The following is a 60,948-nucleotide window of genomic DNA, read 5'->3' as shown; positions in this document are numbered from 1 at the left end:
GAAACAGCAAAAAATACTCTAAAAGAGACTGAGCAAAGTGTATAAGCACCCAGAGACTTTCCCTGGGGGTGTCCTTGAAGGCTTCCGAGAGGAAGTAGCACTTGAGCTGAGTTTTGAAAGATGAGTAGGAGTTTCCCAGATGGAGAATGAAAAGAAGGTCATTTCATGCAGTCCAGCTGATTGGTGGTAAAGTGCAAACTGACACTCCCATATCCTCACTCAGTCCAGCCCTCATCCTTCCATACCACCAGGGAAAGAAATCCCCAGTCTTGGGAAGCATTCTTGACAGGAATGTTCTAGAGATCACGGGAGAATACAAGCCAGGAAAATACACAAAATCAGTGGTAACTGTGAAAATTTTAAATCATTTCTTCTCTCCTAATCCAAGGGTTTCACATCTCTTACTACTGACTTCATTATACCTTGCAGCTATATGTAAATTACATGTAGAGGATATTTTAATGTATCTGCTTTCTCCCTGTTTCAAAAAGGCAGAGATAATTTACTATACAACTTTCTCAAATTACTCTTAGGATTTTTTGCTTAAAGAATTCATGAGGAAAATTGTTTTATTACTACTGCTATGCTTCATATATGGTGGTGAGAGTAACCATTAGTTTTCAATTCCAATCTCTGTTTGGCAAACCATTTACTAACACTTCCGTCTAAGAATGATCATATATCTTGTTTTCTGCTTAGGATCCTAATTCTCTTACAAGAGTAAGACTGGCCCTGGCTTTCAGGATTCAGTCTTCCTGATCTCAAATAGTTGCAAAAATTTATGTAAAATCCATAGACTTTATTATTTTTTAATTAAATGACATTTTTCTTCCAAGTTTTTTTTTCCTTCAAATTAAAATAGTAACTACATTGGTTAACTGTGCTCAGATTATACATGTTAAGGTTAGGTGCTGAACGAGGGCTCCTGGAAAGAGCGGGAATTGGGAGTAAAGTCCAGGTTGAGCCCTGTCAGGCTCAAGAAATGAAGACTTTTCTTGACTAGCACATAAGTGCCTATTAGGCTAGCAGACTTTTTGCTTATTCAAACATAGATTTGGTCTTCTGTGAGAAATTAGGAGGACCTAGAATCCCCAGTTCAACTTTGCCCTTTTAGAAAGATTATCACTCATGGTTGAGTTCTAATTACACCATTAGATTAGCTTTGACCACATGATAGACCAGGACTTGAATTCAGTCTGACTCTAGAACCCTTGCTTATGTCCATCAAGATGTGTTGATGCCACTGTGCAACTCTGCCTCTAATAAAAGTAGTGTCAAGTCACATCATAGCATCGGTGCCTGAAGTTCCTGTGCCTGCAGGCTGTCAACCCCCAATACCCTCTCACCCCAAGGCCCCACCAAGTAAAGAACCTTCCTTTCCTTGGCTATTTTGGGCAATTTGCTAAGGTAGGGGAAGAGGCATGGAAGTGCTCACACACTTGTTGATTGGCAGCATCCAGCCTTTTCCTTCTCTTCTGTTCCTGTTCCCTTCATCAACGCTTACTGTCTGGGAAGGTGCTTGAAGGGGCCTCATTATTGCCACAGGCAATGGTGTCCTTCCAAAGAGGGTTATAATAAGCAGCAAATACTTATATAGCACTCACCATGTTCCAGGTACTGTTCTAAGGGCGTGACACATAAAACTCCTTTGATCCTTTAAACAGCCCTTTGAGGCAGATACTATATTATCCCTCCATTTTATAGATGAGAAAACTAAGACACAGAAAGATTAAGTAACTTGCCCAATAAGGTAATAATGAAGCTAGTCTGACGGCAGTGCCCATCGTCTTAAGCCCACTGCTTGTACTAATGCCTCAAGACACACTCCTGATGCTTCTAACAGTTGAGGTAAAAGAAAGGCTCTGGGTTCCTTTCAGGAGTGATAAGAAGGGCCTGCTCCCAACTGGGGCTACACTCAGTCCTCTCAACTCTAGGGTATCATATGTGCTCAGATTCTCTCAAGCCCTTTAATGCGAACAGCCCCTTGGTTTTCTCGAGTAAATGCTTCCTAAAGAATATTCATGTTTTCATAAGCACAGGCAATGGTTTACCTGCACTTAAGGGTCAGTTTCCTACAGAGAAAACTTTTTTTTTTAATTGTATAGTTGTTTTACAATGTTGAGTTAGTTTCTACTGTACAGTGAAGTGAATCAGCCATATGTATACACATATCCCCTCTTTTTTGGATTTCCTTCCCATTTAGGTCACCACAGAGCACTAAGCTATACAGCAGGTTCTCATTAGTTATCTATTTTATACATATTAGTGTATATATGTCAATCCCCATCTCCCAATTCATCCCACTCCCCCTTTCCCCCCTTGGTGTCCATACGTTTGTTCTCTATGTCTGTGCCTCTAGTCCTACCTTGCAAACAGGTTCATCTGTACCATTTTTCTAGATTCCACACATATGCGCTAATATACTACATTTGTTTTTCTCTTTCTGACTTACTTCACTTTGTATGACTGTCTCTAGGTCCATCCACATCTCTATAAATGACCCAATTTTGTTCCTTTTTGTGGCTGAGTAATATTCCTTTGTATATGTACCACATCTTCTTTATCCATTCGTCTGCCAATGGACACGTAGGTTGCTTCCATGCATGACCTGGCTATTGTAAATAGTGCTGCAATGGATGTTGGGTGCATGTGTCCTTTTGAATTATGGTTTTCTCTGGGTATATGCCCAGTAGTGGGATTGCTGGGTCATATGGTAGCTTTATTTTTAGTTTTTTAAGGAACCTCCATAGTGGCTGTATCAATTTACACCCCCACCAACAGTGCAAGAGGGTTCCCTTTTCTCCACACCCTCTCCGGCATTTATTTTTTGTAGATTTCTTAGTGACGGCCATTCTGACCAGTGTGAGGCGATCCCTCATTGGAGTTTTGATTTGCATTTCTCTAATAATTGGTGATGTTGGGCATCTTTTCATGCGTCTCTTGGTCACTACAGAGAAAACTTGGAAGCAGACACAAGTCTGTAACGACACAGCTTCCTACTGCACACGTTATTTTATGCTTGTTTATTCATTTTTTTCCCCCAGCAAATATTTAGTGAGCAGCTGCTCTGTATTCACTGATATGGTGATAAGTCAAACAGTCCAGATTCTTGTCTTTACGAAAGTCATGTTTTTTAAACAGCAGTTCTGCTCCTTGGAGTCATGTTTCAACCATTTCCATGTGAGAAGCGGTTCCACACTCCACATTTGAGTAATTAAATGGCCCCATGGCCAGTTTCATGTGGCTGCACCCTGTGCAATCCCACAGGGGCCCATGCTTAGAAGGGGTGTTTGTTTTAGTGCTCTGCTGTCACCATTTGGGAATTTTTACAAATTTATGAACAAGGGTCTTGTATTTTCACCTTGCACTGGGCCCTACACATTATATAGCTGGTCCTGACTGGCCCTTATAGATGTCCTTGCTCATAAGACTGAAAACTGCTTGCAGTCTTGAAATGGCTATTTTTCCATTCACATTTCAGAAATCTCTGGGTCAAGTTTTGTATCAAAAATCAGACTCAATGTCCCAAGATGATGGCCATTGGGTTCCTTCCCCATCTCACTCCAAGAATCATTGTGCCTTTGTTGTACATCACTTGGCTCCTGTAACTCTGAAAACAAAGATCGGTTGAAGACTTGAACTTGCAATGGGGTACTGACTAACAAGAAAATAAGGTTAAACTTAAGGAATCGCACCTCACCCCCAACCATTGACTTGATCTCTTTTTGGCTCCCCACTTGCAATCCATTTACTTTTTCTTCCCCCCATGTCTTAAATAGTGATGAGAGGAGTGAGCTGTTTGCCTTTGGATACCACATGGGGCCAAGGGGATGTGGCAGAACTGGAAATAGGAATCCCTATTGACCCTGCTTTTGGCTAGACTGTGATGTAGGCACTTGGACTCTAGAGTCTTCCATGACCTTTATTCCCCCTCAGTGTCCATGACCCATTTGCTCTTTTCCCTTTTCTTAAAACCTGCCCTGTGGGAAAGTGGAAAAGAGATACTATCAACTACTTTTTATCAAAATGCAAATGACTGATAAGACTTAATGTGTATCTCTTCTCATGATATTTCAAGTTTAACTTAGTGCAAAACCCATTTGATTACACTCAAGGCTGAAGAGCTGATAGGAGAATTCGAGTTCAGTCAGGAGGGCCCTGGGGCTCTGTGGGGAAGAATGCAGAGGAGATGAGAGAGGAAGAGAGGAGAAATCTTTCCCCTGCTCCTGACTCTCATTCAGGAGTAGTCCTGAAAGATCATTCCTGCCTCAAATAAAATGGAATTGCCCTGTGCTTTCGAATATGGAAGCTGTAGGCCAAGTAGAAAAGGTAAACTGAAAACCAGGTCATAGACCTCAAAGCCCAAAGAAATAAGTAAAAGTTTCCAATGGTAACTGGGGCATAAACACCTTTGTGAATTAGAATGGAAGGAGATTCGTCCTGCTGGTGCCCCAGTTAACACGCTTGTAATTGTCTGTTCCGACTCAGACTGTTCTCAAAGTGGAAGCAAGTCTATCCACAGACCTTTCTTTTTCCTGATTGTCTGTCTTCCTTACCTATGAGCCTCCTTTGTGCTGGCAGATGAATTATGTCTCAATGTTGCTGTTGATCTTTTGACAGCTATGCCTGCAATTTAAATAAAAAACTAGCACAAAGGAGTTGACTATGATGGACCAATAGTCTAAGAATATACATTAGAGAGACAGGGCTCTTCAGTTAATTCAACAGAGTCAGCTTGCTGGAGAAAGTTCCTGGGAGCAAATGAATTGGATTATCGTGACATTTTTTGCCACGATTTTGTTGTGTAAGTTTAGGCAAAGTGCAACTGTAATGAGAGACTCTGAAAAAGAGGGGGCAAATGTCATGGGGCTGAATTTATTCACTGAGCTTGGAGAGCTCCTCTGGGGGAAGAGAGGAAGCAGCTGGAGGGAGAGAAGGAAGCAGTAGGCAGTGGAGTATTAGAGTTGATTTGAGGGCCAAACTTCCTCCTTCAAGAGGAGTAAAGCAGGGTGCACAGGACCAAATAGCACGGCTGTGAGAAGAAGCCTCACCCCAGTTCAGGCCGAGTGGTAAGGGGCAGCCTGGACCTCTCATGAAGAATGGTGTGGCTTCCTAAGGGACAGGTGTTGGGGATGGGTGTCAGGGATGAGTGGCACAGAGATAGGATTGCCTCATCTATTGGACACATTGTTTAGTAATCAAACGAGGCCAAAGGTTAGATGTTTTACCTTTTATAAAAGGGAGGCAAATGTGAAAATATGGATAGCATCAAAAGACAGACTCAAAACGACCCTATCGAACCCTCACATATTCTTTGGGGGCATCTGAGGTTCTAGTTCCTGAATGGAACTACAGGCATGTTCCTTCTCCCTGGGGCAGAAGGCAGGGGTTTGATGGCAACAGGGACACCTAGAAGGTGTTCCGGGAATGCAGCTTCGCTGGGGTTGGCATGTTCACTAGGCAGGGTCATTGGGGGTGGGCATGAATTGTAGGGGGGATACTGGTTCCCTAGACACTTAGGAGTAAAACAGACCCCATCTGTAAGACCTTGACGTCTGGAGCCCCACTTTGAAGCAGGGGGTCCATTTGGGTCAGGCAGAAGTTTACAAAGTTGGAAAATCCATGCCATGAATATTTTGTGGGAAACTGTATCATCCCCAATCCATTGATCTGAAAACCACCTATTATATAATCTTTTACTCTATCTTTTTACTCCCAATCAGAATAATAAATTCAAATCTTCCTCCTAAGATAATGTATAAAAAATGCTTAGCAGGTATTTGTTACTTAGAAAAATTTTTTCAGAAATTCAAAAGCCAGTATGTAATTAAACCACAAATCAAAACTTGCACTCCCCCCTCTTGTCAATAAGGAAAGCCCACTGGGGAGGAGAGAGAGATGCAGAACTCTGACCATAGTTCTTCAGTAATTGTGGCACATGGGCTCAGTTGCTCCGCAGCATGTGACATCTTCCCTGACCAGGGCTCGAACCTGTGTCCCCTGCCTTGGCAGACAGATTCTTAACCACTGCACCACCAGGGAAGTCCCCAAAACACCCTCTTATACAGTCCCTATTTCATGCTCCCAAGGAGCCTCTGAAAGCAGGTACCAGCATTTCTGTCTTACAGATAAGGACGCTAAACCTCCAAAAACTTGTGGCTTGCCCAGGATATCACAGCTGATTTGTGGCAGCCCTGGGACTCAAATCCTGTCTCCTTGTCCCTGTATTCTAAGACATCACTTTAATTCACAGATAACAAGCAGTATTTTAAACAACAAACTAGGATTCTGAACCTCAGGGTTCCTGATTTTGGCCAAAGTTGAATGGGATATGTGGTTACTTATTGGGCATAAATATTCCATGTTTGTTTCGGTGACTAGGATGGGGGAGGGAGGAGGATGGGTCAAAAGTCAGCTGGAGTGGCGTGGCTCAGAAATGTGAGACAAAGGGCATTTACTTTCTCTTACTGTGAAGTGTAGCTAGAATAGCTGCTGTTGGCAGCATCAGCCTCTTAGTAGGTTAACTAGAATTTATTGAGTATCAGTAGTATGCCAGAGTCCAGAGTGCTACAAAGATCCAGCAAGCCCCCATCTAGCAACAGGACGGAGAGTGAGACAGATTTATCCTATAAATATACACGTGCGCTAGTTAGTTGCAAAACTGCTTAGAAGAAATGTCACTTAAAGGTTGTTTTCGCAATGTTTGGCACATAGTTTTTGTTCTAAATGAGTGGATGTTGGTTGAACAAAATTATCAAATGAATGAATGAGAAAGATAATGAAAAATTCCTGGGGCTTCCCTGGCGGCGCAGTGGTTGAGAGTCCGCCTGAAGATGCAGGGGACACGGGTTCGTGCCCCGGTCCAGGAGGATCCCACATGCCGCGGAGCGGCTGGGCCCGTGAGCCGTGGCCACTGAGCCTGCGCGTCCGGAGCCTGTGCTCCGCAACGGGAGAGGCCACAACAGTGAGAGGCCCGCGTATCGAAAAAAAAAAAATCCTGGAATTAAGTGAGTTCAGTGGTGAGTTGAAGAAGAAAAAGCATAGAAGGTGTATGTATGTATGTGTTGCAGGTGGTGATAGGGAGGTTGGGTTTAGTAGAAAGAGGACGATTTCTCCAGGGATCTGGGCAGCTTGCACAAAGACTCAGCGGTGGCGGAGTATAGAACAGATGTCGGAAGGCATCAGAAAGGCATCTTGGAGATGAAGCCTGGGATTTTGGATAAGAGAGACATGGAAGAAAGCAATGGAAAAAGCTCAATCAGTAAGTAGCTAGTTGCCACATTTTCTTCTTTTCCACATCCCTGAGAGAAGCTCACAGGCATACTGCTCACGTTTGTAATGGGAATTCTAATACAGGCACACATCCAAGCCAACTAGCCTGCTCCTCTGATGCAGTTTTTACTCCATCCCCCTGTCCTAGTATCCTGTGAAACCTTGGCACAGGGTGAGAGTGATAATATGCCTTTGTATGCAGGAAGCTTTTAGGGTAAACAGCACCATCAGTTTCTGAGAAGACTATACTTTGTGCAGCCTGTAAGGCACAAAACATTAGGTTTGTGAATGTTAGTTAGTCAAGCAGGACACTTGAGCTTAATTTTAAAACAAAAGATCAAAGAAATGTCACCTTTATTATAAAGCATGAACTGTTACTACCTTATCCTTTTGTGTTCTGTTTAACAGATGTATGCCTTTTATTTTGTGAAGACAAAAAACAAATTCTATTGAAATCTTCCCTCATTTCTCATATAGACTTCAATTTTCCCCACCAAAATAACTTAACAGAAATCGAAACAAAGGAAAAAGGTATTTTTTTTACGTGACATAGAAATTCTAATGGCAGTTATACATCAAAGTGGTTATTGAAGATATTTATATTTTATCTTGACGTCAAACCACTTTGTTTAGACTACTAAAGAAAATGTTTATGGGATGTGTAATATATGGTCTTCTCTAATTGCATCATTTTTCTTCTTGATAAAAATTTAAATGGGCATACAGCAGAATAACAAACGTCTATTGGACTTGGGAGGAAGGGGTTTTTGTCTATGATGACTTGTTCTACTTTATAACCTTTCATATTTTATCAAACAAGGTTTGACTGTAGGCTGATTCCTCTTGATTATATTATTTAGTTCTGCCAAAATATACAGCTATTTAGAGCGCAATAATAAGTTCCTCTTATACCATAGTTCTTTGCTAGAATATCTAGTAGTATTTGAATCGGGTTCCAAATAATTGTGTTCTAGTAAGGGACTCCACGCATTCAAGAAAGCAGTATGGCACAGTATAGTGCTTAAGAGCATAAGCAGTGAATTGGTTAAGAAATAGGACTCTGAATTTAGATGGCCTGAGTTCGGATCCCAATTCTGCCATTTACTATTGTGTGATCTTAGGCAAGCCACAGTTTCTTTATGTGTGGAGTGCTTATCTTATAGGGTTATTGTAAGGATTAGATGAGTATTTCTAAGAGAATACTTAGAAAAATTCTGGTCCTTAATAAGTACTCAGTACATATAAACTGTTATTGAAAAGCCTAGTTTTACTTAAACGTGGAAGATCTACCACTTATGAGTCTCTGAACTTTTTTTTAGTAACATCTTTATTGAGATATAATTCAATACCAAAACTCATGTACCATAAAGTTCACCCTTTTTCTTATTTGGTGATGTATCTGCAGTAAACTCTATTCATCATTGTCTTTACATATTTGGGCAGCTTTAAGCATAACTTTGTCTTCAGGGAAGGAGGGAGTAATCTCAGTGGTATTATGAAGAAGCTTCCCTGTTGGCTAAGAAAAGGATAATGCTTTGCTGATTTTAAAATGCTTTATAAGAATTTTTCCCCTCTGGTTTTATGTTATGGGTATTTTACATTTCAAAATTTAATATGTGGGTACTATGGAATGCTATGGTTATATTGTATATGATTAGTACTGCTGCTGGGAGGATATAATTGAAATTAAGCAATGGGGAATTTTTCCTGAATTATTCAAAAATAAATAGCCAGTTTGTAAAAATAACCTGATTTTTTTCCAATAAATTTCTTGCCTCTAAATTAGGGGTTAGCCTACAGAGAGACTTACCTTTCCATGTCCATGTAAACTGTCTCCTGAGCATTTCAAACATTTAAACTTTAGAATTTATACATTTGGAGTATTTCAAATGTCAATCATCTTTTTGATGGTTCAGGAGAAAATGCTGATGCTGTCTTTTTTTTTTTTTCTTTTGGTGAGACAACCAAAACTTATTCTCCAACAGACAGACAGCATCAGCAGGTAAAAACTACAGGGGTTTCTCTGTAGATCATACATTCACAAGGCATTATTAGCTTAACAAGTGAGAAAGCCTCTGGTGTATTGTCTGTAACAATATCCACTTCGCAGTGTAAACAGGTCCTAATACTGTGTTCACTTACAATTCCAGAAGGAAAGGGACAACCTGGCAAAACAAAAAAAAATTTTTTTGGATCCTAAAATCAGGTGCAATCACCGAGAGACAGACTTGAGAACAGTCACAATTCACTTTTCCACATTGACGGGCAAAGACTTCACCCAGAAATGTGGGTCTTTCTTTCTCCTTCCTTGTTAAATCCTCAAGAGTAAAGCTTCATTGTCTGCTTAATATCACATATACAAAAGGGGGATTAAGAAAAAAAGAACCACAACAACATCTTGAACTTCCAGCTGCTCCACGAATACATCAACTCTTAGGTTTACGACAGGGCCTAGGAACACTTCAGCGGTCATCAAATAAGAAAATAGAGACTATAGCTACAAAAATAACATATGAATGACGTAGATAGATTAAAGCTTTCACACCCAAGGCTTGCCTGTTCCAACTTGACGCCTTCATGCAATACTCAGAAAAAAAAATAAAAATCTTCATAATTACTTGGCATAAGTCACAATCAAGGAACTTCTGGTACAAATTAGTATAAGAAGTTATTAGTATATAATAAGAAAACATGCCCTTCTGGTGAGCTTGTTTCTTCAAGAACGGATACCCAGCTCTTCAGAGTAGGCACTGGTGAACGAAATTAAGTCACCTGAGATTCCCTGCTCAGGTGCTCACCTCTCCTGGTTTTAGGAAGAAGGGCACCTGGAAAGCATAGGGAGGACCTTGGCACTCTTGGGGCTCCAACTGAACTGCATTTAAATAAGCAGCAACACACATGTTGACTCTCTAAGGACTAAAATCCGTCCACTTTAGGGCATTCTACTTAAGGTTCCAAGGTTGAAAAAAAATTTGGAATTCTACAACCTTGGTTTAAAAAAAAAAAAAAAGTACATTCAAAAAAGAAGAGAAAAATGGGTGTAGGGTTGGGAGAATACAAAACAGGTCCCTAAACAGACGTCCATTTACCAGCATACAGTCACCCCAGAAGTAAGTACACAGTACCCACCTACCCACTCCCAACCCCCAAACAGGCAAAACAGTTGTCTTCTCCATGGTAGTTCAACACCTTCCAACTTGAAATAGGCTACAGTCTTTGGAAACAGTTACTCTAGGTTGTACAAAGGTTTTATGTATATAGTTTGTTGCAAGTAACAAAAGTACTCTGCAAGACTCGCTTCTTTCCAAAATTAAAAAAAATTACTAGTCTGTATTTGTTTTAGTATGATTTTTTTTCTTTTTGTTTGTTTGTTTTTGCAAAGCAGCATAGCAACATTGTGACTGTAGGATGTGCCTGAGGTTGCGGTCACAACTCAAAACATTATTTGCACATCAGGAAGAAAACTGGAGGAGATGGGGATCTTTAAGGAAAACAAACAAAAAAGGTACAGTTCTAGAGAGGTCACTGCACTGCTCCTTCGACGTGCGCTCTCCTGGAGCTTAGCTGGTGGCCATCTTGTTTTCCTCCAGGAAGTGAGGGAACTGGTGTTTGGGGATGCTGTCGGCAGCTCCCGGCTTCTCCATCTCGGCAGTCATGGCCAACTGGGAGCGGTCCATCTTGGAGGTAGCAGTGTTATTCACCACAGACCTGGCCCCCAGCGACACCGGGAGGGTGGGAATGCCACCACGCTGGATCACGGAGATTTCGTTGGTCTTCATGGCCAGGTCACCGTTGAGCATGGCGGTGTACTGGTTCCACACAACAGGGTCCACAGTCGCTGAAGGGGCGAGGATTTCCTTGGGAAATATCTCGGGGACCCTCTTTCCGTCCGTTCCTAATAGAGCCATGGTGGTCTCCATGGCCAGCTTCCTGCCACGGCGTGCCGAGCTATTGTTGGCCCCATGCATCATATAATGGACTTTCAAGTTGCCTTTGGTGGTAGAAGCTCGCCCACAAACATTACACACGAAAGGCTTCTCCCCAGTGTGTGTCTGCTCGTGAACCTGAAGCGCGCTTGCAGGTGAGAAGTTCTTTCTGCACCTTGTGCAGCTGTGCTGCTTGGCCTGTCTTCGGGGCTGGACCGCTAACAAGGGTGTCATACCTGGGGACATGGTCGCAGGACCAACAAATGCACCAGGAACTTCAACTTTGACATAGGTTGGCTGGGCTCAGGTAAATATCGGTGGGCCACTGCTCCGACCTTCCATCTCAGTGCGGCTGTTCTCGGAGCTGTCCACTTTGCCACCAGCATCAGGAGACTTGGACTTGACACTCTCCACTTGGCTATTGGCTGGGGAGACTGCCTAGAAGGACGTGGTCTCCAGGACATCTTGACTTCGGCTCGGATACTCCTGGTCCCCAATCACTGAGGAGGAAGAGTCGTTGGTCAAGCCATCACTCTCCGCTGAACCATTTTCTCGGCTGCTCTGTCGCTGCAGGACAAGACCAGCGAGACCCGTCTTCCCCGGGGCGTCTAGGGAAGCCACCGAGGCCAGCCCTAGAGTAGGTGATGGCGAGTGGATGCTGGGAAGGGGCATGGGGACCTTCGAGGAGCTGCCAGGGGCCTCCTGGGAGCAGACTTCATCTACATCGATGCTCTCGACATCATCATGACAGACAATGCTTGTACTGACATTTTCATCGACCGTCATTGGCTCGGGACCCGTAAAGTCACAGGGATTCTCCGGCAGAGGCGTGTAGGGAATCTGGCCGCCCATGTGCATCCGGATGTGCTGCTGCAGCATGACCACGTTGGTAAACTTCTTCTGGCGGATGGGGCACGAATGCTGCATCTTTATGGACGTGTTGGTCCGGTGCACCCCAAAGTGCGTCTTCAGGTTGCCTTTGGTGGAGAAGGCTCAACCACAGATCTTACACTGGAACGGCCTCTCCCCGTGCGTACAGTAATGCATTATGAGGGAACTTTGGCAGCTTAAGACACGGTGGCATATGAGACATTCGTTGGGATCGGTGGTGGTCTTGTCGATGTTTTCCACCAGCTGCTGCAATTTCAGGGTCTCTGACCCCGGCTCAGGTGTCCCACTCCCTTGGAAGCCACCAACCCTCAGGGAATTATGGTTTAACCTCACCCCGGGTAGGATGGATCCATCCTCACTTTCCGGAGAAGGCCTGGGCTGCAGGTTGTTGGGCAACGGGCCACCATGAGGTCCTTGGGGTTAGTCCCCAAAGAGATTCTGAGGTAGCCCTACATTGGGGGTCCCCATCGCAAAGATGGGCTCTCCTTAGAGAGGTTCATCTATGGAGACAGGGCCAGAGAGCACGTAGGGAAGGCCACTGCCTGCCGTCATCTTGTCGTGGAACTCGGCAAACAGCTGGGGGTTTGCCTTCACCTGGGGATACTGGTGAAAGTGCAACTTGAGGCTGCCCTCGGTGGTGAACCAGTGGCCGCAGGCAGAGCACACGAAGGGTACCTCTCCAGTATGGGAGCAGAGGTGGATCTGCAAGGAGCTACCAGTCCCCAAAACCTTGCTACACTACTTACACTTGTGCTTGTAGAGGACTTTGTCCTTGGGTTTGACATGTACCGGGGAGACACTCGGTGGCTTCCTTTCCCTTTCTTGGACAGGTCTAATGCCATGGCGGAGAAGGGGCTCTGGAAGAGCACAGAGCCTGGGGCCTGAGGTAGCAACACCCGCGAGGGGCGCGAGCGGACACTGGGGAGCACCTGGGTCCCATCTGGCTTCAGGGTGAAGGGCGTCAGCACCGGGGACGCGGAGCTGGCAACGGAAGGGATGCTGGTGTGAGGTAGCTTGGCTGGTTTCAAGGTGTCCAGGGGGCAAAGCTGGGCTCCCCGCTTTCCAGATGAGTAGAGCCACAGCTGCCGAAGCCTGCTGGGACACGTGGCCGCCCAGCATCTTCAGGGAGTCGGCTCCGGCCACGCCGCTGGAGTGCAGGGCGTGGGAGGCCCACAGGTTCACCTGCATGCAGATCTGCTCCGCGAGCTGGATCTGCTGCTGCTGCAGACACAGGATCTGCTCGAGGACCCAGGGGATGCTGCTGGCGCCGGGCAGCAGGGCTGGGGGCGCGTCCGCGCTCCGCCGGTTCACGGCCACCTTGGTGCCCTGTAGTGCTTGACGCGTGACATTGGTGTTGGCCACTTTGCTTATGTCCTGAGGTGTGGGTGGCAGGGCGGCCTCTGTCTTGAAGTACACGACGGACTCTGCCCCCGGCTTCTCCTTCGTGTCCCCTGAGCTGCCATCATCCTCTCTGTGACCATCCTTCCTGCTTGGGCTGTGTGACTGGTGGCTCAGCACAGCCCCGGAGAAATCTTCTGAAGGCACCGGCCCCTCGCTGTCGTTCATGATGAGGACAGGTGGATGTTTAGTGCGATTTTTCTTATGGTCTAAGAACTCTGAGAAACTGAACAACTTGGCACGGCGTTTCTCACAGATGTGAGTCTCCTCCCGCCGAAGCCTCTTTATCCCTGCTCGGCCCACAGTCACGTCATCGCCACCCCCTGGGGAGTTCATTGGAGCACCCGGCTCCCCCGCCGCCGCCGGCGCCGCGTATGCACGCTCCGGGGGCCCCCTGCTGTGGCTGCTGTCCTCCTGGTCCTCCTCCCAGGTGATGTGTTGCGGTTTCGCCTGCTTGGCGCCTCAACGTGGTGCGAGCATCGGGGCTCCTGGAGAGCCGCGGTTATTTGCCCACTCTGCCACAAATTCCTGGAGCTGGGAAATTCACCCCCCTTCGGCAGGAACGCGCATGTCCCAGTAAATTCCTGATGCTGTCTTTAAGTTCTTAATTTGTGTGGTAGGTAGAATAATGCCTCCTCAAATATGTCTGCATCCTAATCCCCATTGAACGTGGCACATTACACGGCAAAGGCGAATTAAGATCGAAGATGGGGACTTCCCTGGTGGTGCAGTGGTGAAGACTCCACACTCCCAATGCAGGGGGCCCGGGTTTGATCCCTGGTCAGGGAACTAGATCCCACACGCATGCTGCAGCTAAGAGTTCGTATGCCACAACTAAGGAGCCTGCAAGCCGCAACTAAGGAGCCTGCCTGCCACAACTAAGGAGCCCTGGAGCAACCAAATTAATTAATTAATTTTTAAAAAAGATTGAAGGTGGAATCTAGGTTGCTAATCAGCCAACCTCAACATAGAGAAATTATCTTGAATTATCCACATGGGCACAATGCAATCACTTTTAAGAGTCCTTAAAAGTGGAAGAGGGAGGCAGAAGAGGAGACAGAGTCAGAGAAAGAAATGTGACAAGGGAAGTGAGTCAGAATGATGTGATGTGAGAAAGGCTGAACCTGCTGGCTTTGAAGATGGGGGGAAGGGACCAGAGCCAAGGAATGTGGGCAGCCTCTAGAAACTGGAAAAGGCAAGGAAGCCGATTCTGCCCTGAAGTCTCTAGAAGGGAATGCAGCCCTGCCAACACCTTGATTTTAGCACTGGGACCCATTTTATACTGCTGACCTCCAGAACTGTAAGATAAATTTGTATCCTGTAAGCCACTAAGCTTGTGGTAATGTTACAGCAGCAAACAGAAAGCTATTACAAAACCACATCTAGATTCCAGGAGATGTTTTGCAAGACTGATGGCCCTTTTACTTCACTTCCTCACCGCCTCTCCCTCTCTGATTCTATAAAAGAAACTGGCATCCAGACCCAGATAAGATGGTTTTTCAGAGACACTAGTCTGCCATCTTCTCAGTCTGCCAGATTTCCAAATAAAGTTGTATTCCTTTGCCTCAACACCTCATCTCCGATTCGTTAGCCTGTCATCCAGCGAGTAGGGCGAGCTTGGACTCAGTAACAAATTTGGCTTAGCCAGCCAGGAGCCTTGCTGCTCATGGCTAGCCAGCCCCGCTCAGGGAATATTGGGGCAGGGCCCTAGCAGCTGCCAGGACCATTGTCCTGAGGATCTTCCCTTCAAAGTTCCCTTGAAGTGGCACCAGCTACCCCAGCACTTGGCAGTCGAGGCAGGGAACCGACAAACTTCCATTTGGGGAACTTCGGTTCCATCTGGGGCTACAAGTCGACGGACTCGATTCGATTCTGGAGGGTAAGTCACTCCGGTATGCACGCTGGGAACATATTTCTCCCTCAGTCTGGGTTTTTCCTTTATGGGAAAGCCAATCTGGTGGGGGTACCCTGCTGGAGGGGGGAATTGTTGTTGGACTCTACCTGATTCTGGGAAGTGGTTCACTGGGAACTAGTTCATTGGTTTTGTAGGGTAAGTCTACCCGATTTGGGAACTGGTTCGTTGGTCTTGTCTTGGTTTTCTCTTGGTTTTGTGTGCATCAGTGTTAGAATTTGTGCCTTTTGTGTTGGAATTTGTCTGCGTTTTTTCTGTCTTGGTGTTATCAAGTGTTTGATTTTTCCACTTTTAAAAGTGGAAAGTATCTATCCTGAAGGAGAGCCCTTTGGGGAATATATTAGATAAATGTGCAAAACATACCCGTGAGCCTATGACTAAGAAAGACATGATGTATTATTGTAATAGGGTGTGTGGACCCAATATATGTTAGGATCAGAAGAACGATGGCCCCTGAATGGTTCACTCAATTATTACACAATCTCGCTGTTAGAAATGTTCTGCAAAAGAGCAGGGAAGGACTTCCCTGGTGGTGCAGTGGTTAAGAATCAGCCTGCCAATGCAGGGGACATGGGTTCAAGCCCTGGTTCAGGAAGATCCCACATGCTGCAGAGCAACTAAGCGTGTGCGCCACAACTACTGAGCCTGCGCACTACAGCCCGCAAGCCACAACTACTGAGCCCACGTGCCACAACTACTGAAGCCCGTGCACCTAGAGCCTGTGCCCCGCAACAAGACAAGCCACCGAGATGAGAAGCCCGTGCACCACAACGAAGACCCAACACACCCAAAAATAAATTAATAAATATATAAATTTATTTTTTAAAAAAAAAGAGCAGGGAAAAGAGATGAGATTCCATATGTAGGAGCATTTATGCTATATTGCATCAGAAGGAAAAGGAGTCAGAGGGCTGCCACCTTATGGTGCAGGGGTCTGAAAGGAAACCCAAGGGGAAACCTGTTCTACAAGTGAATAGAAAAAAATGAGAGTGGGGACATGTTATTTCAAAACTGAAACCCCCCTCCAGCCTATCCAGCTCCCCCAGTGGCCGAGCTGGTGGCACTAGCAGTTGTTCCAACTGCCCCCTCCCATGCCGCCAACATATTCACTGCCTCCTGTTTCCCCTACCCAAGGGGATCAAATAGAAGTTTCTATGGTAACCTCCGGGGCACAGGGACCTGGTTTAGTATCACCATCTAAGACCAGACAGGGCACCCAATTTGGACCGGGAGCCACTTATGCAGCAGGGCAATTTCCCTTGCCCCAATATCTGGTAAGAGACCATCAGACTTCCTTGCACTTGAGGCATCGGATTCTGATTTCCCCACAGGGGGCCGGGTAACATTGACAGTGGGGAACAAATTGATTGTTTTTCTAATAAATACGGGAGATCTTAAGAGGCTTGTAAATACTAAACAAAGGAGAAACAAAGTCATCCTAGGAGAAACTTGCCTGTATCTTTGAGATACAAATGTCCTGTCTGGTCTTCTCAAGAACCCTTACCTCTGTCATCTTTTTAAAATGCAAATTTTGAAAAAGCGGGTACAGTAATTTAGAACTTGACTTGTTTTCCATAAATATTAGTAGAAAGGGTTTAGCCATCTAGACAAGCCATCTAGACAAGCCATCTAGACAAGTGAGCTTGATTTGTTCCATCTGCCAGAAAACCAACTTTAATCCTCTTTTGTAAACTGATGGGTTTTACATTGCTGTACCTGACTCAGGGATGAAATTTTGAAATGAGAACTATGATGTCTCTCTGTTTGTTTGTCTTTGGATAACAATGCTGAGGTTAATCTGTAAATGAGCTCTACTTACAATTCTACTTACAATTACAAACCAAACAATTCTAAATACAAGAGAAATTAAGCTAAATGAGTTTCAGGTTCACGTGAACTGCGAAATACATAGTATTAAATTAATACCTGGTATTAATGTTTAAGTTTGTTGATCTAATTAATATAGACATGTCTTTAGAGCCATCAACATTAGGTATAGTACTTTCACTGCATCTAGGTTTAATAAAAGTTCAATGAAATCTTGTTATATCTGTTGCAAATTTGTTAGCAAGAAAAATAACTTGATATGATGAAACTTTAAATATAAATGAGATAAGAGCTTTTAGGTAAACCATAAGAATAATTACGTTCTAAAAATCATCTAAAATAGTTTCTCCAGATTTTGGTAACTATTACTTGCCTCTTGGTTGTCACTGGAAATTAAGGTTTTTAAGAATTGGGGATTCTAATTTAAATATATAATTAAAGCTACTGAAAATAATAAGACATTAAAAAAAAACAAACACCAAATCCAACAACAGACATAAGAATCATACACCATGATCAAGTTGAACCCATTCCAGGGTCACAAGGATGTTCAATATATGCACACCAATCAATGTGATACACTAAATTAACAAAAGAAAAGACAAAAGCCACATGATCATCTCAATATACGCAGAAAAAGCATTTGATAAAATTCAACAACCACTCATGATAAAAACTCTCACCAAAGTGGGTACAGAGGGAACATATCTAAACAAAATTAAAACCATTTATGACTAACCACAGCCAACATAATACTCAATGGTGAAAAGATGGAAGTCTTCCTGCTAAATTCAGGAACAAGACAAGGATTCCCACTCTCACCACTTCTATTCAACATAGTATTAGAAGTCCTAGCCACAGCAATCAGACAAGAAAAAGAAATAAAAGGTATCCAAATTGGAAGGGTAGAGGTAAAACTGTCACTGTTTGTAGGTGACATGATACTCTATATTGAAAACCCTAGAGGCTCCACACAAAAGCTATTAGAACTAATAAATGAATTAATCAAGGTGGCAGGATACAAGACTAATATACAGAAATCTGTTGCATTTCTTACAATTATACTAAAATGAAATATCAAAAAAAAAGATAGTAAAAAACATTTAAAATTGCATCAAAGCAAACAAACAACAACAACAACAGCAACAAAAAAACTAGGAATAAACTTAACCAAAGAGTTAACTATAAAACTGAAAACTATATGCTAAAAACTATAAAACATTGATAAAGGAAACTGAAGATGACTCAAAGAAATGGAAAGATATCCCATGCTCTTAGATTGGAAGAATTAATATTGTTAAAACGGCCATACTATACAAAGCAATCTACAGATTTAATGCAATCCCTATAAAAATACCCATGACATTTTTCACAGAACTAGAACAAATAATTCTAAAATGTATATGGAAGCACAAAAGACCCAGAATTGCCAAAGCAATCCTGAGGAAAATGAACAAAGCTGGAGGCATAACCCTCCCAGACTTCAGACAATACCACAAAGCTACAGTAATTAAAACAGCATGATGGGACTTCCCTAGCAGTCCAGTGGTTGAGTCCATCTTGTGGGGGCTTCCCTGGTGGTGCAGTGGTTGAGAGTCTGCCTGCTGAGGCAGGGGACACGGGTTTGTGTCCCGGTCCGGGAGGATCCCACATGCCATGGAGTGGCTGGGCCTGTGAGCCACGGCTGCTGAGCCTGCATGTCCAGAGCCTGTGCTCTGCAACGGGAGAGGCCACAGCAGTGAGAGGCCCGCGTACCGCAAAAAAAAAAAAAAAAAAAAGAATCCATCTTGCAATGCAGGGCACACCCGTTCGATCTCTGGTCACAGAACTAAGATCCCACATGCCACAGGCCATGGGTGCCCCAACTACTGAGCTCGTGTGCCACAACTAGAGAGCCCATGTTCTCTGGAGCCCACGTGCCACAACTAGAGAGAAGCCTGTGCACCACAATGAAGAGCCCACACATCGCAACGAAAGATGCCGCGTGCCACAACTAATACCCGATGCAGCCAAAGAATAAATTTAAAAAAAAACACTTTAAGAAAAAAACAAACAAACAGCATGATACTGGCACAAAAACAGACATATAGGTCAATGGAACAGAATAGAGACCCCAGAAATAAACCCACACACCTATGGTCAATTAATCTACAACAAAGGAGACAAGAATATACAGTGGAGAAAAGACAGTCTCTTCAGCAAGTGGTATTGGGAAAGCTGGACAGCTACATGTTATTCAATGAAATTAGAGCACTCCCTCACACCATTTAAAAAAGTAAACTCAAAATGGTTTAAAGACCTAAATATGACATGACATCATAAAACTCCTAGAAGAGAAAATAGGCAAAACGTTCTCAGACATAAATTGTAGCAATATTTCCTTAGATCAGCCTCCCAAGGCAAAAGAAATAAAAGCAAAAATAAGCAAATGGGACCTAATCAAACTTAAAAGCTTTTGCACAGCAAAGGAAACAATCACCAAAATGAAAAGACAACCTACGGAATGGGAGAAAATATTTGCAAATGATGCAATGCAACTGACAAGAAGTTAATATCCAATATATACCATCAGCTCATACAATTCAATATCAAAAAAACCAAACAACCCAATCAAAAAATGGGCAGAAGACCTAAATAGACATTTCTCCAAAGAAAACATACAGATGGCCAACAGGCACAGGAAAATATGCTCAACATTGCTAATTATTAGAAAAATACAAATCAATACCACAGTGAAGTATCATCTCACACTGGTCAGAAAGTCTATCTTCAAAAAGTCTACAAATAATAAATGCTGGAGAGGGTGTAGAGAAAAGGGAACCTTCGTACACTGTCAGTGGAAATGTAAATTCGTGCAGCTGCTATGGAAAACAGTATGAAAGTTCCTTAAAAACCTAAGAATAGAGTTATCATATGATCTAGCAATCTCACTCCTGGGCATATATCTGGAAAAGATGAAAACTCTAATTTGAAAAGATACGTGCACTCCAGTGTTCATAGCAGCACTATTTATAATAGCCAAGACATGGAGACAACTCAAGTGCCTATCAACAGACAACTGGTTTAAGAAGATTACATATATAGATGTATATATATACGAATATATGTATATATATATGATACACACACACACAATGGAATATTACTCAGCCATAAAAAAGAATGAAATATTGCCATTTGCAGCAACATGGATGGATCTAGAGGATATCATACTAAGCGAAGTAAGTCAGACAGAGAAAAGCAAATATTATATGATATTACTTATATGCAGAATCTAAAAAAGAATACAAATGAATCTATATACAAAACAGAAACAGACTCACAGACATAGAAAACAAACTTATGGTTACCAGAGGGGAAAGGGAGGGGGGAGGGATAAATTAGGAATATGGGATTAACAGATATAAACTACTATACATGAGATAGATAAGCAACAAGGGTTTTACTGTATAGCTCAGGGAACTATATTCAATATCTTGTAATAACCTATAATGGAAAATAATCTGAAAAAAAAGTGTGTATATAACTAAATCACTTTGCTGTAACCTGAAATTAACACAGTATCAACTATACTTCAATTTAAAAAGTGTGGGACGGTGGGTGGGAGCTTCCCTGATGGCACAGTGGTTGAGAGACCGCCTGCCGATGCAGGGTACACGGGTTCGTGCCCAGGTCCGGGAAGATCCCACATGCCGCGGAGCGGCTGGGCCCGTGAGCCATGGCCGCTGAGCCTGCGCGGCCGGAGCCTGTGCTCCGCAACGGGAGAGGCCACAACAGTGAGAAGCCCACGTACCGCAAAAAAAAAAAAAAAAAAGAAAAAAAAAAGGGGGGGGCGGGGAGGATAGAAAGCTAATACAGCTTATAAACGCTCAAACCATTGTACAGAGTAGCCCAGTTTTCCCCATTGGGTACTATTCTAGCCGTTTGAATGTGAAGCAGAGAATTGGTTTTCTGTATCTTGCAAGGCTTGCTTATAAAGCTACATAAGGCCCACAGCTGGCAATCCTTTTGTTATTTGTTACTTCACCTGTCCAAATCCAGTGAATTAAGAACCTTTTTTCCAGTGTCTGATGCTGTTTTTAACATTAGCAAATCTGTACAAGCTGCACAAGGACACTGAATATTAAATTCTTTCAAATTTCTTTGCCAAGTTTCACTTAGTTCATGATGATTATACTCTCCAGGGATGTTTCTGTCTCTTCTGTTAACATGGAGGATGTCATGTCATCTATTGGTGAAAGAGGACCGCTCTTTGTTCTTTTTCTCGGCAAAGCTCCTCCCCTACTGCCACCACGAGGCACTAATGGGTGCTCAGCCTCCTCATGGTTACTGGCCCTGGCACCACTGTTTGGCTCAGAGATGGGCAATAAGCCAGCTCTTCCCTGGTACTTCTGAACCTGGGGCCTGAGAGCAAGTGTTTCAATCTCTCTGATGGTGAAGTAGTGAAATACTGGGGATAGAAACAACGAGTGTCTCAGCTGAAAGAATAAAGCTGAACAGAGGAGCAGGGAAAAGTGAGAGAGCAAGAGAGGAAAACCTCACATTCTGAGTTCTTGGCACCTCTTACGCTTGAGGCACAGCTTAATCGAAGACCTTCCCAAAGTTTATTTATATGAGCAAATAAATTTTTTTGTTTGGATTTGATTTGGGTTTTGCCTAGCTTAGTTTGAGTTGGTTGGGTTTCAGTCAACTGGATTTTAGTCTGCAAGGAAAAGAATCGTGATGAGTACTGACAGGGGTCTATAAAACTCAAGTTTTCATTGATCTTGCTTCTAACCATGAGTTAGGGGTTTCCAGATCTGCTAAAAATGCCACCAAATAATTATCACTATTATACATTCTTTGGACAATTTTCAAAGTCCTTTCACAAGTCAATTTTATTCTGGTATCTTGTTTTCAGTAATTTTCAAAGAGTGTTTTATAGAACCATGTTTACTGAAAGTGATTTATTAAAAATAAGGTTATAAGGATAAAAGTCGGGAAATGTTGAACACTATCTCTTGGAGAGTCACAATACAGATGATCATATTAAAGTCCCTGAGAAGTGTTGTATTAAATAAAACTGATCAGATAGTTTACAAAAATAATTGATGGATTTTAAATGTATGAAAAAAAGTTCAAGTTCACCTATAAGTAAACACAAATTTTAAAACTATCACTATTTAAACCAGATTGGCAAATAAAGAAAATTATGTTACTACACTGTTTTGGGTAGGATATGAGGAAACAGGAATTTGCATGCATTGTTGAAGGCAATGTAAATTGCTATATTATCTTTGGAGGACGACTTACAACATTTATGATAAAAATACACACAAACTTTGACTCCCCCCTTCTGCTTACAGAATATTATCTTATAGATATGCTTCTGCAATTGCATGAGAATATTCATTTCAGATTTTTTTTTCTAATAAAAGACTTGAAATAACCTAAACGACCACTATATTGCACTGGTTATATAAATTATGATTCATCCATATAGTGGAATAGTATGTGCCCATTAAAAAGAATGATATAGATCTAAACCAAGATTTCAGCGGCACCATTGCTGTTCTGGGCTAGATAATTCTATATTGTAGGAGATTGTTCTGTGCACTGTAGGATATTTAGCAGCATCCCTGAACTCTACCCACTAGTTGCCTGTGGTACCCAAGATGTGACAATCAAAGATGTATCTAACATCACCCCCAGTTGAAAACTACTGATCCAAGTGAACCAATATTTCCCCCGAGATATATTAAGTGAAGAAAGAAAGATGCAGAAGTGTGTTTAGTGTGCTGCCACTTATGTAAGCTATTTACCTATATCTAGCTATATATTGATTAAATAAGATGCTTATAAATGTGTACAATGATTCTGGAAGAACAAGAAATGTACAATTCTTGATTTTGTGAAGAACTGGGGGACAGAAGGTGAAGTGAGAAGAAATCTTACTTTTCATTTTATGTGCTTTTCCACTGTTTGAATTTTTATCATGTGTTGAATATATATGCATTACTTTTCAAAGAAGCCTAGAAACTGGTTTAACTTTGTTTAACCCAACAGCTCCTAAATTATATAATTCCATGATTTTCCCCCCTGAATAACACACAGAATGTACTTTAGGAAACATTTTCTTGGTTCCCTTTCATTGTATCATTTTTGAGGATCCAATAGTTTTCTTATTTGAGTCTAGGAAGTTACTAGTTTTAGAAGGTTTTGATCTGAGAAGTACAGAGAAGCCCATATGACAAACTTGACTTAAGCAGAACCACTGTAATTGAGTTCAGTTATGCCAAATGGCTAAAAGTTTATTAGTCTTGCCTGCCTTCCAAAACCCTGCTGATGCAAATTAAGTTGTTCTTTCCGTACAGCATTCACTTTTAGCTGGCCTGAAAAATTCTCCCTCCTCTGTTTCTCATAAACATGGTTTCCAGTTGTTCTGTGGTGATGCTCCAGTACTTGCTTGAATCCTTGCTAAACTCTGCTGTTTAAGATTGAAGATGGTACTTTCTTATTAGAGTAAACATTTACTAAGGGTATAGTAGGTGTCCAGTACCATAAAAGGCACTTTGCAAACACTGTCTCTGTTACAACAACCTTGCAAATGTGATATTATTGTTCCCATTTTTCTGATGAGGAAGATGAGGTTCCAAAAGTCACTTGCCCAAGGTTACTCAGCTTCCACGCGATGGGTCTAGGATTCAAACCCACCTCTTTCACCCTGGAGAAAGCCTGCACTCTTTCTGCTGAATTCTGATTCCTTACCCTATTCCGCTATCACAGGTCTTCTGTTTCCTCAAGAATAATTTTTCTGCTACTTTAAATGCATCTCAAGCAAGATTTTTCCAATTCTTCAAGGATTGTGCTAAAGGCAGTCAGAGGTTGGTAAAAATGCTACTTCTGTATCCCATAACAAAGCCTGTGTTGTCAAGAGTCAAGTCTTATCCCCTGTCATGTGTTATATTTTGAAACAAATTTGTGAGACCACTGACACCCCCCCCACCGTCTGAGCCTATTATTATTTTAATCTCTGCTGAAGAGATACAACTGCCCAAACGGATTAAATTAAAATGCAATTTAGGTTCAGAAAGTTGCGTGTCTAAAGGAATAAAACGTACAGTTTCCATAAATGAGTTCCTAAGATTCTAGCTGTCCAAGGTACATTTGGGTGTCTGCAGCTATTTGCAAACTGAATTGTCTTTGTTCCCCAAGATAGGGATGATTTATTCATCTCTGCATTAACCAATCTCGACCAAATATTCATTGCCCACCCAAATCTGTGTAACTTTTCAAAGGATTGAGATACAAATGCCTTTTGTTCAGCCACAAAGGACATCAACTGAGCCTAATGTTAATAGTTTCCTCGTGCAGTTACATTTAACAAGATACACAGTCCATTAGGCTCTTGTTTAAGGCCTTGGGCATAAAATGAAAAATTTTCAGCAATTAGTTTGGCAGAATTTCTGGCTCTTGAGGTCCCTGAGGCAACCAGTTAAAAATCAGTAATGTCTAACGAGATCATTTTCATCGTGTTTCTTTTCAATTCACTGTATCAGGCCTTTCCTTTGGTAGTTTTCAGCTATTTCAGTCCTCTTTTTAGATTGCATAGTGTTTTCCAAAGTATTTTCAGGAGGAAGCTAATCCCCAAAAGTGTTCTGCAATAAAAGAGTTTCATAGTTAAATAAGTTGGGGAAATGCTGCATTCTATAGATATTTTTTGGATAGCTGCAATATGCATAAGCAAAATAAAGGCCCTGAGAGGTGCTATAATAAAGAAACGTGTTTAATTTGTTTTAATCTAATTTCTCTGAAATTTGTTGAACCAGAGATGACCCCTCTTCTCCCTCTCTCTCTAACACCCATTAAATCTCACAGTGAATTTATTTACCTTTGGAAAACACTGACATTGGTTACTGCAAGGTCAAGGGGACAGTTTACTCCTTTAACCCTTTCTGTAGCGAGACAATTAGGAAGTTTGGAGGAGGCAAATTCACGGAAACGCCAGACTTCAAGTGAGACTCGTGGCAGGGTGCCTGCCGTGTAGACATTTGCTAAATGTTCACTGAATGAATAATTCCTTCTGTGGAAAAATGAACTTTATTGTTTTAGATCAGCTTTAGTTTACAGAATAGTTGTGAAGCTAACGCATAGAGTCCCCATATACCCTGCACAAGGTTTTCTCCTGTATTAGCGTCTTCTGTTATTGTGGTAGATTTGTCACAATCAATCAATACTGACATGTTATTAACCAAAGTTCATACTTTAATCGGATTTCTTTTGTTTCTACCCAATATCCTGTTTCTGTTCCAGGACCCCATCCATGACATTAATACATTTAGTCGTCATGGCTTCTTAGGCTCCTCCTGGCTGTGACAGTTTCTCAGACTAGCTTGTTCTTTTGTCACCTTGACAGTCTGCAGGAGTACTGATTAGAATGGTTCCTTTTAATTTTCCTCTTCCCCTTTTGCTATTTAATTGGTGGAAATCAACCATTGGGGTGCCCTTTACAGTTTTTGCATAAACCTGTGAACAAACTCTTCCAAATGGGAGATGAAGGACCCCTGGATTGGGAGAGCCAGGAGCACAAGCAAATGCTGAACGAACCAGGGTGTGGACAGCATTGCAACTGGTATACTATTCTTGTTTGTACCACCTTTTTTTGTTTGTTTTGTTTTATAATTTTTATTGGGGTAGAGTTGATTTAAAATGTGTTAGCTTTAGATGTATAGCAAAGTGAATCTGTTATACATATACATATCCACTCTTTTTTAGATTCTTTTCCCGTATAGGTCATTACAGAGTATTGAGTAGAGTTTCCTGTGCTATACAGTAGGCTCTTATTAGTTATCTATTTTATATATAGTAGTGTGTATTTGTCAATCCCAATCTTCCAGTTACCCACCGGTAACCATAAGCTTATTTTCAACATCTGTGGTTCTATTTCTGTTTTGTAGATAAGTTCACTTGTAGCCTTTTTTTAGATTCCACATATAAGTGATATCATATGATACTTGTCTTTCTCTGTCTGACTTACTTCATTCAGTATGACAATCTCTAGGTCCATCCATGTTCTTGCAAATGGCATTATTTAGTTTTTTTATGGCTGAGAATATTCCACTGTATATATGTGCCACATCTTCTTTATCCATTCCTCTGCTGATGGACATTTAGGTTTCTTCCATGTCCTGGCTATTGTCAATAGTGCTGCAAGGAACATTGGGGTGCATCTATCTTTTTGCTTGCACTCCTTTGCTTTTTGCTTTTATGCTTTCTCCTTTTTTATCTTCTTTTGTTACTAGCAGGTGCCTTGGAGGTGAGGAAATGAGATTTTTCAGCTTTTCACATCCCTCAGTGAGTCCTCTTTAGTTTACATCTCTCCTCTGTATCAAGTGCACACTCGGAAAAAACAAAGCCCACTGGGATTCGACTTTGGCAAACACTTGTGCTCCTGTGGTCTTCATCTTAAAAAGGAGAAATGCCTTGCTAGGCTTATTCTGGTATTTTAACCATCCCTATGCCTGTGCTTAGAAATCTTGCTATGAGGTCCCTAGGCTCCAAGGATAAAACCAGATCTTTTCTGATGTTACCATCACTGGGGGTTTTCTTTCTCTCAAAAAAATAAGATTTATGCTAATCAAGTGAATGTGCATACTTCTTAATTTCTATTTTTAAAAATAATATCCTCGTCTTTTTTCCATGGAGGCTTTCCTTGTTGATTATTATAGTCTTTTAACATCAAAGTTTTACCACTGAAATTGCTGCTTGTTTCTTCATAAGGGATTCAGCGACTTCTCGTAGAGAGACCTCACTCCTCACCTCATGTGCTGGAACAGGCAAATTTTGCCAGGAGTTTTGAGTTCATCTCTATCAACTGGTCAGTTCCTCAGTTGAGTAAATACTAGACTGTTTCAACAACATTTGCTCAATTACTCATCTTCTCTAACTGGCGTTATTACTTGTTTGGAACAAATTTCTTTATGACTGCTTAGTCTTCTCACTGCCTCCCTCTTTCCCTTTCTTTCTCTTCCTCATTTACTTCCACCTTGTTTTCCCTCCTCTGCGCTGAGCTCAGGTGTGATTACGTCCAATAAAAATCAAAGCGTGAAGAATGGTGTGCACTCTGTAAAGTTCTCAGGCAGTTATTTGCAGTTTGTTAATCAGAAAGGATTTCTGAACTGAGGCTGTTTTGGGGGATGGGGTAAGGGAAGAGGTTTGGTCGGGTATTTCTGCTGCTATTTGCTTATGCTAGATACGCGTAAACTTTTTTTGCAAAGGGCCAGACAGGAAATATTTTAGGCTTTAGGGGCCATACAGTATTTGTTGCAACTGCTCAGTTCTGACCTTGTAACAGGAAAGCAGCTGTAGACAATACGTAAGCAAATGAGCATGACTGAGTTCAATAAAACTTTATTTATGAACACTGAAGTTTGAATTTTATGTGATTTTCATTTGTCACGAAATGGTATTCTTTTAAAAAATGTTTTCAGCTGTTTAAAAATGTAAAAACCTTTGTTATTTCGTGGCCCAAAATAGGGGGAGAGAGAAATTTGGCCTGCAGATTCTAATTTGTCATCCCCTGGCTTATGTCAAGATTCCAAGATCCCCCTTACACCAGTCAACTAACAACCAACCAGAAACCAACCAACTACCAATCAACCACCAAATAAACAACAAACAAACCATACAGCAGGGTTAAAGGAGGTAAGGGAAGGTGTCTTGTAGAGGATCAAGCCATCCGAGTTGATAAGGGGGAGGGTGTTACAGGCAGAGGGACTGAGCTGTGCCTGATGCCCTGTGCCTGCTAAAGCTAGAGGACAGGGCTAGCCAGAGGCCACTGATGCAGTGACATCGTCACCTCTTGGGCATGTTCACATTAAAGACAACTACCATTTATACAGTGCTCACTCACCGGGTGCCGGCACCTCTGCTTGAAACTTCTGATGGACTCTTTCTTGTGCAGTAGGTGTGGTTGTCCCTCTATGACAGACACAGAACTGCTGAACGCCTTGCCAAAGTCAAACAGCTGGTGACAGAACCAGGATCTGAACCCCGGCTGGTTGACCCACAGCCTCCTTCCGTCCCCCACTCCATGCAGCCTCTTCTAGGAAAGATCTCAGAAAATCAAGGCAGTTATTGTGTCCACAACCTCATCCTGCCGGAGTTCCCAGAAGCAAGCTTTATCATGCTAAATAGGAGACAGCTTGTAAAAACTCATCAGTATCTGTTAGGATCAGCAAAGGCTCTGAACTGCTGACTTCCTTCATCTGCCACTTTAGGGGAAGAGGCAAAGAGATGTAATGGGAAAGGACACCTGAGCTTGACTCCTGGCTCAGCTGTTTACTATCTGTGTGATTTACTTAGCTCCCTGAGCCCCAGTTTCCTTACCTGAAAGGTGGGGAATAAGAGAAACTGCCTAGCAGACTCATAAGAATTTAAAGAGACGATGCAGGCAAACGACTGGCATAGTGCCTGTCACAAAGTAGGCACTAACTCAAGGCTGCTACCCTTCAAGCAGTCATTGCTCATTCATTCTATAAGCATCTGTTGAGGGGCTGCTGTGTGCTGGGCACCGGGTAAGCATTGGGATGAACACAGGAGTCAGACAGTTCCTGCCTCCAAGGAGCTGACAGTTCGTAGAGTGACAGGCACATAAACAAATACGTTTGACCACGTGCCACAGGAATACGTGGGGCCAGGGTGAGAGCACGTATGAAGGAGTGGGTATTTCTAAGTGAACAGGTAAAGGGACACAGAATAGGCTTCAAAGAGGAGGTAGCCGAGTTTATATCCAGGCAACTCAAGCTAGCTGGTCCTGCGCAACTCCTGTGGCTGATCTCTCACCAACATAAATCTTGTCTCAGGGAAAAGATGAAAAAACAACCCACTTTTCCTAAAAGCATTTAAAAAATCTATGCAAATTTTGGAAAGCAAAACAGGAAGTCAAATTATAGGCAAGGAAAACACTCCTTCCTTAGCAAGTCTCTTTACTTTGGAAGTTTCCTGCCAGGATGTTGACCAGAGAGAGAAACAGCCTGACTAAGAATCATTTGTTCCTCAGGAGTTTCTTTAAAAAGAAGCTGATTTCTTTCTTTATTTTCACATTCTCTGTGGCCTTGGCAAACACCTTCTACAAAAATAGAACTATCCAAAAGAGATTAAGGAGCAATGACTCCTTTCGGGTTTAAACTGTCCATATATGACAGTGGCATTACTGCCTTCGAGTCTGCAGAGTTCTTATATAAAGCACATTACAGCGGGAGGGGGCTGGGACAGCCTGCCTGAGTTTGGGTTCTGGCTCCACCATTAAATAGTTATGTGACCTTGGGGCTGTTGGGAGAGATAAATGAGATGATACCCATAAGGTGATGACCAGGCTACCTGGCCCAAGAAATGTTAACATTTAGTTATCATTTTGTTTCCCCTTAGAATCCATCTATTACAGCCCATGAGGCTAAGCATGGTCTGTCCCACCTTCCCCGTGTGGTTCTGTGCTCCTGGTCACTCTGTCCTCTTCTTGGTTCAACACACAACAACCTCCCCCACTGAGTCTTCTCACCGCTGTGCCTTTACCGTGACCAGCTCTCACCTCCTCCTTCATCTGTCTGACTGCTATTCATCCTCTGCATCTCAGCTCAAACAATTTGCTCAAGGAAAACCTCCCTGACCTCCCAGCCTAGGTGAGGTGCCCTGGTGAACGTGCCCGTACGTCTGGGAAGTTTTCCATTGTGACAATGTCACACTTGCAGTTACTTGTTCACGTCCAATTTCAAACCAGAATGTAAGCTACGAGAGGCTGCTGGCTCCAGGCATCTAGCTTGGTACCTGGAGTGTAATTATATTCTATAGATACCTGTTGACTGGGCAGTAGGTAAGCAGGTATTATTATCCCTCTCACAGAGGAAGAAACCAAGAAGCCAGTGAGTATAAGAGCAGACTCATGATCACACAGCTAGGGGTCTCAGGACCCAGGACTTGAATCCTGGCCTCTGTCTTGAAACACAGTGGTGCTTCCAGGAAAAAGCCCCAGTGACTGAGTTTAGAGTACCTGGACTCTCATTCATCTACTCTATAAATGTGCAGAAATGTCAAAAACCTACTATCATGCCACAGAAATATTGGGGAGCTGGGTCTCTCTTTCGATGAAAACCCTCTCTTTTCAGTCCCAAGCAGGGTCCTTTCTCAACCCTTTCCTTCTTACTGATAACACAAGTCCCAGGGATGTCTTTTGCTTACCTCTTCTTCCCAGGCTTGCAGCGACTCTTCACTGTGAGCCCCTTTCTTTAATTTGAGTTTCAGAATAGTGTAGAGGCATGCATCCCACCATTCAGTTTCATCCTCTGCTGTGATTGTGAGACAAGCACACAATCCCATTTTTATTTCTATTTTTAATTTTTTTTTTGCGGTACGCGGGCCTCTCACTGTTGTGGCCTCTTCCGTTGCGGAGCACAGACTCCGGACGCGCAGGCTCAGTGGCCATGGCTCACGGGCCCAGCCGCTCCGCGGCATGTGGGATCTTCCCGGACCGGGGCACGAACCCGTGTCCCCTGCATCGGCAGGCGGACTCTCAACCACTGCGCCACCAGGGAAGCCCCTCATTTTTATTTTTAAAGGTTTTTACTGCTTGGTGGAAATAAAGTCACATGCATACATATACACATATACCTAAAGACAAACACTGGGGAGGCAAAAAAACTTCAAGAAATCTCAAAAGTCTCCAGTAGTAATTGTCCCTGACTTTCATTTTTCCTGTCAGTTATCATTTGAGGGGACTGTCCTGGATGCCCCCATCCCCATCCACATGCTCATGTGGCTGATGGGGGAAGGCCAGGATCAGGCATGGTGCCCTAAGTTCACAGAGGAAAGGCTTTGTAATGAAACTCAAAATAGGAAAGAAGAGAGATATTTAAAAAGTATAATAAAGACCTAGTGGGTGCTAATTGCAGAGATTAACCAGAAGATGATATCTTTAGGGAGTGCCACCAGTGAAGAGGGGACCATGTATGGAGATGGCCTAGCTAGAGAAGTAGAAACACTGACTCCTCGGTGGACTTCCTTCTCCCCAGAGAAGAGCTACAGATACTTCCTCCAGATCAAAGACCAGGAGGAAAGCCCAGGAGTTGTGGGGGAATGGGAGGAATCAAAGCAAAGGAAATGCAACCTTTCACAGATTTATATTTTCATAGTTTTCTTCCCATCCTCTTGTCATAGATTTCCTTGAGACAACTGGTATACCCTATTCCATCACTCTTTTCTTTCTTTTTTTTTTCCCTGATGGTGGACCTTCTTCTACTTACCACGTTGTCATGCAAGATACCCAGATAATCCTGTTAGGGTGAAACAATAGGAGCCAATCAATTGGTTTAAGTGTTCTAGACCCAAGTTTCATTTTGCTTCAAAGCAACAAGCAAGGGACTCCCCTGAGGTCCAGTGGTTAAGACTCCATGCTCCCAATTCAGGGAGTCCGGGTTCGACCCCTGTCAGGGAACTAGATCCCGCATGCTGCAACTAAAAGCCCACATGCCGCAGCTAAAGGATCCTGCATGCCGCAACAAAGATCCCACATGAGGCAACGAAGATCCCGCGTGCTGGCAAGCCAAGACCCAGCACAGCCAAATAAATAAATATTTAAAAAGAAACTTATTAAAAAAAAAAAAAAGCAACAAGCAAGTCCCTTCCCTCCCAAATCTCACCTGCAGCATATAGGAAAAGTCAAATTAGGCATTTCTGATGCAAAATTGTCAGGGGGCCTGGGTTCGATCTCTGGTCGGGAACTAGATCCCGCACGCACGCGACAACTAGGAGTTTGCATGCCACAGCTAAGGAGCCCATGAGCCGCAACTAAGGAGCCCACATGCTGCAAGTAAGGAGGCTACTTGCTGCAACTAAGATCCGGCACCACCAAATAAATAAGTAAATATCTTAAAAAATTTGTTGGAGTAAGGAAAGAAGAATGAGAGAGAGAGATTCTTTCCCCTGACATTCATCTGAATGTCTTCTGTCGGCTTGAACAGTAGGGTCATGTGGTTTAGCCCCCATCCCCGAAAAACATGGCGATTCCTAGGAAATGTTCTATCCATGTGGACCAATGATTGAAGGAATGTTAAGTATATAAAAAGAAAGGGGGAAGCTATATGCCCTTCCTGTCAAGAGCAGAAACCATGCCTTAATCTTCTTTATATCCCCACAGCATAGTGTAGGGCTTGGCATGAGAGAGCGTATCAATAAAGGTCTGTTGAACAGAAGCAAACTTTGGAAATGAGGAGAGCTGAGAGCACTGTGATTCGATGCAGGTTGAATGACTGCTGAGAATGGCCTTTAGGAACAGAAGAGGAGGAAGAAAAGATTAGGGGAGCTGACTGGAGGTGTGTGTTCACAAAAGGGGAAAGCGAGTTTTGGGAAATTTATGTGAGCAGGAAATTAGGGGAGGATCATGACTTCCAATACCCAGGGCCACATGTAGTGTAGCCTGGCCTGATTGTGTGGACGTGACTTGACCCAGATAGTAGGACCTTATTCCTCAGTGACAGAATAGATGAGGCAAAGGACTGTTGGTTGGGCTGGACAGAGGATGTAATTAAGAAGTAAATCTGGTATCAGCTATAAAATTGGAAGCTCTATCAGGGGTTTCCCTGGTGGCACAGTGGTTGAGAGTCCGCCTGCCGATGCAGGGGACGTGGGTTCGTGCCCCGGTCCGGGAGGATCCCACATGCCACGGAGCGGCTGGGCCCGTGAACCATGGCCGCTGAGTCTGCGCGTCCGGAGCCTGTGCTCTGCAACGGGAGAGGCCACAACAGTGAGAGGCCCGCGTATCACAAAAAAAAACAAAAAAAAAAGCTCTATCAAAGTAAGTTAAGTAATAAGACTATGTACTTCTGGGGATGTTCAATCACTGAGTATGTTTTAATCAGACAAGACACCATCAAAGAAGGATACCAAGGAGAATGATGGAGAGAGCTATGTTAGGCAACAGTGTGGTCTTTGGAAAAGAAAGTCTTCGACAAATTGTGAAGACAATGAAATGAAGGAGGAGAGAAGATAAAGAATATTTTTAACAGGGTGAGTGAGAGAAAATAGAACAGGACTTTATTTTTTATATTACTGAGGATTAGTTTGACTTCAAGTAACAGAAAATCCCCCAAAGAGAGGCTTATACAAAATATGAGATTATTTTTGTCTCCTGTGACGGTCCAGTTAGGTGACCCAGGGCTGGTGTGGAAAGCGCTTCAAAGTCCTCAAGGCCCCAGGCCCCCTCGGCCTCCCACTCTGTCATCCCTAAGAGTGGTCAGCCTCCTCATGGCCCAGGATGGCTGGGTCCTGGCAGAGGGGCTGGAGAAAAGAGGGCAAAGAGCAGACACTGGGTGTCTTGTGAGGATGCTGCCGCATGATACTTCTGTCCCCATCTTATCAGTCAGAACTTAGCAACAGGGAAGCTGGGGACATAAAGTGTGGTGTCTGAGAACCCATAGCCCCAGCTGAAAAACAAGGGATTCTGTTACTGAAGGAGATTTTTAAAAATGGATATAGGGGCTTCTCTTGTTTTCTCTGCCACAGTGTCATAAAATATGTATATATTTTAAAAAGCATGGCTAAGAGTTTGTATCTTCATAATAGCTGAAAATTATTCTCCAGATCTTAATGAAAATGATTTTTAAAGTGAAGATTCCATCCTAGAATTTTATCTTAAAGCTGATTAGCCTTGAGACATAATAATCCCCTCACTTGAAGATAACACTGGATTTTACTCCACGGTCAAGGCTGTCTAAAGCAGTGAGAGCAGTTGGTTTGCCCAGGTCTTTATGACCCTGGCTTACTAACTCTTTCTCAGAGTCACTTTTAAAAGGAAAATAAATCCATTATCATCATCACATTGTTAAATTCAGTGAACTGTAAACCAACAATGTGAGCCTCGTGGAAACCCTGTCCTCACTCGGAAGCACAGCTTTGCGGTAATTGCCACACTGCGTTCCTTTGGCTCTGAGCTCCAGCAGCCAACTCCCTTGGTTTACTTTGTGTTGTAGCCCATCGTAGTGCATCTCTCCCCTCTGCTGTCCACCCTGCCCACCAATGCCTGAAGACTCTTCCGGGCATTGCTGACAACGTGGAACTGTGCTCACCATGTAACTAACATATGGTGCTCCGGTGCCCACTGCCTTAAAACAACTTGTGGCCTGGCCTCCCAGATCCATCAAAATCTTACTCACCCTGCTAATCCAACCAGAGTTTCCTCTGAAATGTTGCTATTACACCTGGTATTTGGGGGAAGATGTTAAAGGTATCTTGTGCTTTCCTCCACCATTCTGTGCCCTTTGCCTCTTATTGTTACCACTAGGTGATTGGTCCGCTCACTTAAGTAACATAATGGGCTCTGTGGTTTAAACAAAATCGGTTTTCCAACAGGAATGTTAAGAACCCCAGAGAAGTAACATATCTATGTTTAAATGCATTAAAAATAGATTTATAATGGTAAACATACATTAATTCTTAACATGAAAAAGTAAGCCAATGTACCAACTAGAAAAATAATTGAAAAAAAAATTTAAGTACAAGCAAATCATTCTATCTTTTTTCTTCTTGTGGTAAGAACACTTAATATGAGATCTACCCTCTTGACAAAGTTTTAAGTGTACAAAACAGTATTGCTAACCGGCCCCTGGCAACCACCATTCTCCTCTCTGCTTCTAGGAGTTTGACTACTTTACATATCTTTCTTTGAAAGAAACCAGTTTGTGTAAGTGTTGTTGGTTCTGCTTGTTAGAAAATGCCTATCATTCTCTCTCTTTCCTCTTCTTCACTCCTATTGATTACCTATTTAAGTGCGAGAGATCTGTGAGCAAAAGGAACTACTAATATCTACTCTAATTAATATTCAGTTTATTAAAGTTGAACACTTTATTTTACCTTTTTTAAGTCTTCAAACTTAACCTATAAATCTAACTTATACATTCTTTTTGTAAATAGTGATTTATGTAAAAATGAGAATGACAGCTTTTTTGTTATTTGATTAGTGTTCAATTAACTTATATATTTAAAAAGACTAAGTTTCCTCAACTGACCACGTTTACACATGTAATTAAGTTTCCTAAAATATTTTTCAACTACCCTTACAAATTTGATATGTTTGATTTTCTGAAGTATTTCAAATGCTTGATGGGGCAACACTTACAAAACCCAGCAAGTAAAATCTTTCTACATCTCAATTAACTCTTACAAATCTAATAAAACTAACTTATACCTGTCGTAAATTGGGTTCTCTTAAACATTCAAACACTATTTAGGAACATGTTCAATTATTTTACAACTTTCAGATGAAAATGACAAATGGAGTACCAATTTATCATTTCAAAATAAAATCACAAGGCTAATTGGTTAGATTCTCTTAAACATTTCAAACTCCTTAAATAACACACACAAACTTAACTCATAAAACTTAACACGGAAGTAATAATACTACAAGTTTGATTGGCTTCGTCATCTGCATATTTTTTCTACGTCTTTTCCATGGAAGTAAAGTCACTTTAACCAGCCAAGGGGAGCAGGAAGGCAATTCAGGCAGGATGGAGTTATTTAGAACTGCCATACAGATTCTCAGTAAGACATACAAGACTAGGATTTTTTTCCTGGATGATCCTATCTGAGCAACAGGTTAACACACTGAGCTGCTTTTCATAGTTGGATTGGTTCTGTCTACTGTGTCACCGGAGGAGGAGTGTGCCATGCATCCCAGAGTGTCTTTCAGATTTCACCCTTATCCTAATTTTATCATAGCCTCTTTCACTTTTTAACACATGATTTGGGTAGATAGAATTCTGCAGTCCCCCTTGGGGTGTAGCCTATCTTTTCACCAAGTGATTAGATTTAATTGAATTTTCCATCCCTCTTCAGTTTATAGAACTCTTTGTATCTTTTACTTCATTATCTGTTTCATTGTGGCAGAGACTGGCTGGGTCCTCACCTCACCTGTTTCCTCTTCTTCTTGGGCACAGAGCCAGACTTCGTTTCACATCTTCTCCTGCAGTTAGGTGTAGCCATGGGGCTGATTTTCGGCCAATGAAATATGAGTAGGCTGCCCCATAAAACCTCCCCAGGCTCCGTCATCCAGGATCTTTCCTCTTCTGCAGGCTTGATGCTGAGCAGCAGGGCAATCATGGAAGTTATGTATTAAAGATGGTAGAGCCATGAGTTGCAAGGGCTCTGGATTGGAAAAGTGGTTATCTCACTCAAGGTCGCCTGGTGAATCAGTGGCAAAACTCCAACTAGACACAAGGTCTCATGATTCCCAGGCTGGTCTCTTCTTCAAGTTAAGCTGCATCCATTTTGGACTTGACCTGAGTGAAAAATAAACTTCAATCATGATGTTAAAGCAATTAGGTATTTTTGAAACTGTTTGTTATGTTAACTTAAATGCCCACTAACCTTTGTTTATTGTCATTAGAGTGAAAAATCATTAAAGCTGGTGATAGTGATGAATCAAATTCATATAATGTTAGTTAACACTGCACGTCCTGAGTCAATGGAAAACATGAAGTGGAGGTGTCGGGTATATGACTGGCCAGAGTCATTCTTGCCCTTTATATCAAAACCTGACCTAACTCATTTTTTTTTCAAATAGAAACTAACACTGTGAGACTTGTACACCATTTTGGATACCTGTTTTTTAAACATCCAATAAAACAAAAATCAGCAGCCCATTGACAATTAAATCAGCTACAATTCATGGGATAAAAATAAACCTATTGCTCAGCTAATAATATTCTCAGTTCTATGATCAGACAGAAGAATTTCTCCAAGGGCTTTGATAAACAGGAAACTATGAGATACAATGGACAATATCCTTGACAGGCAAAACAATGTATCAGCTACTCAGAGTCTCTTAAACAGACCAGATGTACATATTCAAGGCATTAAATTGAAAATGATTAAAAATAGAGATTTTTTTTTCTTCTAAGAAATAAAAATGTAAAGGTATAGTACTGTAACAAAGTTCAATAATAAAGCTCCCATTCTTTTTTTTTTTTTTTTTTTGCCTCTGGTTACTTCACACTCTGCTTTTGGCATTTGAGGTTGCTAAAGGTTATGGGTTTCCGAAAGCATTGTTTTCATGCACAAACAGGCCTGTAGTCAGACAGCTTTGTGCTTACAGACCAGTCACAGTTTCCCTCTTTGGTTCTACACCAACTGGTTCTGCCACGTGTGGGTTGCAACTGCCTCAGGAAACACTTTAATCTAAATGGAACAACACACATTAGATTTGAAAATAAAACTACTCGTGAATGTATTTCTTTCAAAATTGATTTTGTAAATCTCCCCCATCACATGCAAAAAATTAAAACTTAAACTTCTCTGTGAGAAGAACCTGCAGGGACAATAAAAACAGACTTTAGTACTGAAATCCACAGGAGAGAGAAAAGAGGCAAATGATGGACATTTAGGAAGAAGTGTTAGAATAAATATTAGTAAAGCAGAGGACGGGTATGTAATGAAGTTCTTTCCATAAATTGTATCAGTGATCAGTGCATTCAAGTAGCAAAAATCTGACTAAAAGCGATTTCAGCAAACAGGGTTTACATTTCTCCAAACACACAAAGGGTAGAAGTAGGCAGCTAATGATGCGGATTCATCAGCTCAGGGATGTGGTGCATGCTAATATCTCTGCAGTTCTCTTGGCCTTTCTTTATCCTAACAAGATGACGGCCCCCAAAGTCTGCTGTAGCTCCAGGCATTATACCACTTTCAAGGAAGGAAGAAAAGGAGAAGTGGGTCACAGTGACAATACTTTCCTCTTTTATCAGAAAAGCAAAAGCTTTCTCCATGTGACTGTGTCAAATGGACTTTCCTAGCTACGGAGGCTGAGAAAGTGAACACGTAATGACTGGAGATGGGCAAAAGGAGATGGGAAGGACCCACAGGTGGGTCAGCCAAACAACAGGTGCTGGAAGAGTGGATGGCTTGTAGTACTTGCGCCTTCTTGATCTTCTCACAATGCATTTCTGAAGCCAAATAATGCTACACGACGTGCTTTTCTCAGTTCATGTGAGACACATGAGTAGGACTTCATGCTTTAGAGAAAAATAATGCTGAACTTTCCCATTTTGTCCTGCCATCAAGTAGTGACTTCCCCCAGCTCATCTTCCTCCCTATCTCAAACATTCAAATACTCATAATGAAATCCTACCTAAACTTCCTAAGAAAACACACCAAATTATCCATGAACATGGCGGAGGAAAGACTTCCTGGTTTCTGAAACATTTCACCTATTCCAGAGAAGAACTTTGAAAATCAGCTAGCAAAGGAACTTCTAGAAAGTAACAAATTTAAAAAAGACAATCACAAAATCCAAAAATTCTGAATGCCCAATATAACCTATTAAAAGAGATTTGAACATTAAAAAATAAAGCCAAATTCCCCTTTTATATTATGATAGATGATAAATCCACCTGGAATGGATCCAATGGTACTACAGCTTTCCCAATTATAGAAACTTCACATTTGGGGGATATTTTATAATACAAGGAAAGCATAGCATATTCCTGCTGAAAAAGAGCGAATGGCAGCCCAGCCTCCCCCCCGCACCTTACCCCTACCCCCAACCCACCCCAAGCTCTGAAACAAGGCAGTGAATTGTATTTAGCTGTAGCTTAAATAGGGCTGGTTTACCTCTGATTCCAGCTATGTATTCGTCTGGGTACGCTGCTAGGTGAACTGGCTCAGTAATCCTGGGCTATGTTCAGGTACAATTAGGCACAATGTCTAGCAGAATTTTCCTCTGTGATATCTTATTATATTTAAGCAAGGGAATTAATTACAGGGCAGCACTTGCCTGATTGCATCTCTGAGTTACATTACTGCTAAAGACTGGACAAGGTGGTCGCAATATCCTGGCTGAATTTGAAAGCATGCTTCCTGTTATGAGGCCTCTCCAGCTGAAGAGAAGAAAGAGTGTGTACAAAGAGGAAGAAAATTAAGTCCACATGGTGAGTTGCATGCAATGAAATTGCCTGCTAGAAAAGGGCTGCATACTCCCCAGATCAGATACGTCTAAGTTCTACCTCCAGGAAAATATCTTCAGAGGGAAAGACTCTTACTCTTTTATCAGTCTAGAATCCGCTATAGAAAGCCTATAGAGAGCTCTGGGAGTTCCCTGGCGGTCCAGTGGTTAAGACATTGTGCTTCCACTGCAGGGGGGCACAGGTTCAATCCCTGGTTGGGGAACTAAGATCCCACATGCTGCGTGGTGAAGTCAATAAGTAAATAAATAAATAGTCCAACGTCTAATTGTTTTAAAAAAAATCCCATAAATATAGCTAATAAGATGGAATGAAGCACTGATACATGCTACCACATGAGTAAACCTTGAAAATGTCACACTTAAGTGATAGAAGCCAGACACAAAAGGTCATACGATTCTATTTACATGAAATGTCCAGAATAGGCAAATCCATAGAGACAGAAAGTAGATTAGTGTTTACCAGGGCCTGGAGGAAATGGAGAATGAAGAGTAATTGCTAATAGGTACAGGGTTTCTTTTTGGGGTTATGGAAATGTTCTGGAATTAGAAAGCAGTAGTGACTATACTAAAAACCATGGAAGCATACACTTTAAAATGATGAATTGTATGTTATGTGACATATACCTCAATTTTTTTAAAAGTCCACTTATGGGAGGAAGTAATTGAAAAAAATAAATGATGAGGGACTCCCCTGGTGGCACAGTGGTTAAGAATCCACCTGCCAACGCAGCGGACATGGGTTTGAGCCCTGGTCCGGGAATATCCCACATGCCGTGGAGCAACTAAGCCCATGCACCGCAACTACTGAGCCCACGAGCCACAACTACTGAGGCCCACGCACCTAGAGCCCGTGCTCCGCAACAAGAGAAGCCACCGCAATGAGAAGCCCGCGCACCTCAACGAAGAGCAACCCCCGCTCGCTGCAACTAGAGAAAGCCCGCGCACAGCAATGAAGACCCAAAGCATCCATAAATAAATAAATAAATAAAATTTATTTTAAAAAATAAGGACTATACTAATGCACACATTAAGATGGAATAGTACATATTTTGGGATGTTGAACATTGTGGTAGAAAAAGCAGTGGGCTGAAAATCAGGAGCCTAGTAACTCTAAAGTCACTTAACTTCTCTGGGCCTCAATTTTCTGGTCCTCACACAGCATGCAGACAGCCCTGGCAGAGACCCTACTACCTTCGAGGTGTGTCTCAAAGTGGGATTGGCTTGACCCCGCCTTTCCAGAACCCAGTTCTTTGGGGTCAAGTGCTTTTGGAAGCCAAACAGCCTCCTTCCTTCTCTCACAACTTCCACCTCCTTCCCTCAAGTCAGTCCAATTCTGTGCCTCTGACCAGGGTAGCAAATCTGAGGCCAGAGTTCAGGCACAAGATCCATATACAAGTTTTTAAACATTTTGAATGACAGTGAGTCCCCTACATTTGAACCTTCCAGTTGTGAACTTTCAAAGATGCAAACGTGCGTTCCATCAACGTCAGCCCTGAGTGAAATTGCAGCCTGCCCTCCGTCTCCCATTGCTGAGGATCCTTCAGTTCTACCATCTCCCACCTCCTCTCCCTCCTCCAGTCAGTAACTCTTCTTGCCTGTTCACTCGATGCCAACCCCTCTATGCCAGCTGTTGTACTGCACTACTGTACTTTTCAAGGTACTGTCCTGTGAGATTAAAAATGTTTTATTTTTGTGTTTGTTTTTTATGTATTATTTGTGTGAAAAGTATTACAAACCTATTACAGTACTGTACTATATAGCCAATTGTGTTAGTTGGGTACCCAGGCTAACTTTGTTGGACTTACAAACAAATTGGACTTACAAATTGGACTTACGAACGCACTCACAGAATGGAACTCGTTCGTATGTAGGGCACTTACTGTATTTATGTCTTTAATGTTTTTTAGCTATGTTCTGTAGTTTTCATTGTGCAAGTCTTTCACCTGCTTGGTTAAGTTAATTCCTAAATATTTTATTCTTTTTGATGTTATTTTAAATGAATTGTTTTAAATTGTTTATATGTTTCCTTTTCCGATTGTTCATGGTTCATGTACAGAAATGCAACTGATTTTTATGTGTTGATTTTGTATCCTGCTACTTTGCTAAATTCATTTATTAGTTACAACAATTTTTTTGTGTGGAATCTTTAGGGATTTCTACATGTAAGATATCAACTTCTTCCTTTCCATTTTGGATGCTTTTTACTACTTTTTCTTGCCTAATTGCTCTGGCTAGAACTTCCAGTACTATGTTGAATAGAAGTAGTGAAAGGGAACATCCTTGCCTCGTCCCTGGTCTTAGAGGAAAATCTTTCATTTTACCAATAAGTATGATATTTGCTGTGGTTTTTTCATATATAGCTTGTATTATATTGAGGTAGTTTCTTTCTATCCCTAGTTTGTTGAAATGCAAGGATAATTCAAGATAAAGAAAAAAAACCACATGATCGTCTCCACTGAGGCAGAAAAAAGCTGTTTACAAATTCAACACACTTTCATGATAAAAAGTACTTTGGAACTCTGGAGTCTGTTGAATTTTGCCAATCAAGATCATTAAAAAGCTCTACTGTCTACTATTATCATTATTTTATAAATTTCTTTATTTCCTGCCACCAAAACAATATGTCATTTGGGATGGGTATATTCTTATTCATTCATTCAACAGGTATTTATTGACTACCTACTATGCGTCAGGCACTGTGCTACATGCTAAGAATACAATGGTGAATGAATAAGATGGATATGATTTCTGCCCTCTTAGAACATCAATCTAGTGCAAAATATGAGCCTGTCTAAAAAGTCTCATAAAGCAAACAAATTTATAAGATAATATCAAGCCATTTAAGTGCCGTAATGGAAATAACCAAGTACAGAGAGTAGACTTAGCAATACACCATTGGTGGGGAAGCAAGTCAGTGAAAGGAATGAGGAATGGAGTTGGTGGATACACAAGCATCTCTTATTATGTTTTGTGCTCTTCCATATGTTTCAAATATGTCATGGTTAGGTAAACTTTAAACCATTAAAGTAAAATAAAGAGGTATTCTATACCTCTTTATTTTTGCCTTTTTCTTTTTAATCCCAAACTCAAATTATGCAACACTTTAGAAATCTATTGTGTGAGAGTTGCTTTCCAGCTCTACAAACACATCAGAATCACCTGGACCCTAAAAATACAGATTCCCCTAAACTTATCGTGCTCATCATTTCATGATGGATGTGAGTCAAATAATTATACTGTACACCTTAAGCGTATACAGTGATGTATGTAAATTTTATCTCAATAAAACTGGAAGAAAAAAAGACTATAACTAATAGAAAATTTAAACACACACACACACACACACACACACACAAATAGATTCCACAGATTTCCATCTCCAGAGATTCAGATTCAGTAGGATTGGGGAAGGGCTCAGGAATCTATTTTTAATAAACACCCTGATGATTCTGATGCACACGTAGGATTCTTATTTGGGAATCACTGACGCAAAGCAAGGCGTATTGGTTGTGTGCCTAGAAAGAGTTGTGTGCCTAGAAAGATGCATGTATTTTAAAAAGAACTTGCTATTTAAGAGTAGACAGAAAGATAATTTTTGTAAAGAAAAGAACTCTTTGTAACATGAATAAAAGCTAATCAGTTCTATGCATCCAAGTATGTATACATTGTATTTCCTTCAAAAAGGGCACATGTATAAAGAAGTTGTCTAGGAGCAGTTTTTCAACAGAGAAAGTTGGCCCCTTCTGCCTATCCATTATTTTCATCTTAAACACCAGTTTGGATGTGCTAAAGTAAAGCTTTAGTTAGTAACTTTGGTTAGGTCACAAGCTCATCTCTGGATGTATCAATGAGCTATGTTTTTTCTCTGGCCATGACCAGCCCATGTGCCCTACAGAGACCAACCCCTTGTAAGCCTCTCTCTGATGGTGGTGTCATAGCGTCCTGTCTGCTGGGTCTTTTAGGTATTACCTCTCTGGGCTCCAACAATACTCACCCTCTTCTTCCACCCCCAGCCCCCCTGCCCAAGCAGGAGACCCCTAGAGAAGCTTCCAAAGGACTTTGTCAACGTTTGGCAGATAAAGATGATAAATGTCAGCCAGGACTACAACATCCCCTATAAACTCAAACTTTAAATCATTGTGCTATTTCAACCCTGTTGCTTGCTGTGGGTTTTTTGTTTTTGTTTTTGTTTTCTGATTAGTGTTTTTCCATTGCATTTTCTTCCCTCTTCCTTGTGTGTAACCAGGAAGCTGAGCAGGGCAGCCTGTGAGGAAGGCCGGCCTCCTGCTTGAGTGCGCTTGGTGAGGAAAGCCCTGTTCCCAAATTTCTGAGTGCTTCGGGGCCCCTAAAGGATAACCCATCTGAGAATAACTTCCAGGTAACTGAGCTAGCAGATGCTGCCCAGCTCAGGAAAGAAGGCTGCCCTGGGCTTTGTCACTTTGTTGAGAGGCAGCTGTACATTTGCTGGCCCTTCCTGTCTGGTGCAGGAGGGAAGGAAGGAACAACTGTTCTCTTTCCTTCCAACTGCATTGAAAAGCATGACACACGGGGCTTTCTCCCAAGGTCCAGAGTGACTCAATTTCAGGTGTCAAACATATTTCCCAATGCTGCCCATTAATTTTAATGAGTTAGACAAATGATGATGCAGAGAAGAATAATTTTCTAATCAATAAAATTGATTAGCAATGTAATGGTCTAGACTATAATGTAGGTGTTTATCAATTAGCTCCTGAAGTGAGCCAGGATCACTAATGGTGTTTGATATAATGCTGGAGCAGACACACCTGGATTTGATGCTTTCCAGTTGGGCCTCTTACCCATGTATACTTGAGAATTTTCTGAACTTTTCTGAGCTTCAATGTCTTCATCTATCAATATAAAATGGAAATAATATTACCTGCCTTTTAAATTTGCTATAAAGATTAAATAAAACATTATATAAAAGCACCTAACATGAGTCTGGCACCTATTGGGTATTCAATATATAATAACACACATGCGATACCTGTAGACTTAGCGCTATATATATATATATCACTTTATTTAATCTACTCAAAAACTCTGTGAGGCAGGTAGTGTTATGATCCCCCACTTTACAGATGAGAAAACAAAGGCACAAAGAAGTTAAAGAAGATTGCCCGAAGTTGGCAGCCCTAAGTGGTGGTCAGAACTTGAACCCAAGCTGTCTGGCCTGGGACTTTGTGCTTTCTACCACTTACACTAGTGCTCTTCTAATACATGTTTTCTTTCTAATCTTCACCCCTGTTCAAGTGACTACAAAATGCAAATTTTTAGGCCCTTTCAGGATACAAAAAGGAGATGCTGGCTTAGGGAGCATGGCTTTTCTCTCACATTATCTATAAACCCAACAATATGTCACAGAGTCTCTTGGCTAGAACAGGGACACCAAGAACTAGCGGTTATCTTGTTAAGTCACATAGCCAAGGTCAAGAAGATGCATTTTCCTGTTCTGGGGCTACAGGCTGCTCATTTACCTTCCCCTTCCCCTCCTCCATCTCTATTTCAGGCAGTCATCTTGCAAAAACATATTCTTTAGTCATGAAAGATATATGATTGGAGTGCGTGGATGAATGCATTCAGATTCATCACTGCTAGAAACATCTTTATGGGAAGAGAATACCATTGTTATAGAAAAAAAATGGGCTTCCCTTTCACAACTCCCCAACTCTGCTCACAAAGAGGGATTTCAGAAAAATCTCTTCTGCCCACACTGTCTTCTGGTTCCCTGTGTGTGTGTCTGTGTGTGTGTTTCTGTGCCTACCCTTCTATCCTAACTTTTGTTTAAGGGATTTGGCATTTATGTGTATGATTTATGAATTACTAAAGAAAACTCTGGCACTTCTTCTAGGGCTACTTAATAACTATTAGAATCAAGTGGTGTTAAAACAAGAAAGGATTTAGGAATTCAAAGATAGCACATCTGAGTATCCTGGCCTGTTTCCAAAATTATGTCTCATGCAAACTTCCTCTCTCATAAAGTATCATTATAGCATATTATCCTAATAAACATCCACTCTGGGAAGGGCGCTGAAACAAGGCATGCCAAAATTTGGCAAGGCCGAATCTTTATCAGGCAACTATAAACTTCTAAAATTTTATTGTGAAAAATAATCCCACAGCCTGTGTAAAATAATAACGAACATGCAGTCCTCATAACAACTGGTTAATGTCTAAGCATTTTGAGATTTTGAGTGTTGCATGGAAAGGAAAGTGAGTCTAATGGAAAATTCTGATTAATGCCAATTTTGAGTCTAATAAAGTTCCTTTGTTAGCTGCCTAAATTATTAAAACTTACCCTATGAGCCCTTGTTTTTGAAAAAAAATTTTCTTCCTATTTACACTCATACAAGGACATCTTAAAAATGCTGACTCTTAACCTCTGCTTCTCAAAGTCTTTTAACCCGTCAAGTCTTGGTTTTCTAGGCTGTGTTGTTGTGCCTGTCCTAACTCACTGTTGGCTTTTTAAGTTGTATCATGGTAGGCTTTACTCTTCACCATTATGATGGGACTGGTGTTTATAAGTGCTCAAACCCATCTTCTCTGATATTATTGGGAATGATTCCATTGCTTCAAAACACTTTTGCTGAGGCTAAGAAAGTTTTCTAGGGAATTCAATAAACAGTCTAGGTATGAGAGCTTGAGCTCTCTAGAGAGAAAACTCTATGCTGGTTATGGCATTACAGCCATATCACACTCAACACACACACATTTTTTTTTTCCTACTGTAAGAGTAATACCTATTTTGGGACCGCCCTGGTGGTCCAGGGGCTAAGACTCCATGCTCCCAATGCAGGGGGCCTGGGTTCGATCCCTGGTCTGGGAGCTAGATCCTTCATGCTGCAACTAAGATTTCGCATGCCGCAACGAAAGATCCCGCATGCCGCAACTGAGACCCGGCGCAGCCAAATAAATAAATACTAAAACAAAAAGACTAATACTGTTTTTCGTAGACATTTTGGAAAATACGAGGATGGAGGAAGAAAACAAATCATATAGATTTTTACCATCCTGAGAAAGACAGTTATTGATCGGGGAATTTCCTTCCAGTCTTAACACATATATTATAACCAAATATGGATCATACTGTAGACATTGCTGGGTAGCCAGATTACACAATATTTAAAGGATGCTGCTCTGGGTGACTAAAACTCACCTTTAGTAGACATAATACAGATGTGGTGTGGCACTAGCTGGGGCGCTCCATCCTTGGGAGTTTGGACAAAGGGAAGGGAAAGCTTAAGTATCCAGTCAAGGGCTTTAACTCCAGTCTAAACAAGAGCTTCCCTGGGTGACTTCACAGCGGTAGTGTAAACCAAGCTCCCTGACAATGATTTTGAGGCTACTGCCAAAAAGGACAGGAGCTGACCTAACAAAGCATACAGAACTCCTGGGTATATATAACGACAAACATTTTAGCTAATACTGATCCATTGGAAGATCAGATTCCTTCCTGCCAGATGCTCAGATGAAGGCTATTCAGAGAGCCACAGCAAATCATTCAACACAGAGGGCTGTGTTGAGAAAAATGAAAGGCTATCTGGTTTGGAACTTGTCTATAAAATGCACGTTGTTGGACAATGGTTTCTCCCCATAGTCTACAGAAGTAAATTTGTACAAAGAAGTGGCTGGACTAATTTATTAAGTGCAAGATGGGAAACCAGAAGCTCCAATCAGGCCTCTGCTGCTGACGTAGTATTCAGTTCTCACATCGTCATTTCTCAGTCTCTTTTCCCAGAGAAACTTTCAGGGTTGACAAAGTGATCAATTGTGGTGGCTTGGCTTTGGGAGGGTGAAGTTTTGGGGTTCGGTCTCTTATTGCATGAGTTCCTCAAGGCTATTTCCAGACGGCATGTGGTTTTGCACTAACACAGGATGAAGTTCACGACAGAGGATTATGGAGGTGGCTTTGGCCAAGGCATAAGTCATAAGACTGTGAAGGTTCAGCTCAGCAATGCTCAGCTTTCTGGAACCTTTCTCTGAGAAATGTGTTATCTCAGAGATGAAGTGTGTGGACAAAAAGCCCTTCATAGCACCGGCCCCAAAGCAGTTCCTATAAGCAAGGGAGAGGGATTCTCTGCAGCCCTGCCAATTCCTGCAGATACTTGCCAGTAGAGACCTCAGATTCTCCTTTTCCATGAGGGCATGAAGCAATGGCCACAAATGAGCAAGGAAAAGCATCTGCTCTGAGCCAGTGTTTCAATCTGTTACAGAGGATGGAAAATGTGCTTGAGGCTTGGAGTTGGGGAAATGTGTTTTTGTTCACTCAGCTCCCATTATAACCACATCTGTTATCAGTAGGGCGGGCTGTGTTAGTATTAATAGCATGACTTTCTCAAGCCTGGAGTTCTCCTCTGTGATGTTTTGGCTGAGAGCGTTAAACAGAGAAGGCTGAGAAAAGCCACCTCACTGTGCTGGGGAAATCGCCCCTTGAATCCTTCTGGAAGACCTGACTCTGGGCCTAAGCTAATTTATATTTTCTCCATTTAACAACCTAATCTAAAAGTGAATCAGAATAAAGAGCTGCTCTGTCTTTTGTTTCTGGCTTCTCAGACATGCTACCAAGTTTGGTCAGTTCAAAATGTCCCAATTTTCCCCGTTCTCTCTCCACAGATGGGCTTAAGTTTTCTCTGACATTTTCTCAACTAGTATTCTGTGGCCAAATGGTTGGCAATAATAGGATTATCCAGTGTCAGAGCTGGAAATGACTTCAGGGATCCTCCAGACCAGTAGCTCTCAGACTCTACTCTTTGGAGGATGTGACTCTCGGATCACCAGGGGAGGGGAAGATGAAAAGGAACCAAGAATGCACCCCAACACAAAACACACATATAACACACACACACACACACACACACACACACACACACACACACACACCCCTCCACTGACAGCCATCTTCAAATAATACTTTATTTGAAAAAAGAGTGATATGGCTAAAGATTGAAACCCCCAATAAATTCTACTCCCTAATTTTACTGGTTAAGAAATAAATTCCAGAACTTACCTGGTGGTCCAGTGGTTAAGAATCCACCTTCCAGTGCTGGGGATGTGGGTTTGATCCCTGCTTGGGGAACTAAGATCTCACATGCCATAGGGCAACTAAGCCTGTGCGCCACAACTACTGAGCCCATGTGCCACAACTAGAGAGCCCACACACCACAACAAAGAGCCTGCACACTGAAATGAAGATCCCACGTGCTGCAACTAAGACCCAACACAGCCAAATAAATTAATTAATTAATTTTTTTAAAAAAAGAAAGAAATTCCTAGGGAAGTTAATTGACTTACCTAATTGGTTACTTTATGACAAAGCCAAGATTAGAACGCAAGTGTTCTTACTGGCTTTCATTCTTTTACTCATTTGTTCATTAATTCATTCACAAATGCTTTCTGTTCTAGGCATTGGACTAATTGCTATATCCAAAAAGACTTATTAAACAATTTAAATGTCACATGTATTTGAAAAAAATTATTTTCCATGAATTTGAGCACTAGGTTACATAATAACTTATCTTTCAGTGACTTAGTTAAACTAAGTCTTTCCTCATTAAATATCACATTTCTTCTGACTGCCCTGATGAATTTGTGGTAAAGTCATATTACCATTTAAAATATGTGGAATATATTAACATTTGCAAATTCTGTTCATTTTAAAAGCATCTTTGTAGTTTATGTTAGTGGGGTCATAGTTGGCATATATTCAACTATATAATACACTCTGTATTAGGTTTCTTTCAATGAAGGCAAGATTTTCAAAATGAACCATTTTTCATGAATATACTTTGTATAGTCATAATATGCTGTGTATAGCTTGGTCAGTACACTAACCACATTATTTTACAATTATCTATTTATGTGTTTGTTTCTCCCCAGCAGAATATGAGCTGCTTGGGGGCATTACAGCATTCTAAGCCATTTGCCCTTGCAAACGGATAAACAGAAAAGCCATCTGATAGATCATGTCTCTCTCTGATAGATCATGTCTCTCCAGGTCATTAGACATCCTGAAAGCCTTTTCTACCTGTAATGGTATGTGATAATGAAGTTTATCGCTGAGATTCAGCCACACTCTTTGTACTAATCTACATAACAAAGCGCCACTGGCTGGGTGGCCTACACAGTAGACATTTATTTTCTCATAGTTGTAAGAAAAGACTAGAATTCCATGATCAAGGTGCCAGAAAATTCAGTTTCTGGTGAGAACTCCCTTCCTGGCTTTAGACAGTTACTTTCTTGCTGTGTACTGGTGGTAGGGATGGGTGTCGGTGGGAGGCAGCTCTCTGGTGTCTCTTCTTAAAAGGACACTAATACTATCAGATGATGGCCCACCCTTAGACCTCATTTAACTCCTTATGACCTCATTTAACTTTCATTACTTCCTTAGGGGTCCATCTCCAAATACAGCCACTTGGGGGTCAGGGCTTCAACATTTGGATTTGGAGGGGACATAGGAATTCCGTCCATAACCTTCTTAAACTGTCTCATGTGTTGCCTCAAATATGACAAACAGGGAAGTAATCGGAAAGAGGGGCCAGAGAGTGAAGCTTCTCAACTCTAGGGAGCAGCTGATGACAGGAGCTTGACGGCACACATGCTTGAAAGGGGGAGACCTGCCTCCCCGCACTGCTACAGTCTTGCCCCTGCCTCCTCTCTCTCCAGGCTTTCATAAGTCCTGCAGAACTCAAAGAGCACTGCCCAGTGCACAGTCTAATTTCAAGTGAGTGGAGAGTGTGCACTGTTTGCCTTCCCCGTATACATTTCCCCTTCTTCAGCAGCAACTCTTAGGTCCCCTGATAGCCTTCCCTTGGTCCGTGGGTCTGGGTGGATGTGCGACTCCAGCTCTGAGGCCGGCAGCTGGTCCCAGTCCCTGCCAATCAGGGTATCTCATTTCCTTGGCCACAAAGATTGTGAGTAGTCGACATGTGACCTAAGCTGATCTAATTGGAATGACTCTGAAAACCTTTGGAAAAACACCTTTTTACCAACTCTGAACCTTAAGAATATCAGTCTGGAGAATTCCCTGGTGGCTCAGTGGTTAAGAATGCCAATGCAGTGGACATGGGTTCGAGCCCTGGTCCGGGAAGATCCCACATGCCGCAGAGCAACTAAGCCCGTGCACCACAACTACTGAGCCTGTGCGCCACAACTAATGAAGCCCGCGCGCCTAGAGCCCATGCTCCACAACAAGAGAAGCCACCGCAATGAGAAGTCCATGCACCACAACGAAGAGTAGCCCCCACTCGCCCCAACTAGAGAAAGCCCACGCGCAGCAACGAAAACCCAATGCAGCCAAAAGTAAGTAAATAAATAAATTTATTAAGAAAAAAAATAAAAACAGAATATGAGTCTGGAAAACCACAGCTATCTTGTCACCACAAGGTCAAACCTTTATCCGAGAATGTAGTCAACCTGGGGGAGGCTGACCTGGACAGCGGAAAAAGAGCAAGTCATGTTTTTGGTGACGTCATTTAGGCTCCCTGTGTCAGGCTATGCCGAAGCCAACCCAGCCCTTGGACGCCTCAGTTTGCAAAGTCAGTAAGTTTCAGACTTCTATTGTTGGTGTTGCATGACTTATAACTGGGGGTGCCAGATAAAATATAGAACATCCACTTAAACTTGAAATTAAAATAAACAAAAGACAATTTTAAATTTATGAGCATGTTCCAAATTTTGCACGGGACATACTTATACTAAAAAGTTATTTGTTGTTTATCCGAAACTGACATTTAACTGGACAGCCTGTATTCTTATTTGCTAAATCTGGCAATCCTACTTGTAACTAAAATGCATTAGTGACGTATGGTGAAACACTGTGTTCACAGAGAGGATCTGAAACGTCTGTTGTCTTGGTGAATGGGCGATAGGCGTCCCTGGCTGGGCCTAGATGTTACAGATAAAGTCTGAGGATGCTGCTACCCATCCTGTTTCCAAAACAGGTGTCACATGTTGGTGCTAACAGGGCTGACACGGGTGGGTGAGTGGCAAGAAGACAGGGGTCTGAGCTGAGCCAAAGATCATCAACCATCAGGAAAGCCCAGACCTAGACATAAGCAGGAATAAAGGTCAAGAGGAAATGCAGTTGAGACACATCAAAAACACACGTGGTTCGCTTTGTATTCAACAGTACAGGCAAGGAAGGGGGAGAGGGAGGAAGAAGAGAAAGAGAAAGAAAATAACAATCGAAACAATGTGGATGCTGAGGGTGGTCCCGAAGAGAGTTTAGGGGGTGACTGAGTGACCAAGCCCCTCAGCTGGCCTCTCACAGTGCCAGCATCTCCCCACTGAGTGTCATTCAAGGGTCTCCACTCTGACAGGACTGATGGCCAAGATGTTTAACAGCTGGGACTCCAGACTGGTGTGTACTTGCTGATTGTCGGTTCTGCTCTGTTTGAGCAATTTCCCCTTGAAACATTGACATTAGCCCTTAACTTGTGCATAAGCGGTCACCCTTCAGAAGGTGAGAAATGAAGCTAGCAAGCAGAACCCAGGCACCTACAATTACCAGAGGTCATAGAACACACAGGAACGAGAGGGGTGGGAAGGTCAGTTACCAACATGCTTTGCAGTGCTGTGCTCTCCTCGTGTTCCCCTCCCTGTCATACCCTAGGGGTATACTGGGAGTCCCGGGCCCTCCCCTTTGCTTGACTATTCTTGACCTCCAGAGAGTCCCCAGCCCCAGCCTTTATTCCTGAGTAACTTTGGCCCTCTCCTGGAATCAGGAGCCCTTCTCTTCCCTCCCGAGTCTTGCCCTTCAAGGGCCAAACCATCAGGTTTGATAAACTTTTCCGTGTCAGTTATGGATTTCCCAGACCCAAAACCTTTCCAAACCTCAGTGTCATGCCCCATGGAAAAAAAAAAAAAAATCAATCTCAGTCTTCAAAAATAAACTGAGAACTTGAAAAAAACCAAAAAAAAACTGCGTTATTTATGCCTAAAGCACAACCGTTGTATAGATCTGTTGTTGCCTGCCCACCATTAAAGGGCAGAGGGTGGAAAGCACTGACCTGTGACGATGACATGGTGAGTGTGGCCGGCAGGGCATGGAGGCTCAAGCAGCAGAGGGGTCAGATCACCAAACACTAGTGCAGGGCTGAGAGGGGCAGTGAGGTGACTCCACTAAGCTGTGTTTCACCCAGGTATTAGAGATGCATAGACCAAAAAAGATCAGGGAACATGTTTGAATTTAAAATAACAAGGCAAAAATATTTCATATATTTGTTGTGTAACGCGAATATCACTGGACCTCCCTAGCCTGCGGTTACCCAAGAGGCCACAGTAACATTAGAATTTGAACATTACTAGGCTTGGAGAGGGTGCCGGGAGGTGAGAGGGTCTCGGCTACACTGAGCCAGTCTTCCAAGGATATACTGTTTCTGGCACATTAGTGGATATTAATGTCAGCCTACAGTGAAGTACCAGTACTGAGCAAGGGCTCCCGTAACAAGGGCCTGATAGGGTTACCCAAGATGTCGATGTTCCCGCATCTTCTGCAGTGGCCTCCCCCTCCTCTAGCTTTAACAGGCACAGGGCACTATTCCTGGAGCACCTCCTTCACCTGCTATCTCTAGCCCTTCACACCCGGCTCAGGCAGCCTTCTCCGAAGTATTGTCCCGACTACATTCTCAGGGCCCACGTGACAAGGAGGCGCGGGGATGCATAAGACTTCCGGAGGAAGTAAGGAGCCGCCTCACGTGTCACACCCACCCCTGTCCACTACCACCGCCCCTCCCAAACCCATCCAGCCATATCGCACTTTAGAAATTCTTTAGGGCTAACAAAACTCGCTTGGTTTCAGGGGTAAATACTTCCTGAGTTAAAGGTTAAGTCTAGTGACCATTTTTCATACCTTTCTTTCATTTGCCTTCATCACACCTTAGCTGAGCACAGAGGAGGGAGACAGAGAATGGAGAAGAGGAGGCAGCGGACCGGGCTGGGGAGCAGCTCTGCACCCACGTGACCTAGACCCACTTCTTTCCCACCCACCTCTAGCCTGTCTCCATTTCGGATGAATTCTGGGAAACATCCCTATTCCCAGGGCCTCTCCCTAATGGCAAACTACATGAAAATAATGTTCCTCTCTGGTGTGAGGTTTGGTTCCTGCTTTTGTCACCAGCTCTGTTTTCCGTTTCTGGACTACAGTTGTCCCCTCCTCCGCCCCTCCCCCCCAAGTCCAATCTCTCACACGCTCTTTTCTCTCGGAAGCCTCTATTGCCAAGGCAACACGATTCCTCCTGAAGCCTTCCAGCCACGGCCCCGCGGAGGGCCCCTCCCCCGCAGACCGCTCTCCTTTCCGTGAGTCCCTTGTTTGGTGCACCCTGGTCTGGGTGGGCGCACCACTTGCCCCACCATGGTCGAGGGAAACTCTGTACTCTTCTACCGAGTGCTGGCCCTCTTCTATGAAGCCAGAAGTCAAGTGGCTGCTCTTTCTCTGAGCTCCTCTCCCAGAAAACAATCCACGTGACAAACGCAGTAACGAGCATGACAAACTTCCGGTTCATGTCAAAGAGGAGAGGAGGAGAGAATTTAGGTCCTCCAATTCCAGAATCAACGACTTGAAATCCACCCTGGATATTTCTGTTCTTACAAGTTTATTTTCAGTGCTTCCCTCTCCTCTCCCCAGCCTAACCCTCCCTCCTCAATCATCCCCCTCCCTGTCCCCCACCATACAAGCAGTTCAGTCTTGTCCCAGCTCCCATTTTACAATGGTTCATCAACCCTCAGGGCGATGCTCCAGAAGACAGAAGTTCTGCCTGTTCTATTTCAGCTCCATCAGACAGCAGTGATTGGTTAAAAGCGCAGGTCTGGACCCAGATTGCCAGGGTCGAGACCTAGCTTAGATACTTTGTAAATGTGAGAATTTAGGCAACCTACTTAACTTCTCTGTTTCCTCGTCTGTAACATGAGGATACTAGAATCTACATAGAGCATTGTTATGAGGATCAAGAGGGATAATATATAAAACTTAGACCCTGGCACACTGTAAATGCCACACCTGGTAGTATAGTTCTTACTTTAACGATTTACTCTTGGGAGGTGGCTTATCAACCACTGTTGATAAGTGGGATCTAACCTCTACCCCAAGCACGCTCCTTCTAAGGATGGTCAATGCTCTCAACCAGAGGGTTTATGATGAATGAAATATTCTTCATCGAAATACCTTTAAGCCAACCCTCACTCATGCATTCATTCATTCATTGAATCAGTTAATGGCCACCTCGAAGTCCTTCACCATACATTAAATCATACTGCTTCATTCCAGTTTCTCCATACGGCCTCCCTGTGTCTTTTCAGCCTGCCACCAAACCAGTTTGAGCAACGGCCCTGGTTCTCACTGTGTTCCCTCCTGTCAAATGATTATGGCATCAGCACATCACAAAAGCACATTTACAATTTTAGAAGAATCTACAGGAACATAGGGGAATACAAGCCACAATAAATTGTGGAGCTGAATTTTTCTAAAGATAGCTATTAACCGTTGCCTAAAAGCCCAGTTATAGTTGTAGGATTTCATCAGGCTTTTATGTTCCCATGGTAACCAATGTACATGCAAAGCTTATAAACATATATTAAGAGGGCCTGTGAGTGGAAAACATGCAGTGCTGAGAGCTGGAAGAGCCAGGTCTAACCCCAGCTCTGCAGCTCATCAGCTGGGAGGTCTGGGATGCTATTTATAACTGTCTGAGCCAGTGTTTCAGACTCCATCAGTGTTTCTCAAAGTATGTGCCTCAGGTCACCTACATCAAAATCAATGGTTATACTTTTTTAAAGTGCATATTCTTGGGCCTCTTCCAGAACTACTGAATCTGAATCTCTGGGGGTGGGGACCAAGAATCCCACTGTTAACCAGATTCCCATGTGGTTCTTAAACACACTGAAATCTGAGAATCATGGGACCCTACCGCCCCCTCCAACATGCTATAGTTCCTTGCTTATTCATGCAGGCCAGAATTTGATTGCTTTGGACCCAAAGAATCATTGCAGAAGTCCCTGAACAACATCAGGCAGGCAGAATACACTCTTCAGAATACTCTTTCATTACCACGTACTCACCCAGCACTTCCTATGGATCAAGCACTATTCTTGGGACACATCATTCAAAAGAGAGAAAAATACCTATCCTCATAGAGCCTACATTCTAGTGTGTGGGAGCAGAGACAATAAATAAACTATTAGTAAATGTAAAAATACGTGAATTATATAGCATGATAGATGGTGATAAGTGTGGTGGGAAAAAAAGAGAGCAAGGTGAGGGGGTCCGGATGGAGGGGTGTTAAAATTTCTCCTAAATTATATGTAGCCACAGAAATCAACTTAGGTATTTATTACAAGTCTGACAGGTGAGCCCAGCTGCACCTTGAAGGGAACGTAGTGGATGCTCTTGGTGCCCCGCCCAGACCCCCTTTAGGGCCGGTGCACCCTCCTCCTCCTTACGCCCCCCCCAACTCTTCCACGCCCTGTCAATGACTCAGTGACTATTGATGGCCCCTTGCCTCCAGGTGGGGTCAACTTGGCAGTATAACTTGTGCTCCCTGAGCTCTCAGGGAGGCTACATCCTTGCTAGCTCCCCCTTCCCCACCCCCTCCTTCTCCCCTCCCTTCCCTTGTCCAGGGAGTACTCTCTGTAAATCACTTGCGCAAGAATCCCTGTCTCAAGTTCTATTCTAGGGAACCCGGTTGGCAGGCTCCCAACCCCAGTGGGGTTCTACAGACCAGGAGGACTGATGGCTGTTATGGCAAATCTTCATTGTTCCATTTCATCCTCGATTTATATTTAATATTCAGTCTTTTTGGTGCCCGACATTGCCCTGCAGAGAGAAGCAGGTGAGGCCCTGTGAGATGTGTTGCCTAGTATCTGCTGTGTTTCTCCCACTCCTTTGCCCCCTGCGGCCACAGACATTCCCTGAGTGCCTACATTGTGGCAGGGACTGTGCTGGGCTTGGGGACACAGCATAGCATGAGATCCTCCATGTCACATGCTAGGACACTAGCGTCCAATTTCTGTCAAACACCTAATACGTAATTGAAAATGACCAAACTTTTTGTACGATCAGCTGGCTTAAAGATAATGACCTTTCTCATCAGCAACGTTTGTTTAAAAACAAATCCAACTTTGACACATCTCTGCTCAAATAAATGAACATTCCCATCCTGACTGCCTCTTTGAAGCAAACAGAGAAGGGAGGGCAAGGCTAGTAGGGACTGGGGCCAGCAGCGTGTTCTACGTAAGGAGAGATGAACATGTGTACTCCACTGGTTTTCATTACAAAAAGAAAAGAAGATATACAGATTGCCAACAAACACATGAAAGAATGCTCAACATCATTAATCAATCATTAGAGAAATGCAAATCAAAACTACAATGAGATATCATCTCACACTGGTCAGAATGGCCATCATCAAAAAATCTAGAAACAATAAATGCTGGAGAGGGTGTGGGGAAAAGGGAACACTCTTGCACTGTTGGTGGGAATGTAAATTGATACAGCCACTATGGAGAACAGTACGGAGGTTCCTTAAAAAACTACAAATAGAACTACCATAGGACCCAGCAATCCCACTATGGGGCATACACCCTGAGAAAACCATAATTCAAAAAGAGTCATGTACCAAAATGTTCATTGCAGCTCTATTTACAATAGCCAGGACATGGAAGCAACCTAAGTGTCCATCATCGGATGAATGGATAAAGAAGTTGTGGCACATATATACAATGGAATATTGCTCAGCCATAAAAAGAAACGAAATTGAGATATTTGTAGTGAGGTGGATGGACCTAGAGTCCGTCATACAGAGTGAAGTAAGTCAGAAAGAGAAAAACAAATACCGTATGCTAACACATATATATGGAATCTAAGGAAAAAAAAAAAGTCATGAAGAACCTAGGGGCAGGACGGAAATAAAGACACAGACCTACTAGAGAATGGACTTGAGGATATGGGGAGGGGGAAGGGTAAGCTGGGACAAAGTGAGAGAGTGGCATGGACATATATACACTACCAAACATAAAATAGATAGCTAGTGGGAAGCAGCCGCATAGCACAGGGAGATCAGCTCGGTGCTTTGTGACTGCCTGGAGGGGTGGGATAGGGAGGGTGGGAGGGAGGGAGATGCAAGAGGGAAGAGATATGGGAACATATGTATATGTATAACTGATTGACTTTGTTATAAAGCAGAAACTAACACACCATTGTAAAGCAATTATACTCCAATAAAGATGTTAAAAAAAGAAAAGAAAAGCCCCGCTTCTCTTTCATAGACCCTACTTTTCACACTCACCACATCAGAGGTAGATTTTTAAAAGGATGTTGATGGATGCTGAAGCAGACATTCCTCACAGCCTTGACAGCACAGACATTCTTGAAATAGTTACAAGATTTTAAAAATGCTTGGGAGGTTTTCCTTTAAAATAAATTCTGTAATATAATTCTTTGCTCCTCGCACTTGGTGGGGAGCTACGTGGGGAAAATGAAAGGGGCGCCCGTCTGTGGAAGTTTGCCAGCGGCCTCTGTGGTTAGGGTCGACCTGCCCGCTAGCCTCAGATGGCTGAGGATGAGGCCTGCGGCTGTAAAGAGGGTGCTGATGAGGGTCTTGAACGGGCGGGCAGAGCGCCCTTCATTTGAATGCAGTCGGAGCCTCTATGAATGCTTTTTGAACATGGTTTCCAACAGGCAAAAGAGAATAAAGAATTTTGCATAAAGAAAGGACTTGGGTCATTCACTCCGGTTTTCACCTCGCCGGAGAGGGGAGGAACCTGGTAGAACTCAGATAGAGGAGAGTGCCAGTGACTCACTGCTGAAGTGTCAGGCTGTCAGCGAGTTTCCCCGCAGGAAAGAAGGGCTGGCTAGTGACTCACAGCCCACTTTCTCCCCGGCCTACATGCAGGACCGCAAAGGAAAGAGTCTGAGCATCACAGCTCAGCTCTCTCGCTTTCTCTTCACAACAAAGAGGGGAGCCTAGAGCTCATCTCCCCGCTCAGTCAGGGTGTGCAGGAGAATCAGCAGGGGGTCTGGTTAAATACAGAGTTGGAGTCAGTAGCTCTGTGTGGGACCCAACCGTCTGCATTTCTAATAAGCTCACAGGCGATTCTAATGCTAACGTGGTCTCTGAATCACGCTGGAATAGCCAGAACCTAGCTGGTTCAGAATCAGCCACACTGAGGGGATGGAAGTTGCCTCCTGTGGCCACTATATTGACAAAGGTCATTTTTTTCTGGTGACAGCAAATCTCCAGTCTTATCCCTGGTGATGATCCCAGTGATCGAGTGCCGCCATCGCCGTCTCTCACTGTCCTTCTCTATCTATCACACAGTCAGGCTATACTTAAGGCTCCTGTGACTGGGCCGGAAGCAGGCCCCCTGGAAGGGAACATTCTCAAGACACAGAAGTGGAAACTGAAATCTCGCATTCACCAGGCGATTTTCTGCTCCATCACGCTGCTTCCAGCTGCTTTATGAGCGGTGGCTCAGCAAGGCAGCCCTTTCTCCGCTGCAGAAAGGCGTGCACTTCTAGCTGGAGCCCTCCGCGGTGGAGTGTGCTCTGCATTCACCAGCCACTCCGGATGAAAGGGCCATTGGCTTCTAAATGCATACATTGCGATTTCTTTATTGCTCTCATAATAGGGAGGGGCTGCCCTCAAAGTGGCGTGGAGGGCTCCCGGTTGGTAGTTTCTCCTGTTTTCCAAGCTTTGCTCATTTTTTACAGCTCTTGAGCTCTCTCTCTCAATTCCAGCCTGCCCGAGTGGGTGGGAGAGCAGAGGATGGGGTGTAGGTGGAGGGTGCTAATTAGCTCAGGCTAAGAGCAGCTTTGGCAAGAAGCCACGAGAAGGGGAGGCCTCGTCGGTCAGGTGGAGATGATGACTCAGGGATCGCAAGAGAACCTGCATAAGGAGCAGTTTGGGTAGCAACCAATATCTGGCTTGAGTCACTGATGGATGTTTACCGTGGTATTAGGAGGAAAGCTGGAGCTATGATGATTCCTAAATAGGGAAAGACAGGTTGACAAAGACATGAACGCTGTCAAGTCAGAATAGGCACACCTGTCAGCTTTGTCGCCAGGATTTTTCGTTCTTTGATCAGTGCCACAGAGCATGGAGCAGTGTGCAGATGGCTGTTTGGAAGCATCCTAGCATCAATCAAAGAGTGCCCTCCTGGGTGGGGAGGGGAGTGGGCAAGCTGCTTCAGGGAGGCGGAATGACCTTCTCTCCTTCTTGGAGGCCGCCTCAGCTCACCAAGGTGTCCTTGAGACTGTTCACTCCAGAACTGACTTCTGCGAGGTAGGGCTGGCTGACAGGTCCTTCAAGAAACTGAATAAACACAACTTTCCTGACAGACCCTCCATGGTCTCCTGGGGGCATTCTCAAGGTATAGGTACATGGGAACATGGCCTGGAGTCCACTGGGGGTAGGGGAGGCCCTTTAGGTAGATAGGGGAGCTAATATGTTTAAAGAGCTTAGATCAGCATCCAGCCTTATATAATAATAGCTATTACTGTGAGGCAATTCGATTCACTCCGGAGATGCCCCCAAACCCACCTGGAATTGGACAGCACCAGCCTGTCAGAAGTGACCATCTTCCCCGAGCTTCTGTAAATCAGTCTCCACCAGTTTGTCATGACCAATGTAATATATGTTGCAATGAGCTCTTCACTGTTCAAAGAGTACGTATTTTCTACTGGTTTATGTCTTTTAAAAATAATTAACTTAGAATGGATTTGAAGTTGCTCTCTGAATAGTAGAGAAAGTTAGTCATAGTTAACTCTCTGGGAATTACACGTAACCATCAGCTTTGGTGAACTGCGCTGTGGTGCAGTATGCTTATCAGCATATACACTGCATGGGTTTAACTCCTGGCTCCTCCGGTTACTAGCTGTGTGACTGTCTTTACGTTCTGTTTTTTTATGGCTGCACCGCGCAGCATGTGGGATCGAACCCGAGTCCCTTGTATTGGAAGCGTGGAGTCTTAACCACTGGACCACCAGGGAAGTCCCTACCTTTACCTTCTTTACCTGAATTTCCTCATCTGTGGAATGGAGGATATAAATGTATCTTAGAAGGTTGTAATGAGAATTAAATATGTTCCTGTGTGGAGAGCACTTAGCACGGTGCCTAGCACATAACTGTGCTACCCTATTGTTATCTCTTTGGAGGTGTTGGCTGTCCTTGGTCACATGTCTTATAATAGAAAGAAGACAGGGAACCACTATACTAGATTATCTATTTGTCATTCCATCAGTACATTGGTCAGTATTTATCCAGGGTCTTCTTGTTTGAAAACTCTGTGCTTCGCTTAAGGAAAACCAATTCTGTATATCCAGGTTTCAAAGCTGATGTTTGGGGATTAAATGAATACCAAAAATCATCTGCTTATTTTTTCAAAGATTTGATGCAGATATCCTTTCAAAATCCAGCTCCTATAGTGCATTCAAAATGTAACTCAATGAAAACATTGAGTTCATGGATTGTTCCAGAATATCCCCAGAATTTGTCCTGCATTTTCACTACGAACCAAATTCCAGAGTAACCAAACAGCCCTAGTAAATGAAGGAAGATTTTTCTATGTTGAAGTTATGGAGGAATTGAATTAGGAAGGAAATGACACAGTTAGAAAATGATCATTTTGCAGACCCTAATGGAAAACTGAAACAAGTGCTGATCAGCAATAGAGGGTAAAGTAGAGGTTGATGAGGAACTTTACAACAGAGCATGCAAGCTATTACC

At 42.8% G+C, this 60,948-nt stretch overlaps 1 protein-coding gene across 1 annotated transcript; it reads right to left on the bottom strand.

Moving 5' to 3' along the window:
- Nucleotides 1-10,832: 10,832 nt before the first annotated feature.
- Nucleotides 10,833-36,354, bottom strand: LOC114895323 (sal-like protein 4). The gene is given in 6 exon segments (XM_029222628.1): nucleotides 10,833-12,898; nucleotides 12,901-13,129; nucleotides 13,131-13,948; nucleotides 15,264-15,423; nucleotides 28,118-28,231; nucleotides 36,166-36,354. Coding segments are annotated over 6 exon segments (3,576 nt in total).
- Nucleotides 36,355-60,948: the final 24,594 nt, after the last annotated feature.

Source organism: Monodon monoceros, unplaced genomic scaffold (genome assembly GCF_005190385.1).
Source record: "Monodon monoceros isolate NGI ecotype Baffin Bay Population unplaced genomic scaffold, NGI_Narwhal_1 Super_Scaffold_14, whole genome shotgun sequence".
In the NCBI taxonomy this organism is placed as follows: Eukaryota; Metazoa; Chordata; class Mammalia; order Artiodactyla; family Monodontidae; genus Monodon; species Monodon monoceros.
This window is presented reverse-complemented; position numbering and strand designations above follow the sequence as displayed.